At 38.6% G+C, this 71,221-nt stretch overlaps 6 protein-coding genes and 1 long non-coding RNA gene across 8 annotated transcripts in view; 4 read left to right on the plus strand and 3 right to left on the minus strand.

Annotated features, from left to right (window-relative positions):
- lrrc4bb (leucine rich repeat containing 4Bb) overlaps positions 1-1,773 on the plus strand; it is an 8,503-nt gene extending 6,730 nt beyond the window's left edge. Inside the window, exon 3 of the mRNA XM_079372035.1 lies at positions 1-1,773. This exon is cut by the window's left edge and continues 1,671 nt beyond it. Within this exon, the coding sequence (XP_079228161.1) occupies positions 1-321 (321 nt within the window). The 3' untranslated portion in view covers positions 322-1,773.
- Positions 1,774-13,707: 11,934 nt separating this feature from the next.
- On the plus strand, positions 13,708-22,659 carry LOC306842288 (testicular acid phosphatase homolog; the record flags this gene model as incomplete). Its single annotated transcript, XM_079372451.1, has 12 exons — positions 13,708-13,823; positions 15,676-15,807; positions 16,773-16,868; positions 17,322-17,408; positions 18,398-18,553; positions 18,815-18,913; positions 20,234-20,329; positions 20,738-20,870; positions 21,162-21,244; positions 21,343-21,449; positions 22,219-22,400; positions 22,550-22,659. The coding sequence occupies exons 2-12, from the start codon at positions 15,718-15,720 to the stop codon at positions 22,657-22,659; spliced, it is 1,239 nt and encodes a 412-aa protein (XP_079228577.1). The 5' UTR covers positions 13,708-13,823; positions 15,676-15,717.
- Positions 22,660-22,866: 207 nt separating this feature from the next.
- mybpc2b (myosin binding protein Cb) lies at positions 22,867-45,487 on the minus strand. Of its 2 annotated transcripts, XM_079334530.1 has the most exons (29): positions 45,346-45,463; positions 40,587-40,604; positions 39,112-39,132; positions 32,820-32,888; positions 32,585-32,733; positions 32,066-32,183; positions 31,940-31,988; positions 31,712-31,771; positions 31,419-31,585; positions 31,118-31,250; positions 30,438-30,562; positions 30,233-30,338; positions 28,993-29,159; positions 28,510-28,675; positions 28,253-28,359; positions 28,125-28,154; positions 27,858-28,000; positions 27,306-27,465; positions 27,115-27,219; positions 26,821-27,009; positions 26,580-26,714; positions 26,147-26,314; positions 25,921-26,009; positions 25,206-25,401; positions 24,866-25,005; positions 24,579-24,738; positions 24,317-24,453; positions 23,907-24,093; positions 22,867-22,999 (listed from the first exon to the last, which is right to left on the minus strand). In XM_079334530.1, exons 1-29 carry the CDS (start codon positions 45,365-45,367, stop codon positions 22,974-22,976), a joined length of 3,342 nt encoding a protein of 1,113 aa, XP_079190656.1. In that variant the 5' UTR covers positions 45,368-45,463; the 3' UTR covers positions 22,867-22,973. The 2 variants fall into 2 exon arrangements, with proteins under 2 accessions (XP_079190656.1, XP_079190657.1); XM_079334531.1 differs by lacking the exon at positions 39,112-39,132 and having other exon boundaries at positions 45,346-45,487.
- A 7,396-nt stretch (positions 45,488-52,883) lies between these two features.
- Positions 52,884-54,767, minus strand: LOC306842293 (tripartite motif-containing protein 16-like protein). The gene is made up of 4 exons (XM_079372456.1): positions 54,414-54,767; positions 53,922-53,984; positions 53,686-53,828; positions 52,884-53,614 (listed from the first exon to the last, which is right to left on the minus strand). Exons 1-4 carry the CDS (start codon positions 54,460-54,462, stop codon positions 53,186-53,188), a joined length of 684 nt encoding a protein of 227 aa, XP_079228582.1. The 5' UTR covers positions 54,463-54,767; the 3' UTR covers positions 52,884-53,185.
- A 4,176-nt stretch (positions 54,768-58,943) lies between these two features.
- Positions 58,944-62,818, plus strand: LOC306842291 (stonustoxin subunit beta-like). Its single transcript, XM_079372454.1, has 5 exons — positions 58,944-59,098; positions 61,187-61,219; positions 61,323-61,385; positions 61,482-61,624; positions 61,941-62,818. The coding sequence occupies exons 1-5, from the start codon at positions 59,050-59,052 to the stop codon at positions 62,367-62,369; spliced, it is 717 nt and encodes a 238-aa protein (XP_079228580.1). The 5' UTR covers positions 58,944-59,049; the 3' UTR covers positions 62,370-62,818.
- Positions 62,819-64,629: 1,811 nt separating this feature from the next.
- LOC306842236 (uncharacterized protein) overlaps positions 64,630-71,221 on the plus strand; it is a 14,340-nt gene continuing 7,748 nt past the window's right edge. Inside the window, exons 1-5 of the mRNA XM_079372362.1 lie at positions 64,630-64,768; positions 65,645-65,685; positions 65,766-65,828; positions 65,920-66,059; positions 66,157-66,564. Coding sequence (XP_079228488.1) covers positions 65,652-65,685; positions 65,766-65,828; positions 65,920-66,059; positions 66,157-66,564 — 645 coding nt within the window. The 5' untranslated portion in view covers positions 64,630-64,768; positions 65,645-65,651. The remainder of the gene's footprint in view (positions 64,769-65,644; positions 65,686-65,765; positions 65,829-65,919; positions 66,060-66,156; positions 66,565-71,221) is intronic.
- LOC306842295 overlaps positions 70,200-71,221 on the minus strand; it is a 1,462-nt gene continuing 440 nt past the window's right edge. Inside the window, exons 2-3 of the long non-coding RNA XR_013781683.1 lie at positions 70,957-71,221; positions 70,200-70,345 (exon numbers count right to left, since the gene is read on the minus strand). The exon at positions 70,957-71,221 is cut by the window's right edge and continues 330 nt beyond it. This is a non-coding gene — a long non-coding RNA (uncharacterized lncRNA). The remainder of the gene's footprint in view (positions 70,346-70,956) is intronic.

Consider the following 71,221-nt stretch of genomic DNA (forward strand, 5'->3'; position numbering starts at 1 on the left):
AACAACAACGTGATGGGTCTGAGCATTTGCCCTGAAGGGATGGGACCAGGAGGGATGCTTAGCAACAAGAGCATGCAAGGCCATGATATCCCCATCTCCTGTACATCTGTCCCAATTTCTACATCTAATTTGCTCAGCTCATCGGGCAATGGTACCAACACAAGTTCTATGTCCCCACCGCTGCCAATGTCTCTGCCAATGCCTACCATGGGTTTACATGGATCGATCAAGGGATTCATGGGTCAGAACCAGAATCCCCAAATGGAGCCTCTTCTCTTCAAGGGGAACTCAAAGGAAAATGTCCAAGAGACTCAGATTTAAAAAACAAAAGCGAGAGTAAAGTGAGAGAGGGAGCAAGAGTTGGAGACAGAGAGGGGATTGATGTTGGGATTTTGCGCTGAATGATTAAACACTGGAGTGCATTGACATTACACCAGGATAGGGGATAGACTGACACGGCCATACACAAACACATAGACTTATCCGTGACAGTGTACTGAGCCAAGGATTACCACAATTGGCCACTTGTGTTTGTACTAACGATCGTGGCCATCAAGATCAAGAATGGACATTGCTACAATGTAAATGTGTGCCAAAGCAAATGTTTTTTGCAGTTTCTAAAAGCTGTGTTCTCATAGGGAAAACTAGCCTTTCAGAGTAATCAGTCCCCAAATGGTTGTTGGCCAGCAGAGACAAAAGACATGCAAGGCACTCACCACATTGAAGATCGGAGATATTACAGAACAAAATCCAAGAGACATTTTTCTTCCACATAAAAGAAACAAGCCACACTCTCTATCAAGTGACTCAACAGACTCCCTCATGGTGACAATTATGTAGGCATAAATAGATGGACAAAAAGGTACAGTGCAGTACAAACTACTGTGAAAAACCCACAAATTATATAAATATATTTTCATTTAAATATGTATCATTGCAGACTCCGATGCAGAGATATTTTGGGGTGGATGTATAAGCTGGTAAAGTTTGTTTCTTTGTGAATAATCAGGGGCGATGTCAGTGGAAGTTGTTTCTGATACATGTTTTAAGTTTGGCTACTTCTCAGAAACATAAGGGCTCAATTGCAACACTCATTGTGAATCTTTGAATTGGCTTTGTGACATAAAGTCCATTTAGGTTTTAGAAAAGTAAATGCAGATCTCTGTTTGACAAACTTTTTTCTGTTGCTTCAGTAAAAATCATTACAGACTTTTGTGTTCTGAGAGTGTATTATGTATTTTGTAAAAGCCAGCTACTTGGTATTGAATCGACAATTCTGATACTTAAATGCCAGCATCAAATAATGGTAAAACAATGTTTCTCAAACACTGGAAGGGTAACCCAATGCAAAGACCTGTATGGGTAAAATAAAGTGTTGACAATGTGTTATTTGAATCAGATGAGTAGACAGATATTTGCTTTTTAGACTGATATTTGATATGACCTACTTGCTCATGGTTACCATAATCATGCCATAAAATGCTGTCATAAGGATGAATAGACATATATCTGCAGCAGCATTCAAGAAGGGATTAAACATCCGTCTTGGGATGATTGGAATGAATGGAAATGTACAGTATATTAATAATAATAATGTCTGGTTGTATGACAATTGTAAGATCCACATTTTTACAGTGTAACTTTCATATGTTAAATGCCATTTACGCTTCTTGCGTTTCAACTATGTATTTCTTTATTTTTGTTAGTTTGATATAATGTGTACAGTTGTCTAGCCATGTATCATTACGTGTGAAATAAATCAATCATATATTGGATTGTGGCTGGTCAATATGGCAACCACACAAGGAAAGAGTGAGACATTATGCAGGCCTCTTGGCTAAACCTGGATTGAATGTATGGTTTGTGGTTAAGCCGTTAGTCATCTCCCTAATTATAGGATCCATCTGCTCTATTAACATGTTCAGACAGGCTTTAGTCACTCTCCTATAGATGCTCTACAGAACCTCATAGACAAATCTATGTTTATTAAAACGACAAGATGATATTTTTTTCTGAAGGCACACTTTACTATGCTTTCCCAGTTTGCACTGTGGTTTTATCAGGTAGTAAACTTAAATGTTTGTTGCAATTGAGCACAAACTGGACATGCAACCAGTTATTCCAGATAAAAGTACCAGAGATAGCATTATCAACCACATCAGATTAGCAAGGTTTTTTCCGACCGTATGGTAGCGTTGCATGGGATTTTGGAATTGTTTTCCTTCTCTTGCATATATAGTATAGGAGCTATTTTATGTGAGTGATGGTGGCTTCTCTTATCCCCTTAGCCCCCTCTTGTTGGAAGAAAAGGAACACAGGGATAGAAATAATGGTGATGATAATATGAGTGATAATATCAGACAAACCCCCTCCAGATTGTACTGTCACAGAGGTTAATCCGTGAAAGGAACATTTTCTACATCAATGCATTCCACATTCAACCAAAATCAGAGCCACCTTTTAAAAAGCACCTAATTGTGCTTAAAATTCAGATTTTTATTTTTTATTGATCAAATAGTCCAAATTTTTTCATGTTAATCTTTTTTGGTCATGAAACTTAAACCACATAAATGTAAATGTAAATGTGCAGAAACCCCACAGAGAGATCCAGTGGGCAGGGTTCAACTGTAGACCCACAGAGACACAAATAGAATATAAATGAAGGATAAAGACACAACATATGGCTGCTCCCTTGATGTGTTACATTTGGTGGCTCTGCTGTCAGATTTCAAAGCGCATATGAGATACCTTCTTGTGTGCTGCATGTGGTGGGGAAATATTTTTGCATGTTCACTATGTAAAAAATCTCCTTACCTACTAAATACCTTATTGGCTCAGAAATGTTTATTTCATTTGTCTGAACATACATAGCTTAATAACTCAACATGCAAAGTCATCACCATTATTGTTAAGAATTGGAGATGACGCATCTTAAATGGTGTCTGTCAAATGTACTTATGAAGTTTGATGCATTTTAAAATGAGGCACATTATGCAGTGTATGGCTCATTTTTATGAAGTCCACAAGCTTCAGGATGGAGATCACTATGTGCGTATTGGGCGACTGTTACCTCAGTGTGTTAAATTGTGGTGAATGGATGCAACTTGGCCTAAGATGATGTACTGATATATTTGTTTGTCTACAAAAAAGTGTTACTAACAAATGGATTCTTCAGCCAAGATGACATTCTTTGTCTGTTGGAAGCAAAACTCCTAAATGAAATGGATTATCCTATCTGACAAGAGAAGGACTGACCTTTTAGTCATTTAAAGGTAAGCTCTTTTGTTTGATGTTATACTATGAATAACAGAATTTGGCTGTTTTCAAAGGTTTTTAAAAAAAAATTAAAAAAAAATTGAAGCTCCAGAAGATTTAGATCCATTTGAAAGAACAAAAAAAAAGATTAAAAAAAAAGTGTTTTCCCCCTTTTTTGTTCTCCTGTTGGTTGTATTTCAGTATGTGATATTATTAATGTGGGTCTTGTACCTTTATAAATGTACTTTTTTCAGCCAGGTACACAGTATGGCAGAGGTGTGTGTTTCTTCAGTTATTGCAGGATCAACATATGCTGTACTTGCACTTCAATGACTGTCATTCAATGACTGAGAGGGATATTATTATTTCACTGTTTGCTTCTTGTCTGACTTCGATTTTCAGCCCGCTGTATGAAATGATTCTGCTTTATAAACACAAACCACTCTCATTACCTGTTGTGGTTCTATCCTGCAGATCAAAGCGGCAAACTAAACAAGAAATGAGTGAACAAGTTTAACCTGATGATGTTTATTACATGAAATGTTAAAAAAGGAAATGAAAACATTCTGAAGACTGCTTGTTTACTCTGGATTTTGTTCCTTTTTCATTGCTGTTCGCACTTTAATAAGGGACCATTTTTAACACAAGGTTATGGCTTGGTACATTGTTTTGTTATGGTCTGCTATGTGGGTAAATATTATGTAATAGCTGCTAACTTTTTATATAAAGGTCCTTAAAAAACTGTAATGTATACTGAACAACAGAACGTTTTATACATAGAGTCAAATAGATAATTAATTGGAGTTAATTAAGTATAACATGAACTTCTAAAAGTGCATTGTAATTTGAGAGGTGGGCCCTGAGTTTCCTTGGAATAAATACATTTTACTCCTCTATTAGTCTTGCTGATTGAAACCATAATAACAAATTAGTTGAGTAATTGATTACGATTGGTGGCTTTAGAAGTAAAGACAAATTAATCTAACAAATTCAACACAGCACTATTTCATCCTGTAATCACAACAACATGGCAATTGCCTTAATAAATCAAATGGACCATCATGTTGCATTAGCATAATAGGACATTTATTGGCAGACCTTATTTTCAATCTTCACATATGAGGAGAATTTGCTAATCTGGTGAATAAAAAAATATGCATCAGTCACCATAGAGAGAATGGTTTGCATTTTTCAATGCAATGCTAAGTAAAAAAGGTATCTTTTCAATCTCACATGAAGCGTATTATCTAATTATCAGACTGGCTAAGAATGTTTAGCTGTTATTCAGTAGGCATGGACAGTATACACTTTATTCCTGATTCATTGTGTATGCATTATATTGTTTTTAAACTTATTATATCCCCTGAGGTGAGGCAGAAATGTATGGACTACATCAAAAATTCACTGCAAAGTAAAAGTCCAACCCAAATTACGCATCAACAACCTCGAGGGATTCATGTAATAACAAATGCATCAGCCACGAACCATGACAGCGAATTTGAATTATATGTTTAGATAAAATGTTTGTGGCCTTACAGCAGACAGATTGTATTTGAAATGTCTTGGGGGGCACTATGCAAAGTATTTTTCTTGAATATAATTGTGCTTGGCTTGTACTCTGGTCTCTGGAGATCTCTGTCCCCCCATGAGACTTTGTGCATATGATGTTAAAGAATGTGAATTGAAATGGAAATGACAGCTGCAGTCTTTTCCGGGTGCATCATACCATTTTTCCCTCCAAAAGAGTAGAAAAAAAAATCTTAAAGTTCTGTATAAGCTTTAGGTGACTCACTTTCATGGATATTATATACATATAATATATTATATATATATATATATATATATATACACACACACACACACACACACACACACACACACACACACGTATATGTATATATGTATGTGTGTGTGTGTGTGTGTGTGTGTGTGTGTGTGTGTATAAATGTGTGTGTATGTGTGTGCATGTGCAAACACATGAAAGACTTGAATTTGCCTTTTTTCTTGCTATGTTTGAGAAGTGTGTATGAAGTGGGGGAATGTTAAGCTGGCAGATTGTGTGTGCAGCAGAAAATAATGCATTAATATGCACAGAAGATGAAAGAAATGCTCCAATGCAAATACATTTTTGTGGTGTGAATATAATGTGATGGAGTAGGGTCATACTGAATTAGAGAAGGGGGATTTTTTTAAATGCCAGCCATATCCACAGGAGGTATTCTCATCAACACAAATTCCCCAAACAATGGCGTGTGTGGACATTTCTGTTTGTAAAATAGAGCACTCTCACTACACAGTGCATCATTTTCTCCCTGTGCTGCAGTCATTTTCTGGAAACCCACTACGTCTGCACCATCCTCTCCTCTTTTCCCTTCAAATTCAATAACCTCCCAGCTGTGTGTTTCTCCAGGGATTCCCCGACTCCCCTGGCCCAAAGACAGACTGACAGACAGACTGCAGAGTCTGTGGGGAACCTGACACAACATAAACTCCACTGTGAAGCAAAGGTGCCAGAGTCTGTGGGCCGCAAAGCTGCTGATCGAGGAGGAACCATAATAAAACCTTTTTATATCTATATATAAAAAGGTTTTTCACACTGACACAGATCAGATCAACAAAAAGTGCCAGGATTAAAAACATAGGATCCTTTGACCTATTTATTTTTTTTATTTGTAGACAAATGGATCACAGAGAACTGTTTGTAGGCTCAGCTCTTAGGGAGAATCCAAAGTATTGTGCCGAGAGAGAGGAAAAAGATGACCCAGTTGGATTTCATTTGTGTTTAAAGATAAAAGGCAAACAGAAGCCTTTTGTTTAAAGGTTCAGGTTTTGACTGTTATTACATGAAACTAATGTTGCTCAGTTATGAGCCACTGTTCTTAGAGGGCTTATTTCTCATACTGTACTGAGCACACTGTGCTTTGTTTCCGTCTCTATTTAGGTTCTCTTTGCCTCTTTTCTCCCAGTATCATTTAGCAGGGGAGCCTTTGACTCGGGAATATTATTTCCTTTCTCACCCAAAGATATCAATTAATAATCCAGAGAAAGAGAGAGAGAGAGAGAGAGAGAGAGAGAGAGAGAGAGTGTTTGTGTGTTTGTACACACAAACATGTTATCCATAGAGGTTTTATTTGCAGACATGTATCTCCTGAACTTTGTAAGCACTCAGCAGGAGCCCCAGACGGCTCTTCACCTCTTCTGGGGATAAAACACTCAACCTGAACAACACACAAAATGTCGCATGGAACAAAAACAGCAGTTTGTTTCTCTTTCCTCTAAAAGCTGCTAAAGCGTTTGTGGACTATTGTGTAGCCGCTAAGGTTTATGTGTGTATGGGCTTGAGTGAGTACTTTCAGGTTTTCACATGTTCACTTACTTTAACAGCTGATTGTTTGGCCCTTATAATATCTTATTTAAGTTTTACTTGTTTTAATCTCAGAAAACATGATGTTACTTCTTTAGAATGACATTAAAAATGTAAAAATGCAGCTCTTGTACCTGTTAAAATTACTTGACATTTTGAACTCAAAGTCAAGTCACATGCTGTGTATGCTTATATAGAGCTACACAATATATTCACTTATCATTGCATTAATGCAGTGGAAATGAAAGAGCCATATAGTTGCTATAACATATTGGTTGATTTCTTATACATGTGTCTGCAATAATGTTGTAAGTCAGAGCCCTTTGTAATGATCTCTTATCATATTACATGGAATCCAAGCTGGCATAAAAAAGGACTTTTATAACAAATATCTGCACTGAAGCACTACACTGATGGCCTTTGGTGGAAGACAATACTTGAAGTAATTACTTTCATATGAATATTTAGTTTCCAGCGTACATCATGAACAGACTCTTCCAGCGTAATTACCAGAGAAGGTATAGAGCAAATTGTTCCCCAGTGCCTTCACTCCCACACACAAACACACTTTGAGGCCCCGTGCTGATGTTGTTATTAGATTATTACACTTACTTGAGTATTGATTTACCATAACAGCAGATAGAGGTAATGTTTTACTCATCCTGGTTAATGTTGTGGTTATGGTTTGCTTTTACAGCACTCTGAATTATGTTGTTTATTTTACTTACATGTACCTCCATGGTGTGTGAGTGTAACCGCTTCTTCAGTTTTTGTTTGTTGAAGAACAGTAAAATATTTCCACATACTAAAGCAGAAGACTAAAGTATACAGAAAAATAGCCGATAGTTTAAATGAATTATGAATTATCCAATCTAGCATTTCATTTTCTGGCAGAGTGTTCGATTAGAAAATTGACCTAATCTCAGCCCAGCTAAAAACAAGCCAAAGCTAGAACCAGGTTTGCCTACCTAAGCACATGTTGACACAAGGAATCAAAGCTATTCTCACACACCAGTGGAGCAAATGCTGTATGAGGCTACAACCAGCTGTTGGCTAACTTAGCACAAGGACTTAAAACAGGAGGAAAGGTGCGGCTCATGCATCTCTAACTAAATGAAACAGTCAGCTTTAAAGTTCATTAGTAACGTGTTGTACCATTGTTGTATTATCTAAATAAATCCTACAAAAACAGATTTAACTTATCCCAAAACAAGCTAGAATAACTTGTGTTAATTTTAGACAGACACAAGTTAGTAGGAAAGGAAAGCACTTTAAAAATAGCGAGTGTAATGTTCAGTAAACTAAGATTAGCTTCTGCTGAACAAAGCTATTCTGTTGCTTGTGTTGAAGCTTCATAATCACACTAAAGACCATGGAGTTGTCATCCTTTTTTAATTTCCACCTCAAGTATTTGAAAACATTATTCATTTCGTGAAAATGTATTCACTTTAAAAAATCTTTTGTCTTGATGTAATGCAGTGGGTTAAAACTTTCTAATGCTCTGTTGACATGTTGTTTAATCAAGGATCAAATGAGTGCTAAGTGGGAGTAAATCCTTTCAGATAGAAATCCTTTTCTGTTGTACATACATTTATCATATGTAATAAAATGTATTCAAATGTAAAGCCTATAGCATTAACCTCAGCACATCATTCCCCATTCTTTCATCCCTGCATGTTTCTGCCTCCATTCACTTTCCTCTACATGCACAAGACACTCATATTTGTATTTATCAAATGCAGTACTCTTTAGTTCATTCTCCTTTTGTCCTAAAGAAGGGCATTTTGGTCCTGTGGGGATAACAATATTGACGTCAAGAGATGAGCTATTGATTGAGAGGAGAGACAGTGGACATGCAGCAGCAGATGACTTCACTTGAGAAGTCATACATGTATAAAGAACATTTATTTTCAGTCTTGGTGAATATGATTCGAGTGAGTTTTGCACAACATGTCAAACAGACGTGCCATGTATTGAAGAACAAGGAGGATTGTGGGTGCATGCAGGCCACATGAGCTTTAGCTGCTCCCTTCAAATCTTTACATGTTGGGAAATTGATGCAACGCCACTTTGTTCTTAGGCCTATAACGATACATATGGAGTGATAATGAGATTGCTTTCTGTGATGATTAAATGGGATGATGACATTGATATGAAAGAGCTTCGGCTTTAGTGTTTACTCCGCATCGTCTTATCTATGGCGGGTCATTTGACCTGCACAAGATTTCATTGATTCAATTATTAGGAAATAAGCACAAAACAGTTCAGCTTCAAACTGCCCCCTAAAGTGAGATAAATCAGGTAGGAGTATGGTGTTTGTGTCTAAAATTAGGCAAAAAAACACAGCTCAAATGCAATGCAATGCAAGCTCTGAAATGTTGGTAAAAAATAACAGTCTCCTGATTAACCATTAGCATGTATCATTTTGGTGAAGAAATCTGTGACCATGGCAACGTACAGCGCACATAGATCCCTGGCAATTATGCAAATATCCATGTGTCATGTGAGTCTGCACCCTGCGTGAAGCGACGAGAGGGGAATTTACCAACACTGTTCTGTCGCTTTCTGCAGCTAGCATTAGCATTGTTCACACATCCCCCTCCCTCTCTCTCTCTCTCTTTTTCTCTGCCCATCACCTCCCCTCCACCACCATGTCTCCATCCTCCTCCTCCTCCTCTTCTCTGCTTGCCTGCCTGCGTCCCCTCTTTCCTGTTCTTGCTGCGGTGTTGCTATAGCAACGGAGAAATGTGGGAATACCTCCGTCCTTCACAGCGCCGGCGAGATAGAGAGAGAGTGGAGGAGGAGGAGGAGGAGGATGAGGAAGAAGAGATAGAAGCAGAGGATGGGAGGCAGACAGAGAGTGAAGGGGTCGACAGTAGAAGAAACAAAAGGAGAGCTGGACGTTTTGCAAAGACTAATAATTAAAAGACGGAGCGCAAGTGGCTGCTATTCGCTGCTTGAATGGATACCTTTGGCTATCACTTAACCCCTGACTCCAAGCATTTGTCTCCCCTCTTTCTCCTCCTCCCCAAAATGTGCCCCTCTCCCAATTTAAATTTAGTGTCTATGATGAATTGAACAACGGGGGTGGGTGCTTGGTGACAGTGTGGGTGGGTCGACTGAGATGGTACCGTGTCGCACAGCCGTGGCGTACAGCTTCACGCTGGGGCCCTGCGCACGCCATTTGTTTGACGATCCATGTGTTCTGGATGTCTCCATTTGTAGTGAGGCTGCAGTTTCCATGACAACGCCCAGACTAAAATAGCACCCCACTCTCCTCCCTCTCTCTCCCTCCTCCTCTCTTTTTTTTTTCTCTCTCGTTCTCTCTCCTCTGCTTCACAATACACTCATAACTGTACACTCCTGATCCCAGGCTGTGTTCTATCAGCCTGAGATGTCCCACACTGCTCATCTCCATTCATCATATGGACTGAAGCACATCAAAGCAGCACCCCCCCCCCCCACACACACACACACACGCTGCCACCTTCATTTGCAACCCCATCACCCACCCCCAACCTCACCATCATCACTTATACCTTTTTCACAAGCACACGCACACACACACACACACACACACACACACACACACACACACACAGATAGACTCACAGTGTCCTGGTCACCCTGTGCAACAGATTCTGTCAACATGTATCAACCTCGGCGTTGCCATGACAATGATCTTGAAAATCACTGCAATTATTTCAACAAGACAAAAAAAAAAAGCTATAGCCACTTGAGGGAGAAGGAGGAAAGAGGACGGTGTGCGTGTGTGTTCATCTATGTTTGTCTGTGATTTTGCGTGTGTGCATACGCATATCAGTGTGAGTGTGTGTATTTTATGTTAGTGTGACTGACAAAGATGAAGAGAGACAGAGAGAGAGGGAAAGAGAGGAATGCAGAGAGTCCGTGCATGCAAGTTTAGCGACCTTTCAATGAACTGGTGTGTATAAACTGTTTTTTGGCAGAAAATGTTAAATTGTGTGCATGCTTTTGTCAGTGTGTGTGTGTGTGTGTGTGTGTGTGTGTGTGTGTGTGTGTGTGTACAGTATGTGTCTGTGTCCTGGTCTCATACGGAGAAACTCCTTTCTCCTCCTCTCAGACCCTTGAGGATGTGTGTGTTGTTGTGCAGATCAGTGCAGGTGGACTCACTGACCCATTTGCACAGGTGGTAAGCCAACCTGTACCAGCTACAGTACCACTTGTGTTAGCATATAGGGCAAGAGAGGATATCATACACTTTTTTTGTCCTCAAGGGAAGTTTCAAAATTAAAAAAATGCACCAAGAAAGGACTTAAAAAGAGCAAAGTACACTTAAAGGTGTTAAGAATGAGCAGGTTGTTTGTTGAGCAGTGCTATTTTTTGGGAGGAAGGAGCGCTTTTAGCGGTTACTTAGAGTATATGTTGGTTTATCAGTCTGTGTGTGTGTGTGTGTGTGTGTGTGTTGCATAAAGAGAGGGGACTGCTGTGCACTGTTGTGGGATAAAGAGAAATAGTAAAGATGGGCAGAGAGAGATCTCACAGTATGTGAAAGTGATAAATATAAATACTCAACCTCTGTATTTCCAGGCTTTTGAACTTTATTTCTCTAAATTCTTTAACCAGCACATGTTAAACAGAATGGGCCCAATAGCGCTACAGTGAAGGCTTCTGACTTCTGAATTCCTGTTTTAGCAAGTGAGGGAGCTTTCCATTAATGGTATTCATCACCCTCTCAAAAAATGTAAAACGCTTTCTTTATCTCCAAATCAATAGCCTGCCCAACAAAGATACATGATGGCTGCCTGTAGTGACTAGTCGTCATGATACCAGAGTTTTACTCTGGTATTTAATGCATTAATGCAATTTTTAAAAAATTTGCCGAAGATCTGTATTATTATTTTTTTTTTAAGTTAGCTTAGTTAGCACGGACAACTACAAATGTAAAGGCCAGTTTTGACCTACAGTCCCATCATTTACTGAAAATAAAGCTAAATGGCATCAATTACTGTGTTACAAATTTTTGAGTTTCCTTCTATTTTAGTGTTTATGTTTCATAAACAAAAATTTGTGAGAACTTAAGGATGATCTGTATTTGAATCGTTTCTCTCTCTCTAGAAAAATAAATTGTAAAGCAAACGCAAATTTAAAGTGTTTAAACTCTGGCAAGCAGTCACTCTGAAGACCGGTTCACCCATCCCGCACTGTCAGGAACAGTATATGGACAGTAACAACCATTATACTAGTTTTACTCTACTTTTAAACTTGAAGTCTTACTATTTATTGTTTATTGTCCCCCCTTAATATGCTCTCAACTGTTTATATGTTGTGAACAGTACAACTGTATTAGCATGCAAAAAGGTACCTACAGTACTGCGGTATATATTTTTCCATCTCAATCCCCTGGTGCAAGGTCCAGATACACTCTCTCTTCTTACTGGAAACCAGTTGAAGGTACTTTTACCTGGTACGCCATCCGCCTATAGCTCCAGTTTGGCCTATAGGTCAATCACAGCAGGTTTGTTTCCCAGGTTTCTTCAGTTAACCAGCCATCATCTGACAACAGAAATAATACAGTAGGGTTGGCATGATATTTAAATTTGATCTCCAGTATGTTATCATAAAATCAAGCTATATTGACACCTGTTTCAATAACGAGGGCAATAAAGGTAGAAGTCAATAAATTCTACAAACAGACTAAACACTCTTTCTTAGCACTTTGAATATTTGTGAACAAAGATGTTAAAGCTACAGTGGGGAACCTTCAGATTGTGTCCATTTTAGCGCACCATAGGCACAAAGCGGCTCCTCCTATACCATTTAAAATCTGTATGTGCATGCATAAGGATTTATTTTAAAAACAAAAGATCTAATGCAGATTTTTTTAAACAGCCAAACGTGTCAATCACTGTGAAGCTTTGCCAGGGAAAATGTAAACAAAGGCATCAAGTTTGACATCTACCATTCAGCAGCTGTTTCAAGCTTTAATGATAACAATAATCAGTCTGATTGCAGTGGAAAATCTTCACACAGGAGCTTTAATCCTAAAAAACTAGTCACAAATATTTACTTTTATTTACATGAAGGCTTAAAGATCCTTTAACAGCAGGGTTGGCAGTATTTTCCAAACATGACTCATAGATTTGGTTCACTATTTACATGTTTGCTGAATAGACAGTAATCAGGCTGATTATAACAAAACGACATGTCAGCTGGTCCAACTGACTCTTTTAATGACATGTTTTTAATAGTTGAAGGATGACGATGAATGTTTGTGATGCAGAAGAATAAAAAGGGATTTGATTTGTGATGCAGAATTTTACCAGACTCATCCTTCACGTAAAACTTGGATGTATGTTTGGATGGTATTGTCAGTTTTAATGTAGTAAAAGGGGATTGCTTCAGCTGCTTGTTCTGAATGTAATGATTAGGACATTACTGTGACAAGCCAGCTCTGTGAATACCTCCCTGTGTATTACATAGTACAACAGATCCTATCTCACACTTATCAAACATGATGTCAGCGTTGTATAGCTCTACATCTTCACACTCACTAATCCCATTGTATCCCATAAAGCTGCTTTGATACTAACAGATACTTACATGTGTGTCGAGTCAGGGAAAACACTGCAGGCCCTGTAATTTTGGGTCCAAACCCACGGCGGATGACATAGCAAGTTATAATGAGTGTTTGTGGCCCTGGGCCCAGTGTGTAAGTGCGTGTCTGTGTGTTTACACACGTAGGAGTACGATCTGTAAAGCCAGGTGGGTGCATCTTAACCCATTTCTTTTGTCGTACTGTTGCTGAAAAGCTGGAGTAGCCTTAAGATTGTAAAACCGTGGCTTTAAAGTGAAGCCATGTGAACTGAAGGGACAAATGTGTGTTTTAAAGTTCAGATTCTGACTCAAATATGTAGAAGGGAGGGGAGTGGGGATGCCATGTCAGTGCACAGCAGGGGGAACTGGCAGATACAGTGCAGTGATTTGGGTGTAGACAGACAAGTAGATGTGGACCAGACTCCCTGGGGAGGGAGAGAGAGAGAGAGAGAGAGAGAGAGAGAGAGAGAGAGAGACACGAGGTCAGGTAGGAGGGCTATAAAAGCCCTCCTTCCTTAACTGCAACAAGCACTTAATGTCAATCTGGACACAGCTGAAGGTTTGGGATGCACACAGGTCTTCTGTCTGCAACTGCGAGGGAAATGTATGTGTGAACAAGTGTGCTGAGGTAAGTGCATTTGTTTACATATTGCAGATCTTTTTCATTGCATCTTTAAAGTCTTTTTTTTTTCCAGAAAAATCCTTAATCCGTAGATTAAGAACACTCATTTTGAAACCTTTTAGCGAACAAAGTGCAAGTTTTCATTCTATTCTACTGCTACTGACCTTTTCACCTCGTGTATTTTGAAGTGTCCTCATGTATCAAGGAGAACTCATGCACAGCAGTCTGCTTCTTTTTTTTCAATTTGCATAACTGAGAGGAAAGACTGTGTGAACAGCTGCACTGTGTGCATGTGTTTTGTACATTATCTGCGATAAATACAGGACAAAGTTTGTAGGTACATAAGTATTTGAACACCCTGCGATTTTGCAAGTTCTCCCACTTAGACATTTTGGAAGGGTCTGAAATGATCATTGTAGAAGCAGTTCCACTGTCAGAATTTGTTTTTAAGAAAATCAGGAAATCACATTGCATGATTTGGAAATTATTTATTTGTATTTTACACCTTTGTTTACAATTACAGAAGTCAAATGTTTCCTGTAGTTCTTGACCAGGTTTGTGCACACTGCAACAGGGATTTTGGCCCACTCCTCCACACAGATCTTCTCTAGATCTGTCAGGTTTCGGGGCTGTCACTGTGCAACACAGAGTTTTGCCTCCTAATTTAGGTCTGGAGACTGGCTAGGCCACTCCAGAACCTTCATATGCTTCTTACGGAGCCACTCCTTGGTTATCCTGGCTGTGAGCTTCGGGTCATTGTCATGTTGGAAGAACCCAGCCACGACCCATCTTCAATGCTCTGACTGAGGGGAGGAGATTGTTGCTCAAAATCTCCTAATACATAGTCCCATTCATCCTCTCCTTAATACAGTGCAGTCGTCGTGTCCCCTTTACAGAAAATCACTCCCAAAGCATGATGTCTCCACCCCCATGCTTCACAGTAGGGATGGTGTTCTATGGATGGTACTCACCTTGTTTTTCCTCCAAACACGACCAGTGAAGTTTAGACCAAAAAGTTCTATTTTGGTCTCATCTGACCACATGACTTTCTCCCATGCCTCTTCTGGATCATCCAGATGATCACTGGCAAACTTCAGACGGGCGTGGACACGTGCAATGCATGATTTTATACCATGACAGCGTAGTGTTCTACCGACAGTAACTGTGGTCTCAGCTCTCTTCAGGTCATTGACCAGCTCCTCCTGTGAACTTCTGGGCTCATTCCTCACCTTTCTCATTATCAGTGACGCCCCCACAAGGTAAGATCTTGCATGGAGCCCCAGCCCGAGGGAGACTGACAGTCATCTTTAGCTTCCTCCATTTTCTAACAATTGCTCATATAGTTAATCTATTTTTGCTGCTTGCCAATTGCCCCCGTAGCCCTTTCCAGCCTTGTGGAGGTCTACAATTTTGTCTCTGGTGTCTTTTGACAGCTCTTTGGTCTTGCCCATGGTAGTAGGTGGAGTCTGGCTGACTGGGGGGTTGGACAGGTGTCTTTAATGAGCTCAAACAGGTGTTACTAATTTAGATTAATAAGTGGAGTAGAGGTGGACTTTTTTAAAGGCACAGTGACAGCCAGAATTCTTGCTAATTGGAAGGTGTTCAAATACTTATGTGCAGCAATAAAAATACATTATTTAAAAATCATACAATGTGATTCCCTGATTTAAAAAAAATACTGTTTCTCACAGTGAAAATGCATCGACGATGTAAATTTCAGACCCCTGATGCATTTTTTTGTTTTATGATAACATTTACCAACATCTAATAATAATAATAATAATAATCATTGATTATTTTCTTTACATAAAGGCCTTTTATTAACTAAATGTTTGTTATTTTGTTTCTCACACACAAGCAGGAGAAGTCTGGTAGGACATAGAGCTCGCCTAGCCAAAAGATGAGAAAGTTCCAGGAATGTTTGCTCTGTTTACTTCTCCTCTGTTGCGTCTGCTTGACTGAGTGTCGAGTGCTGAAGTTCGTTGTGGCTGTAAGTGCGTCATGTTTTTTTTTTTCTCCTTCCTGTGAACATACAGTATGAGTTTTTGACCATGGAGCTGTTTTTCATGAAAGCTGTCTTCCAGCTGTGTAATTGCATGCTAAGATGTTTGTACATTACTGACAGGGTTTATTTGTCAGACGCCGGAGTGTGAGCTTCATCCTGAAGCCACTTCAGATCTCTAAAGAATGACATTACTGTACATTGTTGCTGATTACACTGTATTTTTTCTGCTCACTGAGCATTACTATATTTACACATTTTATGTCACAAAGGATTACTCTGAGCCCAAACTCCAACAGTTTTGAGAATATCTCTCCCAGACACTGCAGCTTTGTTCATAAACCTCTTTGCATATCTGTCTTTTCACACCATAGTGTAGTGATGGAATGAGAAGGACAGTTTGAGTATTTTAGAGAAAAGCACACAGGTTTTTCTTATCATAAAAATGATTTGCATGAACTTTTTTTTAATCTATACAACAGTATAGTTAAGTTTACTTCTAGTCTACAATTAGACTATTTCAACTGTTTAAACAGTTTCTTTGTAATCTGTTATTGCAAGGTCATTTATTTGGTTTCAGTTCTAAGTAGATTTGTGCTTTTGAAGATGGTCAGTCTTGAAAAAACAAAGAAAAAATATTGAAAAGCAAACCACATCTATGTTGACTTGACTTTGTAGGTTCGTATGGTTTTACAGGAGTGACTCACATGTCCATAATCCTGTGAAGTTTGTTTGTGTGACATCACTCAGGTTAATAATACATCTGAATCAGATAATGTCATTGTCTAAATGACTCTTCTGTGCCTCAAATGATCAGTGCACTGTCCAAGATCACAAGTTTCTATTTCGAGCTCCTGTGTCACACTTTATTTCTCTCCTTAAAGTGCACAGTGTAATGGCTGTCACTCACAGCCAAATGAATCCATGTGATATGATGTGTTTTCACTTTTAAGGTGTTCCGTCACGGAGATCGATCACCAATTGAGTCATATCCCAAAGACCCTCATGGAGAGGAAGTGTGGGCTCAGGGTTTCGGACAGCTGACTGAGGTAAGGCACGTTTGTGTTTGTGGGTGACTTCACTATAACTTTGTTAAGCAGGATTTGGCTTACAAAACAAGCGAAAATTAAAGACTTTTATGGGATTTATGCATGCATAAATCCATCAATTATATTCCAATCTATATGAAGCCCACAGGAAGTTTACCAAGCTTCAAGGTGAATTCAACCATAAACTGTAAATATTAAGAATTCAACATATTTTCACACTGGACAATTTTGTACTGTAATAGTGTCCTAATGTTGTGTCCTACTGTGACATTGTTCTGCTCTGAGGCAGTTCAACCAATTTACAGTGAATACATGTATTATTCCTGGTTTTATGAGTCCTATTAGACGGGCTACTTTATGAAAAAAAATATTGATGCTGACCTTAAATCTAACAAATCTTTATCTAAAGGTCAGATTTGACAAAAATTAACGGTGCTGCAAATTTCCTTCCAGCTGGGCATGAAACAACAGTTTGAGCTGGGCAGCTTTCTAAGGAAACGATATGGAAACTTTCTTAGTGAAGACTACAACAACAAAGAGGTTGGTGTGTTTCTACATACACATGTCTGTTTGTTTCAGAGCTGCCAAATATTGTGAAGTGTGCAACATACAAAACTCATTTCATGTGTGGCAAAGCATCCTTCATAATAGCTGTAACGATACACAGTACATTAAGTTAATGAGCATGACTCCTATGGGTGATATCACTGTCATGGCCTATTTAAGACTGTTACATGTGGGCTAATGCTGCCCCTGGGCTTCGTGTACAGTGCAGTTGGCAGCATGCATGTTGGTTCAGTGTGCCCTGAGGCTGCATGCTCAGCACAGTCATATTGAAGATCTAGGCTTTTATTCCCTTCCTTTTTTTTTCTTTCCCTCCTTTTGGACATTCCTCTCCCTCCTCTCTTAAATAACACCATTACCCAAAAAGTAACAACTCTCTTCACTACTTGTCATCGCTGATTTGTCGCCCAACTCTCCATCAACTTGTCCCCTACCCTTCTCTGTGCTGCCATGTCTGTTTTAATTTGACAAAAGGGCTGCAAAAAAAGGGAGGGAAAGGGAGAAAAAAAAGCATTCTCGGCATCACAGGAACATCCAACCTTATCAGTGTGATTTACTGTGTGCAAAAACCTGACAACGGGTGACAGAGAGATATAGACGAGCGAAGGCTGATGTCAGAAGAGATCACAGTGAGAAGGGTCTTTTATTCCTCCCTCCCTCTCTCATCTATTTGGATCTTCTTCTGACTCCCCCTCCTCTTCACGCAAAGGGAATACCTCGGTTGACTTGAGAAAATACAGGCAGCTCATGATACACTGCAGTGTGCTGTCTGCATTTATTTTGCATCTTTATTACAATAAAAATAGAAACAAGAGAATGTACAAGGCTTCAAATGCAATCATTTTGAGTTTGAACGCATTTCAACCTTGCATTTAAAGCATAGAGGTACCATGTGCAATCACATCAGTCTCATGACTAATATTTGCAAACATTTTAAACCCATGTTGTGTTTATTCTTTCACCAGTTTTATGTCCGGAGCACCGACTACGACCGTACGCTAATGAGCGCCCAGGCCTGCCTCGCAGGGATGTTCCCGCCAACCAGACGCCCGCCTCCCATCATGCCCCAGTTACTGTGGCGGCCTATTCCAGTGCACACCATCCCCAGAGCCCAGGACAAGGTGTGCTGCAGAGCCACATAAATATTTTGTCTCCCACACACACATAGCACAGCAGAATAGAATTTCCTTCAAGTTTACTCGAGTTTCTCTCCGCAGCTTCATGTTTTTGTGTGTTCACCTTGTACCTTGCATGTTCGAATTCCCTCCTGTTTTAAAGTGTGAAATTAAATATAATTGTGCCCAGAAGACTTGCAGTAGCTCAAGTAAATTTGCGTTATTTCCACTCCTGTTCTGCTGTTGTTTTTTTTCCGATTTTTGAAGCTGCTGAGGTCTCCAGGCAAAGACTGTCCGAGGTTCAGAGCTCTGATGTCAGAGACATTTGAGAGTCAGCCCTACCAGAGGTTCCTCAGGGCTCACCAGGTGAGAAAACACAGAGGAAGTCCTCTGAATACTGCAACTCATCCAAAATGACCTAAAGGCTGTAATCACAGTTTAGCATCACTTTGTAATGATTCATGCACCTGTTAAAAAAAAAAAAAAAAAACGGCTTTTGTTACTATTGTTTTTTTCCCAGGACAGAATTATATAATCAGAATAGCGGTGATTAATACTCTTTTTGTAAGCCTCAGCTGTTTCTCTTTGCTTATCCATGCCCTAATTTGTAAATTAAAAACACTGTGAAAAGCACATATCTCAGCAGAGTGAAATATATACTTCACAGTTTCTGGTGCCAATGTGATCAGCACCTCCAGTGGACGTGTTAGTGATGCCGTAGACATCGTGTCCTCGCAGTGATTTTTTTTTCTCAGGCATGGTGACTCTCGTGCCTCGAAAAAGCTGCACAGTGCAAATTCTCTCACATTCTCAGAGATGCTAATTAACGCTTGGATTGAATTAGATTAAGAATTACAATGAAAACCTTTTAATTAAACTGAGTCCCATGTGTTATCTATTAAGGTGAAGTTTGAGATCTGCACAGGGCCTCCTGCATTGAATTTCAACTCCCTCTGCTGGAGGCACATCACCTGCAAGTCACACAGGAGAACTCAAATGAGGCCTTTTCACTGTGGGTTTCATCAAAGGATGCATTAACAACAGCAAACAACCATCCTTATCCATAAACATAACCAAGTACGTCTGTAGAGTCAACTAGTTATATTCTAACAGTAAAAAATGATACCTTCCATTAAAAGAAATATAATATCTAATAAAATCGAATACAGATATTCAAACAAACTAGAAGTTTCCATCTTTTGAATCTCTTAAGCCTGATACAAAATATCAGTGTTTGGTTTTGGCCACTTGCGACGAATCACATATTTAAGAATCTTAAGCAGTAAAATATTGATACAACTATTTTTTGCCCAATTTTCTTCTTCTGGACCTGTTAAATATCTTACAACCCTCTAGATTTAAACATTTATATTGTGATTCAGCTTGGGAACCCCTGGAGTACGGTGGAGAAGTTATTCCACACACACACAAAAAAAAGAGTAGAACAACTTTTTGCTCTTGATTTTAAACTATCTTTGTGTGTTTTGTGCCTTAACAATTGCATAGAAGGCAAGTCAAATTTCTGTTGCGTACATCAAGTGTAAAATGCTTCTAAAAGTTCTAAAAGTAGCAGCTTAGACAGAACTTTTCATGGGTTATTTTCAGGTGACTATATTTATACCTAAACACATTTCAGGAATGAGCTGTTCATGTAATTATCTTCTAAGATTTACCCTCTCTGTGTAGTACTTTGTGGAAGGACTCTCAAATCATACTGGCTACCCGGTCTCCAAAATGGTCGGCAAAAAAATATGGAGGGTCTTCGACACTCTCACCTGTCAGGTATTTCTGATATTTTACCCATTTTCTGTATTGTAATGCTTCAGTCACTGATACTAACAGGGGGAGCAGAGCAGTTTTGTTGGAGTCGAACAGAGAGAATCTGCAGAGAAATTAGGAGGGGTGTTGAAGCACAAAGAAATGTTTTTCATACACAGTAAGACATGGATAGGACAGCGTTGGAATAATAATTACAGCGTTATGATTTAGGTGGATTCTAGGCCAGGTTGAATGTGCTCATTCACACTTGCAAAATGAGCATCTGTTATCTTCAGACCGGCTCTAAAAATAGAACCAGGATAATAGAAACGATGAAATACAGTCATTTAAACCCCTATTGTTACCATTTATATGCTGTGTAATGTGATTATTAGCGTGTTGCAGTGTAATGGATGTTATTTCTTGCTGCAGAGGATCCATAACTTGACTCTCCCACGCTGGGCCACCCAAGATGTTCTGGACACCCTGAAGCGAGTGGCATCGTTTGAGGTCATGTTCAGCATCCTCAGTCACAAGCGCAAAGAGAAGGCCCGGCTTTCGGGAGGTGAGGACTCACATTAGAGAGGCAATTAATTTAAAAGCAGTGTTGTGAAAGGAATATTAGAGGGGGGGGGGGGGGGGGGGGGGGGGAAGAGCAGACTGTTTAATGTTGTGACTGCTGGCCGAGGCTTTGTTTATGCTGGGCCGGAGTTCCCAAAAACACATTTGCACATATGAGCTAATGGGACTAAGATGATTACAGTGCTAAGATGAGACACTCAATAAGGTCAAAGGGATTGTGTTAGTGTGGGGAAATTTCATTTGCACTGTTGACACTTAAGTGTTAATTAACCAGGGGTGCTGCTGAATGCCATCCTGAGGAATTTCTCCAGAGCTATGGAAGAAGGGAGCCCTCTCAAATTCATTATGTACTCCGCTGTAAGTTCAAAACGTTTTAAATCTATCTTACAAACGGCTGGTCAACATCCGCTCGCCTCCCTGTTTGTTAGCGCTGTGATGTTTGTTTCTCATTCCAGCATGACTCTACACTCATCACCCTCCAGGCGGCTCTGGACGTCTACAACGGCCTCCTTCCTCCGTACGCCGCCTGTCAACTCTTTGAGTTCTACCAGGAGAATGATGGGTAATGACGTCCTGCCATCTTCACATCGTGTGCATCCTTATCTTTTCATATTTAATGACACGATCTAGGTCAGAGGGCCGAATCACAACACACTTTGAATATTGCAGTTCCCTTTTAAGCAAAACCATTTTTTTGGGGGGAGGAGCACATTTCTTGTTCTTTTCAATTCTTTAAAAAAATATTACCAGGACAGCAGTGGCCAATTAGCCTGTAATGAATAACAGGACAGAGTGCTGTTGTAATAATCCCAGCCATGCTGGTAATCAGCGGGATATTGTTTTTAGACATCAGTAAACGATTCTAGTAAAATAGTTTTTGTTAATATTTCATGATTTACTGTATTTAGCTCCACCTACACAACTAGTTACACTACATGACTGAAAATGGACTGTTGTCTGACAACGCACAGTGTCTTGTATTGTTACTACCGGTACTTTTGGGTGTCTACACTTTTACCACAGGTCAGCTAATTTGATCCCTTTTCTGTATGTTTGTGTTTACTGTATGAGTAGTGAAAGAAGAAACTATAGATGGTAATCTGGGAAAGACTATTCACTGTAATGGAAACAGTATTCAGAGCATGTGAGTCTGAGTGATAGGCTTACATGTAGTTAAAAGTCCCTGTGCTGTTATACTCCTTGTTGAATGGCTCTCGTCTAATCAAATGACTCTGTCACATTTAAAACATAACTTGTATATTTTAAACCGTTTACATATCATTTACACCAACTTTGGATCGTCTCATGTGTTAATCCCAATGTATACACAGCTCCTATTCACTGGAGCTGCATTACCGTAATGACTCCTGGCGCGACCCCCACCCAAACCCGATCCCTGGATGCAACGGCTTGAACTCTTGTCCTCTGTCCCTGTTCAATGAGCTTGTGCGGGATGTGTTTGCAGACGACTGGGAGGCTGAGTGCGGGTTTAGGACAAGGTGGTCTGGTGCAGGTGAAGAAGCAGTTTTTCTTTAGAGTCTATACTGATATACACATATGTGCATCATATGTGTCGTGGATCATGTGCACTGTGCTTTTGGAAATCTACCAAATGTTTCACATTCTCATGTACCTGACAACATGTTTGTTGTCCCCCTGCAGGTGTTGTGCCAGCTCTGGCAGTGGCTGTGGGTCTCCTGACAGTGGCGCTGTTGTTCAGCATAGGAGTGCTTATCCGCAGGAGGAGAGCACATTACTCCAGGGAGGTGTAGTGCTGACCATGTAGCACCGGGGGGGGGGGGGGGCTTCTCGCTGTAAAAATGTCTAATTATTAAAATGTGCCTTGAATTTTTCATATTTTTGGGTCTGATTTAGTGTTTGAGATGGTGTTTTTTGTGCTCTTGTTTTGAAAAAAATTAAGAATGTACGGTACATGAAAACATGAATATTTTAGCAGAAAAAGAAAACGTGACCAAAAGTTTCTTTAGCAGACAAAACTACATTTTATTGGATTAACTCTTGGCAGAGCATGTTTCACATTCAGTGTTCGGTTCATATCATTTCACATTCTTTGCTGTTCAGTTTCTTACTTCTTTTCAGGATCTGAAGCAACTGTGGGAGAACAGAACAGATGATGATTTGGCCAAAAAGTAAAGACAGCTTTTATGTTACGGCAGCTTGTGATAATAATCAATGCATCCTTTTTTTATATTCACAAAGGAACAATTGAGTTTTGAGGATCAAGAAGAGATTCTGAGCTATTGTCTTTATTTAACTCGCTGATTGTATATAATGATGGATGACGCGGCTCTACCTCTTCCTTCTGAACAAAAGTGAAGCTAAAATACCCAGTATAACTGTCCCTTACGTATTGCATCTATCTACCGTATCTATGTATCTATAGTATGCATGTATGCATGTATGCATGTATGCATGTATGTATGTATGTATGTATGTATGTATGTATGTATGTATGTATGTATGTATGTATGTATCTATCTATCTATCTATCTATCTATCTATCTATCTATCTATCTATCTATCTATCTATCTATCTATCTATCTATCTATCTATCTATCTATCTATCTATCTATCTATCTATCTATCTATCTATCTATCTATCTATCTATCACAGGGTTGCAGGAGTCCCATTAGTCAACAGAGCTGTCAATCATTGCATTACACTCCTGCATATGGCATCAAATAACTAATTTTGCATACCAAGAACTGGCGAGAATCACAGAAACCGTTTGACAAAATCATTTTGACGTGTATTTTGTTTTATATCATGTCCCATCTGTTTACATGGAGGAGGGGTTTATGACCTTTCCTGCAGCCATTCAATAGGGGGAGCAACACATGTTTTGGTATAATGTTCGGGGAGCGACCATGTTGTCCATCTTTTCATGCAGTCTTTGATTCCACGAAAGAAATCACAGAGGCTCCTCCTTTGACCCTTTTCCCTCCCCTTACACCTGCCTCCCAGCTTATAAACCCTTCCCCTCCCTCTCTCCTTACCTCGAACATCCAGCTTGCACTCCACCTCGTCCGTGCCCAGTTCGTTGACAGCCATGCAACTGTAATTGCCTCCATCAAAGGTGCTCGGCTTACGAATATTAAGGGTGAGCACTCCCTGATTGTTTTGCATCAAGTATTTAGGATCTTCACCGAGGATCCTCCTGTTCTTCATCCAGACAATCTTTGGCTATAAAAAGTCATTAAAAAAGTACAATGATTCGATTTATTACATTAGATCAAAAAAATATTTTTTTTAAGTCGCAGTCTGTTTGACCTTTCACTACTTTGCTGTACTGATCTGTATTCATAGATGAAGGAAATTTATGAATCAGATTTCCTCATAACCAGCGGCACTATCAGCATCCTCCAATGAATCACGCTCCACAGTCTGTTTTTACATGCATGTTTACCCTGGGGTAGCCCTTGACGGCGCAGCTGATGGCGGTGCTGTAACCAGCCACTACGGATCTGTCAACCAGGGGCTGAGTAAACTTGGGCACACAGGACACGTCCTTCTCTTTGTATGGGATCCTTTTGAGGTCAAGGCCTAAGGAAGCAGGAAAAAGTCAGTCTACATCCCTGTAAATCATCGCAGAACTTTTGGAACAACTACAACACTGGTATAAAAGGCAGACACAAACACGTGCACTGCACTGTAACACCCTGTCATACCTGCTTTGCCGATGACGGCTGTGTTCTTGCTCATGCGCGCCTCCTCGCTCAGGCCGCAGAGATTCTCGCTGAAAACGCGGAACATGTACTCGTTGCCCATGATCAGATCTGAGGCTGTGCAGTTTGTCCGTCTGTTGTGTTCATAAACAGTGAACCATTCCTGGAGAAAGGGTCAAACAGGTGTCGGGATTAAAGTCAAAAAACACTGAGGTCGCAAACCTAGCATACGGAATGAACCAAGTACTGTTGTTGAGCTGCAAGTTATAGCAAGGGAAAGATTGTCTCACCTTGGTCTTCATGTCTGCCTTCTGGATTGTGTATCCAGTAATCTCACAGTTTCCATTATCTTTGGGGGGATCCCACTCAAGAGCAGCGTTGAAGCCCCACACTTCTGTCACCTTCACGTTCAAAGGAGGTCCAGGCAAGTCTTAACGGATTAATATTATCGTCAGTATCAAGTGTGGTCCTATAGTTAAGATTTCAGGTCTCTCTACGCGGCTTGAAACCCTCCTCGACAAGTATCTGTTCTTCCACTTGAGTAAAGATTGTGTGTATTCTGACAGACTGAGCATGTCAATTTTTTTAGTTGAACGCTTAAAGTAGCTGCATGGATCCTAAAAAGCTCACCGATAATCCTGATCTCAAGAGAGGCTCTGTCTTCCATGTTCTCGATCTTCAGCACTAACTCATATGTTCCAGAGTGATCCCTCTCTGCCGAGCGGATGAAGAGGATGCTGTCAACATTTGAGTTACGGACGTTGACCATCTTCTCGTCGAGGGGTTTGCCGTCCTTGAACCAGGTCGCGATAGGGCGAGGCTTACCCTGTGAGACACAAAAAACAAGCATTCATCAAGAGCAAAAAAAGCTATTTGAAAGCAATAACCGTTGGTGAAGCTTGAACCACATGGTTGATGATTTCTTTCTTGGCTTTGAAAATACAGTAATTAAAAGCCAGTGTGTATGTTAAACACCTCTGATTATAGAGTGGTTGTCACAGACTTAAGTCAGGTCATATGAAGACCACTCGCACAAAAAATAATAAAACAAGAAGAAATACAACTTAGATTTTCTCTTTTACAAAATGCTCAACCGATGAAACACTCCCATGTCCCTTTCAAACTAAAGCTGGGCAGTAAAAAGACATTTCAAAATCAGATTTCCTCACCACAACACTTACAAATACTGCAATGTTACATTTTGGTTATGTAGCACGTGATGAAAAGGTTGCTGCCGGTGGACCCCACCCGACAGTTTTCATACTGGTAGTTCATACTAACATATATATTTCAGTAACATTGAACACAGCAGTTCATAGAGAATACAGGAGAGATTGTTTCTAACCTGGAAGGGGATGACCAGGTTGATCTTTTCTCCTACTTTCCTGATGTACTTAGTTCTCAGATCACGTGGTAGGCGGATCTTTGGATGTTCTGAAACAGGAACATTTAAATATATTGTGTTCACAAGTATAAGGCATATACAGTCAAACAAACATAGCCAAGGCAGAGTGTAATAAATACTGTATGTTATATAATCCCTAATGTGGTGTTGTGGGGGGGAGACTCACCTGTGATCTCACGGATGGTGACGGGCTGACCGAGCAACGCAGGAGGACTGCGTCCGGCCAGGTTTACTGCCACCACCCTAAAGTCAATCTTCTCTCCAACAGGGAGGCCACGCACCACAAATCCCTGCCTCTCACACAGTTCCTGGTTTGCCACCACCCACTCAGTGCCTGCGATAAAAGAGAATTACATGCTGTAAATCACAGCCAGTTTCAATGGCTTATGATGTTTCTTAACTTTCATTATACATATTCATTGTGGTTGTAAATTATCTGTTTAATACATTTATTCTCTTATTAAATTTATGAGTGAAGCAGACTTTTTTTATTTTTAAAGCTATTAACTGCAGCAGTTAAATAAATGTCCTTTTATAATTAGAATTGAAACTGTTGTTAAATCGTCCATGAATGTTGGAATTATTATTTTTCTTATCACCTCCTTCCTTGCAGTATTCAATGACGTAGCCGTCCAGGCCAGCGGCTCCGATTTTCTCTGGAGCGAGCCACTTCAGAGTGCATGTGCTGTCTGTCACATCATGCACCGACAAACGTGTTGGCTCGCTTGTTGGGGCTAAGGGTGACAGAGAGGGAGAATTACTGGTTGACTCGAGATGGGTTATGCCCAAGGGGAGGAGAAGCAAGGAAAAGGAAGGAATAAAGATGGATGTTTTACATACCAAGAGGCATAAAGGGCTTGGAGCTGAGGCTCGGCTGAGACATGCCGATGCTGTTGATTGCGAACACCCTCATCTCGTACATGATGCCTTCAATCATCCTCTTAGCCTCATATGTGGTCGAATCGTACACATCAAAGTTGAGCTTAGTCCACCTGGAGGAGCCTTTCTTCTTCCTCTCCATGAGGTAACCTGAAGAAAAAAAAGAGGTGACAGCGTTTCAATTGAAGTCACATCCCACATACTGTAGAACTGACATTACATATAAAAAAGAGTCAGACCAAATCAATTCATTACCTTTAAGAGGAGCGCCACCATCAAACTTGGGAGCCTCCCAGACAATAGTGGCACAGTCCTCTCCCACTGATGTGCAATTTATATTCTCAGGGGGGTCGGGCACGTCTGCAAACGATAACAACACACAATAGAGAATTCTAAAGAACAGTCAAACAAAGATACCTGCTGACTTTATATTGATCCTTACTCACCCACGATCTTCACAAACAGCATAGCCTTGTCTTCTCCTGCAGGGTTGGTGACACAGATGGTGTAGTTGCTCTCATCATCCCTCTCGGCCCCCTCGATGACTAAGCTGGTCAGGTCTTTCCTGGACTCTACCCTTACACGCCCCTCAGTTTCTGTGATTGGCTAAGGGACAAGACATGACAACAATAAGCACCACGAGGGGTTACTATGCATTAGTCATTAAAATGACCTCAACAGTCCATATTCACACAGCTGCCATTTTTTTTGCTGACCTCTGGCTCAGCGGTTGAGAGGTGTCTGGTGAAGTCTGGGTAAAAAAGACTAAATTGGTGAGAAACCTGACTTTGGCACCAGTACTGTTGTTTGAACACTGACAAATAGACTCATCATTTTTGTACCATCCCAAAAAAAGGATGAAAAAAAAAAAAAAAGGTATGAAGGTAAGACTACCAGTGTCGGCCTGTACTGTACAATAAACATATTTCAAATCAAGCAGAAGGCCTACCATACATATTGATTGAGCATCATGTGACTTACTATGTAGTGACCCTTACTTTATCTCCTTTTGACCAGACCACGGTGGGTGGTGGATCTCCTGAGATCTCCACGTCCAGACGCAGCTTGTTGCCAGCCACCACAATGACGGTGTTCTGGGACACCATGTTTCCAGTTGTGTCCAGGTGGATCTTGGGAGGATCTGGTTCATTTGAAACCATACAAAGAGAAAGAAAGGAAGACAGTTTCTAAGTGAGTCTGACATGTAAAGTATGCACAAGACTGATTTATTATCTGTAAAGTGAGGCATTTTGAGGCCAACCTACCTTGTCTCGGCACGTAGTCGATCTTAATTTCTGTATAAGGAGAGAAGAACGTTTTGAGAATATTACAAAGGCTGCTCATGATTAATGTATGAATGATGCCACCCTTGTAATCATTCTGTCTTTCTCACCCAAGAAGTTGAGTTTGGCAGAAAGTGACAGAGCGTATCCATCAGGAACAAACGTGTAGTCTCCAGCATCCTCTGGCTTCACATTATCGATAGTCAGCTTGTGAAACCTGTAACAAGCAGCGGAGGAGAGACAATGCAGAGGAAACATCTGCCTCATGAATTAAAAAAGGAATGATTTACATAATATGTGTGTTTGATCCTTTGTAATGACAAATATCCTACAAATGGTTTTTACATCCATTCATTTATCAGTGTACCTGCCGATGTGAGTCATTTTGATGCGCTCGCTTGCCTGAACCTCCACTCCATCTTTGAACCACTTTCCTGTGACCTTGTCATCAGACACCTCACACTTGAATATGGCCTGATCAGTAGCCCTGACTGTCAGATCAGCAATGTCCTGCAGAACCTCCAGTTCTTTTTCTGAGGGAGACATTAGACACCACAGAAGAAAGGTTTGTGGAGGCGAAGGGTTCACAATGTCAACATGTCAACATTCATTACCAGGAGCTGTTAGTCTGTAAAGAGAGGTGTTAAGCTGCTGGGCCAGCAGTTAAGTTCTATTAGCATGGACGTCATACGTTTAAATAAGAGAAAAACATGAATTTAATGCAAATACACTAAAACTGAAAATTTAACTGTTCTGTTTATATTTTTGATAAAGCAACAATAATATCAATAAAAAAGTGTATTCATTATTTATATGTGTAATTAATTTAATAGTGATGACACTTTAGTACCTTCCACTTCCAGCTCTCCTTTAGTGTGCCCCCCATTTGTCCAAGCATGGTACATTCCAATGTCATCCAGCGTGGCCTCCTGGATGATCAGTGTGTGCTTCTTTCCGTCTTTCTTGAATCGATATTTGGAGTCTTTGTCTTTGTGAAGCTCTGTTTCCTCAAAATACCTTGTTAAAACAAAAGGAGAGAAAAAAAACGCTCAACAGTGAGTGTGTTGTCATAACTGTAGAAACTCCAACATGGAAAAAAAACAAACATCTGAAACTACCTCATATTTATTGATATGAAAATATACAAATGATGTCACTACTTCGTTCAACAGAAGAAATTAATAATTCATGATTACACGTGACATGCTGCATAATCTCTCGTGGGTCTTCATTTCTCATTTTGCAAAGCATTCATCACTTTTTAATACGTGGGCCCTGACAGCTTAAAGGAATGCAACCAAGAATATAGACATTAATTGGCAATCACAATTACGAAAACATGGTCAATAACATGACAAACATTATTGTATTTGAAGAAGGTGTAACATTGTTGGAATGGTGCCATAAATGAAGCTCTCGTCAACATTAGATCTGATTTTATTGCTCGAAAGAAAGATCTTTTTCATACAGCTGGGAACAAGCACGCTAGCATGCTAATACTTGTTTTATTTTTCATCTAATGGATATTTTATGAATCTTATTCAGGGGCATGGGGTGGACACAGCAGCAGGATGTGCCAGAATATGTGCCAACTGGAGGTCTGTGAGCTAACAGGTGAGGCAGACAGACGACATAGCATACAGTAACAAGATGTTTTTCCTTATCGGGTAAGGCCTTTTATTAACTCAGAACACACAGATTATAAGAGTTGAGATCTGACTGAGGCCCTACTGTACCTCCCTCTCATGTTTCACTTCTCTCCTTACCTCTTACAAACCTGGGTCCCGGTGGGAGTTGCTATAAATAAGTTCTGTGACATGCAAGGCTGCTGAGTTCGGATCCAGCTTTTGCAGCTGTAACTTATTTAATTACATCACTGTTTATCTTGCAAGAAACAGAACATTGAGCTTGCTCACTGTTATATATTGTCCAACATCTCTCTTTGCCCAATCCACAAATAATTAAACAAATTAAAGAACTGATTAATAACTAGAGGCCTGTGTTTGTTTATTTACTTAAGTCAGACTATGCTTTTGGCCCTCAGAGCAACACATTTTTTTCCTGTGTTGACAAACTGCTCATATACTGACCACATGACATGGGCGCCCTCCTCTGACACCTCAATCTCAAACTCCACTCTCTCTCCAACGACCACGTGATAGTCATCCATCAGCTTGGTGATGGTCACCGGGGGTTCTGGACAGGGCAGAATCCAGCAGTGTAAACGCCACGAGGTTTTCAGAGTCCATATCAATCACATTACATAATGGGCACAAAAAGCGAAAGATGATGCACCTTTGACAAACACCTCTGTGAAACACTTGTCCTCCCCGACCACACACTCGTATGCAGCATCGTCAGCCAGGGACGTCTTATTAATGGTGAGTGTTCTGACATTCCCGCTTGACTCCATGACATACCTTGAAAAGTGACAGATAAACCAAACATATTAGGGGTCAATCAGAGTGCAGAAATATTCTTATTATGAAGCTTTTGACAGTGTTTGTATTAAAAAAGATCATGACAAAAACAAAACTGGTTTCATTTAATAGTCAATTAAAAGGTGCTTTTTTTTTTAGATTGCTCTGAAATTTTATTACATCGACCAAATTTAAACATTTTCACCTGAGCCTGAGATTGTTCTCACATTCAAACTTAGAAATATTCTTTTCTGTCCTGTAGAGGGATCTGCATTTGTTAACATGAGGCCTAAAATGTCCTGGCATGCTGAGTTGCATGGCCCTCTGGGAGGCTCCATGGCTGGCTTAAAATAAAATATGTTGATGACAGCAAGTATGACTTTGTGGCTCAGACAAATTTAGAAGGGTATTTTAAATCACTCCCCATTAAGTCCATCGACTAATTAAGCTAATGTCCTAAATAAAGCTTATGGTCAACATTTTAAACTAAAAGCTGACAACAAGTGGATAATATTTGATGATTGTGTGCATGTGCTTAAGCTTTAAGGTGAGTACTTGGCTGAGGGTTTGATCTCCTGGCCATTCTTCAACCATTTGACCTGGACATCGGGATCGAACACCTCACACCTCAGGACAATCTTCTTCCCTTTTTCCACTGAGTAGCAAGATTCAAGTTTCTTTAGGAAAGCTGCAGAGAGGGAAGAATCAAAAATGACCCCATCAACTCATCAGCTGTTTTCTGTGTCTGGTGTCATGGTGAACATCTTGGTTACTCCCCTCTCTCCTATGGCAGGATCTCACCTTCTAATACCTTTCCTACAAACCTCACACGCACGTCTTGTTTGACCCAACTTACCCTCGCTGTGCTTTGGCTCTACAACCTTCATTTTCTTCAGACGTTTCAGCATGCCCCTCAGGTCGGTGATGCCATACTCAAAAGCGATTTTCTCGTACTCGCTGGGATGTGCACTCTTAAGCAATTCCCACACGTCAATTTCCGGTTCCTGTTTTACTGCTTTTTTTCTACAGCCGGCCAAGGAAAAAAGATTTGCATTTAAAAGGAACAAGAGAAACAAAAAAAAGGAAATAAATCCATCAACTGACTGTTTAACTGGGTCATTGCCAAATCAAACACAACCAGCTTCTTACTTCTTGGTTGCTTTAAGCAGAGCGCTGAAATCCAGACTTCCATCGTCCTCTCCTGCATCCCTGTGTGGACGGAAACAGAGATATACACCAGTGAAATCAAGAGCAGGCATAGCTTCATTGAATTTACTATACTGTCATATGCCACCTGTGCTGATTATAAATAGACTATGTGCATTTTCCCTCTATTGTATAAAGAAGAAGGCTCCAGAGAGACTAGCAGACACTTACGCTCTCTTGAAGGCAGATAAAATATCTGCATCTTGTTCCTGCTGCGCAGCTGTAATGGGAGAAGTATATCAGGGCATATCTAGAATCTGTGGAAGTCTAAGCAGGCCAGAATATGTTTCCACTCACCCTCAACTGTAATCTCAAAGGTACAACTGTCACACTTGTCTTTAGCCGTCACCTCACACCTGAAGCCTCCAGCATCTCCAGGAACCACCTTGATGATCTTCATTTCATAAGTATAGATCTAGAGCAAGAAATTGTGATTCATTAACTTTGTATATTTTCTCCAATTTAGACTAAAGATGAAAAAAACCCAACAAAAAATGTGTTTTCATATTGAAACTAAAGAGGGAGTGCCTCCAACCTACATTCTGTTTTACACTTTCAATTCTTCTTTAACACAGGTTGATGTTTATTTTGTACATTTGGATGCTATTTTGAGGGAAAATTACACTTAAGCAATTGAAATAAATAAAGAGAGACAAATTTTTGTCTAGAGTCCCTGTTTTTAGAATTTGATCACTTCTAGCTTCAAAATCAATGAATAAAAGAATTAAACATGATGGCAGCATGTGAAAATCAAAACTCTTGGACTTGAAAATGAAATAATGGAATCACTTCACTTATAGCCAATGTGTTGCACACCTTAGTATTTCTGTCATAAGTTTCTTTAAACTGCATGTGTTTTCCAGCTTTGCTGCCAAGGTCCATCCACTTGCCCTTCAGCCATTTCATGGTGGGTTTTCTTGTCAGGGTGGTTGAGTCAACTCTGGCAGTGAACGTGATATCGGATCCTTCCAATAACAGACAACAATTAAATCCTGATATATCATGTAATCAAGTTATATATATTTGGATCGCTCCATCCATTAATTCTGACCTGCAATAGCAACCACATTTTCTGGGGGCTTCTCAACGAACAGCCCAGAGAGCTCTGTCGAACCAGCCTCTGAAAAGGAAAAAAAGATTTATGCTTCTAATAGAGATGATTTTAGTAAAACAAAATCACACAAGGCTGTCATGCCACTGGAAACATCCACAGGGAGCCAGATAGAAAAACAAAAGTGCATATGACACAAAGAAATACCAAGACATTTTTTTGACAACCGGGGAAATTTAAAATACATTTGCATTCACCGTCTGATATACTACAAACAGTGTATTCTGTTACTGTAGAATCACTTAATGATTAAGCAGCAGCACATGAAAAATGACTAAAAGACAGAAATGGAAAAACTTAAAAAAAAAAAAAAAACCTTTCGGAAAAATTAAAAGGATATTAAAAAAATGTAAATTAGCCTTTGATTTTAAGTACATACAAACAGATGTGGGATTGTCTTGCTTGTTATCATCAGAATCAAACAGAGTCTAAAGTCCTACATAAATAAAAAAAAACTAAAGTTATTTATTATACTGTCATTACCGAAAAGCAATAGTTCTGTGTTTTTGTTTTGAAGTGTGTCAAGCTGAAAATGCATTGACATAAAGGTCAAATTTAATATCAGTCTCTGTGCTGTACATTTTGGATACTGACTGTCAGAAATGAGGACACAAATATAATCTTCTCATATTCATGGTCATTATAATAATTTTACACACATGAACCTTCTTTTTCTCTTCTTTTATCTAAATTCTGAATGCCTCTTCAATAACAGAGGACAAAGTCATCTGACTGGTAAAAACACTTCATATTCTCAGCTCAAAACACATTCAAGGACAAAAGAGCAATGTGGATGCTTCATGTATCCAAAAACAACAAGCAAGAGCTCCAGGGATACATAATCGCTCAAAACGCATCATTAACAATCAGAAGGTCTGGAATGTGGTAATGAGCTCTGACAAAGCTAAATATAAACCTTCTTGCAAGTGCACCTGTCGGCCTTCAGACATTAAAAATGTCTTCAAGTATCAAAGACTTAAAATTCAAGGAATAAGGCATATTCATGGTAAATAAGAAATCAATGCATACTTAACATTAGCTTTTAAATACTTTATGATGCTAGTTCTTCTTTTAATACATACATCATCGAATCATGTGATGAATACATCTTCATTTCCTAAAGTCACATTAACATGCTGTAAATTGACACAGGCCCACACTGTGCCTTCAGTCTCCCTTTACCCCCCCAAATACAAATGTCTGGTTTAACATATGGAAGTATAACTATTCACTGTTATACTGTGCCATAAGTCAGAGTGAACTCATGAGGTAAAACAAGGCAGAATGAATTACAGAATGATTATTCTGTTGTATTATTATTACATTAATATGCCACACCATGTAAAAAAGCAATCAAACAGGGTTTATGTGGAAGTAAGATCATAACTGTTATCAATCAAAACAGAAAGTAATCAAATATGTTGATTACTGGACTTTTAATCACCAAACCTGGAAGAAATTGAAATCATCTTGATTACTTCCTTTGGACTGATCTGCTGTTTGTCAAAAAAGACTCATTACTTTACCCCATACTGAGCCTGTAAAGGTTGGGGGGCCTGAATAATCAATTACAATGTGATATTAAAATGTGTACTATTATTTCTTTTTCTTTTTTTTTTTTTTTTGCAGCTACTTCTTCGAAATATTCATCAGCAACACTGGTGCAAGTTCCCCAATACAGAGTGCAGTTAGCCAACAGATTATAATTCCCCTTAATACACTGCACATCTCCAAGGGTATGGATTTAAAAAGCCATGGTATGATAAGCTCTTCCCACACAGATATTCCACTAATAGAAACACCGTTGGCAAAATCATTGGGGTTTCATTCCCACTCTAGAGTGGAAGACTGGGAATCAAATAAAGACAAACATAAAATTAAGACTAAAATCTATTGTTTCTTTAAAAAGTAAAATTGTAACCTTAAACAGTGTGTTTATGATTCTGCACAGCAATTTTTCAATTTACAAACTCTGCATAGCAAGCAGGATACAACGTTTGGATCTTTTAACATTTTTTTCAGTTGAAAACTTTACATGTCCATGACATTACATTTTTATTGTTGTTTTTTTAACCCTATTTTTAACGAATTTCACATTATCATTAAAGGTTTGAAAACTATGGCAAATTTCTTTCTTATTTAAATTATCCTCTCAAATAATGGCCAGTAATAAATGCAAGGCCGTTCTATAAACCAGTTTCCATGGCTAAAGTTGAATAAGTATTACATCATATGAACTTCTCCCCCTGAACTTCACTCAGCTGTTGCCATTGGATAAGCATTACTTGCTATAGCGCTTGAATCAATTCAAGGCGTAAAAAAAGGCATTTCGCTTGGAGATAAAACGTGCTCCTACTGCACTGGACACATACAGTAGATGACAGTGTTCCTATTGACCATATTCAAGACTTTTTCCTCTGACATAAAGCTAAATAGATACTCAAATCCTGTTGTGTTGCACTGCTGTCTTACTGCTTTGCAAATATTATACACTTAGGAATTTGACAATACATGACTTATAATGTCCATATCCTATAATTAATAAACAACCCAATATAATAAAAAGAGCACAATATGGCAGGATAATGGGTCATTTTTCAATATTGAACAGCACATTTAATTACTCAATTGCTACCATCAGACAACAGCTAATGGTAGCATTCAATAACTACTTAGCTAACAAGACTGATTGATAGTGTTACAAGATACCACAGAAAAGGGCTTTATCTATGTGAAAATTACTATTAAGTTTTTTAATGATCTAACTTAGTTGTAAACAAAGTCTAATTTATTCGTAAGCTAATTTCCCAACAGTACAGTAGCTGAGACTAGCGTTAACTTGTCATTTACGCAATTTAAAATCTGATTTCTAACTATATTTTCACAACTTATCTTGTAAGATAAGCTGTCTTTAATGAGTAAGTAGTCTACATTTATTTAGTTGACTTAGTACCTCCCCCCTACAACAAAACAACATGATCACTTAGGGTTGCGCGTAATTATTATGCTTGGTCACATGGCTGGTATTGCCTTCTTACAGAATGGAAAAGACATCAGGCTGTCCTATGACTTGGACATCTACACATAAACTGGGACATTCTTGAGAAGCAACAAAGAGGTTTCAATCTGCTCAGAAATTGTAAAAACAGATGAATGGATAGGAAGAAGCATTGATATTGGACTAGCATTACAGGACTTAATCCCATAAGGAATTTATGGAGATGACATGTTACTAAACTTAACATTTAACAAGCTCACCCTACATGCTTTATAAATGTCACTGTGAGCAGGCCAAAGTTTCCGTTCAGCAGTTAGCCTACCCAAGATGGCAACCATATTGTTGAGAAGAAATAGTAGCAATGTCAACTTTACAGGGGTCATAGGCTGAACACTTTTCTGCAACCCCCTGGCCTAGTGCCTGGAAAAGAAGCAGTCATAATGGATAATTTGGCCATTTGACTAGAATCCTGGTGAAGATCTCCTCCACAAGAGAAGACTAAGGCCTTATCACTTTCCACTATACTTAAACTTCAACCAGGTGTAAAAGTGGTGAAAAAGATGGACTCCATCCTTAAGCATAGTAGGTTCAGGAACATATACATATAGTAGATCTCAAGGGCTCCCCAGGCATTATCTGCCTTTCAATCCCGGAAGTCTTGGCACTTCCACAACCCTTCTTCATCCAATCTACTCCTAATCAGTCCAGACAGGGTGGGTGTCCAATGTGTAGCTGTGGGAGATGTGCCCTTGAAAGAGAGACAGTGACTGGATAGCAACACGAGTCACAGCTCTTGAAATCCACTTGTTAAACTTGACTTGTGGCGCTATCATAACATTTTCAGACAAAGTATTTATGAATCACACTGTTTTTGTGGGAATTATAACCATGGTTATGTTTGTAAACCTTCAACAGGACTTTCTATTTGATTGTTTTTAACCTTTATCTAACCAAGAGAGAAACTTGAGGAAAAAAAAATCTCTTTTTTCAAAAGTTAACCTTTGATAACGAATAAGGAATAGAAGTTGTTCCGTTTGGAGTCATTGACTTGTTAGCTATAATATCTTGGATGACTTCACTGCAGCTCTAGCATTATGTGAAGTAAAGGAAAAACAATAAATGTGTCATCGCATCAGATGACACTTGGCATGTTAGCAGCAACAGCTACCATTTTTACAACGACTGTTTTACATGAACCACAGCTGTGTTTCCATGCTCATTGTTCAAATTGCCAAAGGCACAGAGGCAAAAGGGAGTTGGTATCATAAGTAACAGATGGGATGGGAAGTACTCCTCATGTAGGGAAACAAATTCTGAATTGCTGGTATTCTGAATTGCATTTGTCTTAACAGATACCAGCAGTTAACTATAATTGAGACCCCTTTGGTCAGGTCTTTGTTTTCTCTCTTATGCAGCAACAATCTTTTGTGTTATAGTTATATAGTCGTGAGATGCTGCATATGGCAAGAGAAGCTGCTTTAAAGCTATAATTAGTGTCAAGCTCCTTTGAGCAGCAATCTTCATTGGATCTTACAGATAAAATTACTGAAGCAAGCAGAGACAACGTTCATACTTACTGGTATGGGTATCAGCCTCTGACACAACTTAACATACATCATTAGGCAACACTAGTGTAGTGTTCACACAGAGTGTAACATAGGTCAATGCTGAAAAATATCAACTATCACTGTTATTTCCCATCCATTATATCATGTACATTTTTCAAGTGTTTTTTGGGGGAACTTGGTATCGGGGGTGACTCATGTCTACATGTTTTAGTGGGTATCAGCAAATACAATGGTATTAGAACATCTGTAATTGAATAGTAAAGACTCATATAATGCAGTTTCAGTCCAAACTGAAGTATTCAGAAAATGTTCAAATATGGACCAAGGTCCACTAAACACGATGTATATTATGTGACATCTGGTCTACATAATACCTACACTCAAATTATACTTTTGAACGAACAAAAGTAAATAATAGTCAGACACATCAATATACTGTAAATCTTGTTCTTTTTCTTACCATCCCCATCAACATCTGAATCTGTTGCAGACAAGGAAGCAAACTTAACTAAAAAAGCAGCTTGGATGCAATACTTGGTTTTTGCACAAGAGATGACATGAAGTTGCCACAAAGACCAATAAACAAACGTAAATCCGAGACATGATGGAACATCCAATTTGCTATGGAGTTAATTCATTTGGCATAACGCAGAGGAAGTGTTCTATGTCACTGCATGCAAAAAATAAGGAACTATGAGGATAAATTAAACTTGTAAAAATACACACAACAAATCCAGGAGAACACTCAAAAACAGAACTTGAATTAGAGTTTATGCTAAACCGATTAGACAAGACAACAGTAATCTCAAAAAGTGACCATTGTGAACATACCATTGAACCCTAACCAAATTTATATTTATTTGGGAACTTTTGTGACATCATGATGCAGTCAAAGAATGAGAGCAACTTCACACAGTGGAATCAAAACACATATTTCTTAGTAAAACTATTGACACTGGGATCCCAGAATGCTTTATTTAAAGTTAAAAATGGACACTTACAAAACAATTCAAAATCAAGAAATCGTTTTTAAATTAATACTCTTCTAAATAAAAGCGAAGCTTTACAAGAGGCGATCCTTTTGTTCTGGAAAGCACACTTGACAAAGGTCCAGAGGGACCGAAGTGTTTGTGTTATTTTACAATTATTTAAGGAATTTCTAAAGTAAGTTCTAAGCACTGGGAAGAATCAAATCACACACCTATATCATCACACAGTAATGTGCAAACAGCTTTAAAACAAATAAACATATAAGTAATTTATTACATTTTTGGGATTTCAGTATTTAGCTTTTAATTGATATTATTGCACTGTGTATAGTTTTGCTTTTAAAAGTATTTTTTATATTGCATAATGAAGTCCCAATAGTATCACAGTGAGTTCATGCATTATACATACTTAATATGTTCAGGGCTGAAACAACAACATATCATGACATAATAATCTTTACAATATTTGAATTTGGTGAAACATTCCTTAAAATATAAATTAATGTATGTTTGGGTCATACAGTTCCCCTGACAACAACCTGTGAGAGCTTACAAATGCAATGAGAGTCATGCGTAATTTTCACACAGTGTTGCTCATGTATGCACATATATGTGAATACATAGGTTGGATTACATTTACTATTGCACCCACTTCAATGTAAAGAATTTTGTCTTACCTCCGTCGGCTGGGGATAATTCTATGGGAAATGAATGAAAATGAGCTCTGGTTCCTATATTAATTGTAATAGTCACTATATTCAGTGTAATGAGTCAGAAAGATGAGGATAAAGTCAAATGAAAAGCGTGTATTAATTGTCTGACACTAAGAGGGGACTACCATCTTGCACTGGCTGGGGTTTAGCTGTGCGAATAAAAATAATGGTTAAATGATTGAAATAAGTAAGATAATGAGACCTGGACAACGTTCAATATGGGAACGATGCATAGACCAAACAACTTCAGAAAATCCCAACCAGAACCACACAGACAGAGCCCATTTGACACTTCATTATTCTCACTTTTCACATGCCTGCAGTAAAATGTGACCCAACGGTCACCAAGGGTTAACAGGTGTATGAAATACATCCAGCTGCAGTCACTTGGAGTACAATAAAATTCACACAGATGGCTTTTCCTGCCTGCATCAAACACTTGGATTCATTCTCTACAATCCAAAGGTCCAACATGCTAAAAGAACACCTCAAAGAATACATGAATTCATTTTATTCTGGTAATCAAACACAAGAAAACACAGAGAAAAGAGTTCAGTGATCCACGGTTAATGCATGCATTCATAACATAGCTTCATCTTCTTTTAACACTTGATTGGAAATTAAATCTGTTACTACACACTGGAGAAATTGTTTCAGCTAACACATGTGACTCATGTTGCTGGCTAACTAAGAAATGCTCCATCATACTAATTTTATTAACCCCCTTCAGCAGCTTTATGTTGTCGCATATAATGTGAATCACTTATAGGCCCATCTTCTTGACTCAATAATTGCTTTACTTAATATCCTTGGCAATACCACTTGTTATGTATTATTCAGATAATTACCCTGACTGATTAGTTCAAATGCATTTCTCCAACACTCAAGTCCAGTTCAGACCCATTCCACGTCACATATTATCAGTGTGAATGCAATTGGTCATGCAAAGTCACATAATAAGATAGTGTGCCTCACCCTGCTCTGCTGACTCTTCAGGGGCTAAAATTAGTGGACTTTAGTTAGAGATACCGAGTAGCTTCATAGGAATATATATGGCAACAGCTGAGCTAATATCCGTGTGTAAAAAATACAATTCAGACTAGTATAACATGATCATGCGCTTGTAAAAAACCCAAAGCATGTTTCTCATTCTGAGTTTTTTTGTTGAACCTTTCTGGACAGTTGAGTAAACAGCTTTGGTCATCTGATATGCAGTTAAAATATTTTCAGCCTTGAAGGCTACATGTATAGCAAGTGAAAAAAAAATGGGTGCATGTAGTTTAACAGACCCATTAGTCAGAGCCAGTATTTTCTTGACACAAGCACCTTATAGATATGTTGGCAAAAGTGAAAATGTGAGAGCTGTAATCATGACACTGTGTGACAATGTAAGGCACACAAAAGGTCAATAGGCAAATGCTGTAGAGCAGCTGACTTACCCCCTCCCTCCGGTTTTTCTGAGAAATAAACACAGAACAAGGAGAAAATTATAGACATTGATCACGACTTTGACTCTTCATTAAAAGATATATCAACAACATATTGTTTGTATAATACACATAACATATTAAACTGTTATTGGTTTCAACATCAAGTCAACAACCTCTGAGGTGGAAAATGAAGCCAACAAGAAAATGCCCAAAAAAAAATGCAGTTTTTGGAACGGCGACATGAAGTTTTATTTGTATTTTTATCAGGATATTTGTTTGATGGATTTACCTAAAATGATCGCTTAAAGCGTTTTAAGATTTGGACTTCATATATGACTATCTGAAACTCTATGAAGTAAACAAATTTATAGTCTATGAAATGTCAACCTTAGAAGTTTCTAAGCTGTGCAACACCTGGCTCTAATATGTGAAACTGATACTAGTGAAACTTAACGCATCATATTTTACATATTGGCAAGATGTTTCCTTTGGCCAAATGAATGCTTTGGACGATGACAGACAGTCAATTTGTGGTGTGTAAATAGCTGGGGGTGTTATTGTTGAGGCCTAAATATGGTAAAAGGAAAATTCCCTTTAGAAATAGAGGCAGATAATATACTCAGCTACTTGAGAGACCGTCTCATGGGGGTCGCTGCCTTTGCTGGTAAAGGCCAGGGCCGGTGTCTTGTGACCTTCCTGAAGTCGAGCCACATTCTTTATAGATGAATAAAGTCTCTTTGAATAGTCAGTCTGACTTGACCTCAGTTGCTTTACATGTGAGTTAAGGCTTGTCAGACTTTGAGCTAAAAGTGGTGTAATAAGGCTGGTCAGTCAATAATGTCATGATAAATATTTAGACGTTTTTCTCTGTAAATCAGATCATTATTCATATAATGTCTTCATGCTCTCACATTCTGTATATGAAGCTGACTCAAATACAAATAGCTGCCTTAAATGCTACATGTACATTTTGTTTACCCATTAAGGCTTTTTAAACAACGGCTACACATGTATCGGATCTCTACAAACAGGAGGAGCACAGCTTGTTTCTCAGTCAGTCTGAAAAAAAACATTTCTAAACAGGACTCAATACATCCTCTTACACTGTTGTAAGTGCTGTCTGCGCCCAGCGAGAGGGTTTAACACCTACATTGGGAGTAAATCTGCATCAGCATCTGCTAAGTCAACCCCCTCAGGGTGAGAATCTTGATCATTTTCAACAAGTTTGTGATGAAGCTTGGTAATAAACTCCTTAACAGCTGCTCCTCTCAGTTTAAATGTCCTCCACAGACACTTTCTGTCGCTTTGGAGATTTGCAAACTTGTCAGAATTGTTGTCAATAAATAATTAATAGCGACACTTTTTGAAGGTTTTTTTGTTGTTAAATTTATTTAATGTTCCTTCTTATTTAAGACTATTGTACGTATTTGCCCTCTGTTACCTTCAGTTTATCCCAACACTTGGAAACACATCATGACTTATGTTCACAGTGTTTTGGTGGTCAGTGAAGGTATTTCAGGTTTTCATCTCAGTGTATGTGTTTATCTCAATGTTTCAAAGTGACAACTAGATTAATGATCGTCTGGAATTACTTAAACGTAAATAAAGATATTGGATCGCCTGGCCTTATCAACACTGCTTGGGACTGCTGGGTGTCCCTTCATGGCATGCAACCAAATGTATAACGATATCACAGCCATATTATTTCATACCTTTTGGATCGGTTTTAAGCAAACACAGGTATAAATGTCAATCCTATCACCTTACAGTAATTGGAATTGAGTTCATCCAAAGAAGGTGTAATTTGAGCCACACGGGACATCGTGCGCCAGATACGTGAAGCAATAAAACAATGTTGAAAAGCAATTAAATACTATGATTTATTAGTTTAAAACTCCTTATATCTACCCCTTATGCCCCCAATGCTACAAAAACTATGTCAAAAAAGTTTTCTCCAAGAGCTATTGACATAAACTATTTGTTTTTACATATTTGGCTGGAAAAGATTCAAACATGTCTTAGGGTTTAAAGTTTAAGTTTCTTACCCAGCTGCTGATATAAAATGAAGATATTACCATAACATAATTCCTTCAGTCTTACAGTATATGTTCATGCACTGTCTTGTTATGGGATAAAGAAGCTGTAGGCTAAATTTAATGAACAGAAACTAATAAGGCACCAATGTAATGTGGTTATATAAGGCCTGATGCTAATTAGAATTTATATCTCCCTTTTTTATTATTTTTATTATCTGTTTGTTTCTTTGTTTGGTTTTTAGTGCTATTTTTACATTTTGCTCTTCTTGCCTATTATGTCCAAAAAGGGATTCATCATTGTATCATTTAAATCTACATATTTTCTACTTGTCAGTAGATGACCCGCATGGTTTGCCATGCTAGTATTTCATCTGGTCACAATGATAGAAGTTAAATCAACTCTATATTAAAGCATCACTTCCAACCACTGAGTTGGAATCTGTGATGGACATGCTTGATTGACTACTTTGGATCGTTGGGTCTTCTGCGGCATTAGGGGAACGTTCTGGATAAAAGTGACAGATTACGTAATGATTTATCTCAACAGACTACAGAGAGAGGTTGCAGCAGAACCTGATATGCTCGCCTGTGTGAAACCTCATGATCTTATAAAGGAAAAAGAGGAAAGAGGAAAAGGTCAGGGGTTATTGCAGAGTATTTTTAGCTGCTAGCTGTGGGCAGGATCTGGCTGCTCGGTAAGGCAGCACAGAGACCGTTTTAACTCATGTCAGGTATAAATACAAGAAACATTAAGGAAGTGGGAAAATGAGGGTGCTTTATTGTGAATATAGGCTTTTGTTTCATATTAATGTAGGAAGACACTGATCAGATCAACTTTTTTTAAATCAAATACTTAAATCAATACACTGGGTATTGCATCAAGTAGTGTTTAAATTTAAACACTGGCTGGTTATCTGACCTTCATACTCAAAGCTTTGCAGCTTGTAGCTGCGAGTAAAAAGAGCAGTGGGTGGTGCAGACACGTATCAAGGAAGGAAGATTTGTCTCCATATAAGATTAAATCAGTAGCTGTGATTAAAAGTAGAGCCTGCTTAGGTTTCTTGTATCATAAATAAACAGGGCCTTGCTTAGATTTGTATAAAAGATTAACACAGGAACAGGTGCTGAGAGAAATGATCAAATAGTGTAACAGAGAATTAGGAGTTATGTGCTAACAAGTCCAGCAAAGCTGATAAGGTTTTGTATCACCACATGAGGGCTGCATAGAGTTTAACAGATTGGTTTGAAAGGCTCAACACTTTTCCTGCAGTTTGGCATGCAAACTCAATTTGCCTAGCTGCTAAGACACCCTGATATCTAAGGTTTCAGAACCATCATTGATTTACAGCCACTCAGGGTTAAACGAGGAGACGGGTTGGCTCCTGGAATTTAAAGGACAGCAGAAAACAGTTTATGATAAAGTAGCTAAAGGAAGTACCATTTAGTTTTATGGACAAAAACAGTGCTCACATACTACCACAGCATGATCTCTATTTCATCATCTACCAAAAAACAAAGAACTACTGATGATATCAGAGACCCTCTTCAGCAGTTTGTATTCAAACGTAATGTATGAAGGACTACAAACATCTCTCAAAAATAAAACATTATTTTGAAAGTTTTAGACATTACACTAATGGGGATAAGAGCATTATCGTATAGTTACAGTCGCTATGAAACTTAAGCCAGCCTCCCAATATGCCAGCAGCGACAACACAGTTAGCTGCAGCAGTATTTACCGCTGAACCTGTTGCAGTTACTGTCTGGCTCATTGCCAGCGAAGTCAACAATATTTGTCTTCTCTGAGATGTATGTCACTAACATACTGACCCCGGTGATGTCACTGCAGCGCTCGCTGTTGGATTATTTATGACCTACAGTGCGAAATATTTTGTGTAGACAGGTGACAACAAGGAGGCAAAGAGGCAGAATGTTTGTCTTTATAAGACATTTAGTCGCTGTAATTCAAAAGGTAATAAGGGAACTCTTCTGGATAGGTAAATTGCTTCAGCTGAATAAATCACAACAAGATTCTGGTTCTTATAAGAACATCCTGCAAAATATTTGATCTCTTATGTCTTATTGTTTTATTTAACAAATTACCTTATGCTTTGTCGAGCAACAAAATGCTATAATTACATTTTATATTATTACATTTCTCTTGTCTATGGTAGCCTTGCCATACTGTATTCCAGACAGTTCAGAGTGTGCTCGCTTGCACGTTAAAGGTATAGTGTGAGATGAGGTCGTCTGATATTTATGCTTTCCTCATTTGCAGTAAACAACTATTTTGGGTCATATGGGATTAACCCCTAACCCCCACCACAACACAACCCCAACCCACCCTAGCCACCTGAACTTTTATCAAAAAGACTTTAATCTCAAATCAGAGTTTGACATTCATTAATCTAATCCTAAAACAGCAGCCACATGCACATAAAAACAAGAATTGTTCCTTTCTTCAAATGATGCCCCTTATTTATTTTATTTTTAATACTAATATAATTATATTATATCTAAAATCTTAACTTGAGTACAGACAGAAACACAATCATGCTTTAAAAATCGGAAAATTACCTTTAACATCCTCAGATACGAAGTAAATCTTTAAAGTTTACACACATCAGTTAAAATTTCCACCAAGCCAGGAAACAAAAACTTCAGCATCAGCATTACTCCTGTCTCCAGTCTAATTACAATGAATTATACTTGCGAATAAAAAATGTGCATACCTGCAGGGACCGGCTCAGGCATTGTTATTCCTGTGTCTTCTCTCTACTGCTGTCGGACTAAGGGGCTTGTGGTGCTTATTCCTTTTATTTCTCCCCTCTCTGATATTCAAAGCTCTCCTGGAACTCAAGTCACCCAACCCCTCCAGTGAGCAAGGAGAGCAAGAGACACTGACGACACCCTTAAGGAGTTTGAGGGGAGAGGCATTAAGAGCAGGAGCGTGATAAGGTGAAGAGACAAGAGGGTGAAGTGGTGGTGAAATAGGTCTTACACATTCATGATAAGATTAATAGACTGCCTGAACCCTTTGAGCTGAAATAAAAATATATACAGAGATGAAGACCAACTGACCCATTTTTTGACACTTTATCTGATGTCAAACTAATCTTACACTCCTCACCTCTAATGCATTAAGAGCAGGATCAACAAGTATTTGCAAATAGATTTAGTGGTTTTTGACCTCACCTGATACTTGTAGCTGGCTGCAGTAACTGTAGTGAATCCCAAAACATGTAGACACAGACAAGTACACCAACAAAGAATATTATTTACACAATTTTTCTTTTCTTTTTAAAATGATCCTCCATGTTTCATTACGTTATGTGTTTTCTTAAATCAGACTCCGAATACAGTAATTTCCACTATTAAATGTGCAGCCATCTTGTAAAAAGTATGTATGGCTCTACAACGCTATTTCACACACACTGGCCTTCAGTTTAAAAAAAAAAAGAAAAGAAAAGAAAAAAAAAGCCAGTTAGCTCGTCTTTGCTAGTTTTATTTAATGCCTACAGCTAAGAGAAAGTGGACAGTGATGGTGATGAAGCTGAAGAAGAAAAAAAAAACATAGTAACCAAACAAGAAGCAGTGTATCACCCCTACAGATATTATTCATAACAAATTGTGATGTAACTTCAAGATGTATCCTCATCAGTGTTACCGTGGTCTCATGTTTTATAAGCTTTACCGGGTGCAGAAAGTCATTGAACCCAATTTATGTCTCAGGTTTGCATACAAATGAATAATTATATCCCTCCTTTGTCAATGTGCGCTTAGTACTTTTTGAACCTTACAAACCTACTTCAACTAGCTTTTAAAAAAACCCTCTCCAATGTATCTGTTTAGTCACAGCCCATTCTTTGTCCTGTCACCCAAAGTGTGCCTATTTTCATTATCTTCCATAAAAAGTCCTAGCTTTTTCAAACTGAACTTGAAGGCAACCACCACAAATAGTCTTCTCATGTGGAAAACACTGTTGTTAACCATCTTATTAGGCAGCAAACGAATTTGCCAAAGGAACACACTGGATAGCTTTGATAACTTGGCCTTTACCAACCCCTCTCTCATCTCCAGCTCCATCATCTCATCTCAGTATGTTCACTTGTGGCTCCCAAAAGACAGCATGGTCACAGCTGAGATGCTGCCCTAATGCTTCTGAGAGTCTATTTGTAGCACAACGGCAGGGGAAAGACAGAATTACTGCTCAGCTGACCACAGTCAGTCATATTGTACTTTTATGATGTTCCCCCTTGCAGCACAGGCGTCCTCCTGTTTACAGCAATCTTGCAGTGAAGATTCAAATATTGGGCATGTCTTCATTACCTGTCATCATCTCTTGCAGCATGTTTCAGAAATGCATACGTGCATACGTCAACTGCAGGAGCCACTGTGGAAATTGGTCCCCTACTGCTGGGGTCAAAGTGTGAACGAGTTAAGAAATGTCAGTCTACAGGGCACACCAGACGGATGTAACCATAGCTGAGGAGGTTGAAATGTCTCCAGGAAAAAAGATTAATGCCGAAGGAGAGGGTGGTTGAGTAGGGCTCTAGGGCCAATGCTGGTGGCAAACAGGCTGTTAGCTTAATCATGTGGAAGAATCATCACAAGTCACTTCAAAACCTCAGGCTAAAAAATCCTGTAAAATATGCTAAGCTAAGCTAATTGCCCTTTGGCTCACATTTCACACTTGGTGTAGACAACTGAGAATGGTAAAACTCTTTTAGTCTGAAACAGTGAATCAGTGATTTATCCCAAAGTTTGAAAGCATATCATTTTAAACACCTACTGTCCATGATGGATTTCAGGTTAAAATCTTTTGGACCCCTTTGACCTTTTCAAACAGATGCTTAAGAGCTTGTGAGGTGCATTTATTTGCACAGTGATGGTGGAAGAAGCAATGAAGTGGTGAACAGTAAACCACATAAATACTAAATATGGAGAGTGATATAAAATAGCTCTGATGCAGAAAATGCAATCACAAAGAAAGTTTAGTGCATAAAAATGGCTCTGTGTGTGTGTGTGTGTGTGTGTGTGTGTGTGTGTGTGTGTGTGTGTGTGTGTGTGTGTGTGTGTGTGTGTGTGTGTGTGTGTGTGTGTGTGTCTGGCAAAGCAATAGAAGCAGATGGAGAAGGGCAGTGTATATATATAACATTTCTCAGAGAATCTTTCAGCAGTTTGGCTTCTCATAATAATATTTTAAATGGTGATGATATGAAAAGTCATTGGCAACATTAGAAGAACTCTTCCTCTGTCAGCATCCTGTGTTTGTGGTGTGATTAGTCAGTGATTAGTCCCGATCCTGTGAAGTAACAGTTCAATGGTGTTTGTGTGTGCAAGTACAAATTGAAACTGAATGTTGGCTTTGTGTTGAAAGGATTTTAGCTGACGTTGTTGTCCCCCCCTCCCACAAAGAAATGCTGAGACGTTCATTTCAGGCGTGTAGAGTTAAAACAGCTGAAAACCTGACAAAACTGAAACTCTGGCAGGAGTCCAGGATAAAAACTGCATTAAGAGCCCGGGGATGCTCACTTACATTACTTCTAATTAGTCCTCTTAAGTTTTCTTCACTTTGTTTTCATTAATTTTTCTCTTTGACTTGAGGATTTACCAGACTCTCAGCTTCCTTGGTGATAATATAAGTGAAAAGTTTTGGTGCTGAGTTTCTTTTAAATCGGCACTCTGTCTCTCTTGGGCTGTTCACAATCTTTACCTAAAGTAACCTAACCAATTGTTTAAATGTCTGCCGCAACAAAAGATTAGATCATATTTCATTAGAAGGAGATTTGTGCATTGTAAGTATCTTCAGGGAGGAAAGGTAATAATGCTGTTTGTAAAATTTAAAACGAAGTTCCAAAAGTTTAAAGTCTGACGCTGCAAACTAAAAGAGGAATTGCATTCAGATTGAATAATTGTTTTCAAGGGCAACTCAATTTAACAGCACTTGTTCTGAGAGCAGAATTAATGGACACTCACAGGTATCATTTTCATGCAGGCATAGTAGTTTTGGATGGAGAAAATATCTTTTTTAGAACGTGTTAAAAAGATGACCTTGTTTTTCCACATTGCATTGCCTAAGCTCTGCATACTGTGGTTGTTGACGAGGGGCTTTGTGAGCAGCCTCAGTATGGTTACTGCTCTGAGCTACACACAAATAACCCAAATCTGTGAGAGTCATGTGCTGCAAGACGAACATCATTTTTGACTTACGGAGGAGCTGATACTTCCTGGCTGCTCCTTCGCATAAACTTCAGAGCACTGGGAGCAAAGGGTCTTTTTTTAATTCCAAGCAAGTACATGGCTTCATTTGAACATGAAATTCCGCATTAGCATTAGCCTGAATACCACAACAGCTTGGATATTTATACTAAAGACTGACCCATTAATGCACTGGTGGGCAGTGCATGTAAATGCAGATTATTTGTGTAGGACAGTGATATCATGTAAACGTATACTTGACTTGATTTGATTAAACATTTATCCCATTATTTATTATTTTATGCACAGCCTATTACAAATGTTTCCTGACATCCATATGTCCCTTAAGGGAAGAATACATACATATTTTAACTAAAACACAATTTAATTCCCCCACCATTCAGGAAGTTACTCTACAATGGACTAGTCAGTCATACAGAGTTTAAGTTTTAGAGTATTCTGGAAAAATAAAGGACTCCAACTGCATTTACCATCCGTTCTGTTATTTTGAACAAGAAAATATATTTACATGATATAAAACAAATAAATGCTGATTTTTTTCCACAACAAACAGCTTTAGTACTAGCTGTAGTCCTCAGCACATTTTTATATAATTTGATGCCTTGCATCATGGCTCCATCTTGTGGCCATAAGAAGAAGTTCTACTCACTTTATACAGTTGAGAAAACATCATGATGTTGATGAATTATTGGCTGTAAATTAAAAGAAAAATAACATCCACAATACTTAACATCATAGAGCTTGTTTTAAGCTTGGCATAGGTAAAGTTACCTTTCTTTCAGTGCACAGACAAAAAGTACACACTCAAAGAAACTAAATAAGGGCTAAGGGAATACTTAAGACTTCGAAATTATCCTTATTTGGACATTAAAAAGTGTTGGGGGTAAAGCAGTAAAATTCACTGATGTTGTCTGAAATAAAGGGAAGGTAACAGGCTCAATTACCTTGTGACCTTTTGAAATGTATTGAGAAGTCATTTTCATTTGATGAATTCTGCCTGACACAATCCTATCCATCATCTGTCATTTGGTCAAGGTAAAACCTTACATAGTCCGAACCTGTATAGTGATACACTGACAACATTAAGAGGAAAATTACACACAGTGAGCTAGGTGTTCCGCACACACTCAGGGTCTTCTCACCAGTATAAAAGACATTAAGCTGAGCACAAGATATTGACGTGGGAAAGTAAGAATTGTTGGTCTATATTAAGTGTCTGGCTTTGAGGCAAGAAAAACAGAGGATATAATTCATCTTTATGAGTCCAAGAGAAGAATTTGTATGTGGACATACACGGTTAATGACGTCACGCCTATCTATCAAAGCAATCTTAAACTTAGGCAGGATTATTCAAAGATAATTCAAAGATACACCACTGATGATGTGTCCCAAGATTTACATCTTTCCCACATCCCACAGATACAGCTCTCAAGCCACTCTCAACATCACAACAATCCTCATGTGTATACCACCCATTGGCACAATAGACAGTTGTCCATCACGTCCTGTGTTTCATAATTCATAATGATATATTTCATCTAGACACAGCCTGTACTGTTAGAACATAAAACGTATTAATCATCGTACATTTCACTATTAACCTACAGAAAATGCCCAACATTGATTTATAGTTCCTTTTCTTAATTATATTAATTCACTTACCTGTACATGATGGGATGCTGATTTTGTTATGCCCCATCTCAACACAGTTGGCATGACATGCCACTGCTTTAAGTTCAAGATGAAATGCTCTTTTAAATGTGCCTCGGACTCAAGTCAAGTTTGGTGGAGAGAATTGATTCAATGCTTAATTGAGAGAAAAATTAAGGGAAAAGCAGTCAGTCAGGTGCCATAAATTCCTCTAAGCAGTCCACTAACTGCTCATATTACTTAAAAAATATTTTAGGCTTTTTAAGCCTTTATTGGAGAGATCGGAAAGTGGAGTGAGTCAGAAATAGAGGTTGAGTCAGAGTGAGAAAGTTGGGGATGCCATGCAGAAAAGAAGCCAAAGCCTTATATGATTTTTTTAAATTAACGTTTTATGAGCTATTAATAATGGAAACTAATTAGGATAGTGGTAAAAAAACAAAACAAAAAAACTCACAACTTAAATTAAAGTTTTCTTAAAGCACAGAAATCAACCTTTTAAATCAAACAGCAGTAAATGGATTCCATCAATCACATCAGCATTTTATTGTGGTTCTTCAGGAAGACATTTCTTTTACAACATTTGTTTACTTTCATATGTTAATTAGGATCTAATGCCATTCTTAACCACACAAACGGAATGATATTTAAAGGGCTATACAGTTTTTTGTGTTGATGAGCCTGAATAAATCGTGGGAAAGACACAGCTGAAATACAAAACTATATATGTTATATGTGAAACAGAAAATAGCTGGACAGTGGCTGGTCTGATAAGTGAGGAAGTCCTCAGAATATTTCTGGCGAGATACATGTTGGCCCAACTTGTTATTATACTGGTACGAGCCAGTGGGGGGAGCCACAGACAACGGTTTCCTTGCAGAGAGGACGAGGGAGCGGTATCTCAACAGAAAATAAAAAAAAGCCTTCACAGAAATGTCTCTTGACATGAAAATGCAGCGTTGTCATAAGAGAATAATGTTTCTACCCATGGACTTATGAAAGGAATGATGGGATTGAGGTATTTATTTAACATTACAAACTGTATTGAAATGTCAAACTTTTTTAACTGTTTTGTTCTCAAACTTGAAATGTACTGTCTTGTGATAAAATGATTGCAAGTGATGTCTATTTATTTAAGTCATCTGAGAAGTGTATCACAAATTCTGTTGCAAAAATCAATAGTGTATATGATGTCAAAAGGGCTTTCTGCAATATTGTCTTGGTTATGTTTATAGTTTATGTTTATATTTTTTTGTATCTGTCATTGATATTATAGCATTGATGTCAACATGGTCCACCTTGGCTAACATGACTTCTTTAAGAGAGTTTTAGGCTACAATATGATTGTGTGTAGTGGCTGATCCGCTCCCTCAATTATACTCACAATATTTTATATGTATGTAGAATTATTCACTGCTATTTTCTTTGCCTGCTGTATGTTCAGCTGTGGCTGCAGGCTGTGGAAACTGTCATTTTGGATTTTGTTACTACAATATTGTTTAAAAAAAACAACTCCAATTGACCTTTTGTTTTGTTGTACATAATCTGTGTGGCATGTCATCAGCTCTGCTCCACTGATACACCCTTATTTCATTTGCACTGTATATGAGCTTACATGGGATCCTGCTTATTGCTTATTGCCTTTGCTTTGATGCCTCCACAGTAATCCTGCGGCTCACCGGCGCTGTGTTAACAGGGGAAGGTGAAGAATGAAAGTTCCAGAGCAGCTGAAGGAATAGCGCATTTTGAATGCTTCACATGACATTGATGGATAAACGTTGCTATACTGTCAGCTTGTATTTATAAATCAGGACTTATCACCCAAGCATAATGCACAGCGACACAGGAATCCAAAACCCAAGTCTTGTTTGTCCTCTCTTTAAAATATTTTCCAGAGCTATTTGGAAAGTGTGAAATTCAATCAATGTCACAGTATGGTTGGTTCAGAAAACATTTGGATGTTGAATCACCTCTAGCACTGCTACAATCCTGAAAAATCTGCAGAATGTTGTGGCTGACCTTTTAGGTGCTTTAGCTGACTTGTCTGCATGTTTGTGTAGAAGATTTCAAAATGACATATTATTGTGATTACATAAAGAAGGTACCAATATCTCTTTTTCTTGAATTTTTAAAGACAATTCACACTTTTACACTCACATTGTCGGTGTTCACCACTGCACTATTATCTTATTTAGTCTTGTACATGTTAGTCTTTAATTACTTGTTTATATTTTTAGTTAATTGTTAATGTTTAATGTTTACATTGTACAAAGAGAGCACTTCTACCGAAGTTAAATTCCTTGTGTGTTAAACATACCAGGCCAATAAAACAGATTCTGATGAACACTTTATTTCATTTAAATGAAGAAAAACTAAATACTGATTTAAAAATGACAATATAACTTTTCTTACAGAAAATACAACACACTATGTTACAACCAATGACACCAATAAACGTGATTTTACTGTACATTGAGTTTTGGCAAAATAACATGTTAACGACACGCAAATGTTTCAACAAATAGCAGCATCTTCATTTTTTTTTATTTACAAAGATTTTTATCCATGCATTTTTTTTCTAAAATATGATAATCTGAAGATCAAATAATTTTGCAGATTTAACATGTTTCAGTTTTGTTTTGTAAACGAGATTTAAATGGAAATGTAATATAATGGTTAAATGAAATCTGACACATTTTAATATTACTCCTCATGCTTGACTAAGACACATGATGACTTTTGTCCGACCCAGAAACCCGCCATCATCCTGCCCTTAAAGGAGCTTTTTATCTGCTGTAGCAGCCTGATCTCCTGTGTGCCTCCACTCTCTTCTCCCTCCATCACATCACTGACTGCGTAAAACTTGATAACACCAGCTGGATGGTCGAGGTACACTCCGATGGTGAAGCACTGGGGGATATCCCAGATTTCTGTGTTGATGCTGTTAGACCAAACCTGGTAGTGGGATCCACCCCAGCCGAGGCCCCAGGACTTTTCATTCTCTCCCAGCCCACAGGGTCCGTCGCTCCCCCTCCTTCCTGCATCCTCGGACGCGACGCCGACCACCACCCATCCTGAATATTTTACCTCCCAGTAAGCTCGGAAGCCTTGGATACCTTCCTTGCAGAGAACCTGAAAGGAAACAAAGAATAATTAAGTAACTCAAGGATGGAAAAAAGGCAATGTCTGGATCTAAGACCAACCTGGGGGGCATGTTCATATCTCTCAGGTCTATCTAGGACGGGACAAGTGACATCATCAGTCATTCGTGACACCTTGGTTCCACCCTCTGTGATCCACAACATCTTGTTCGCTGTCTTATCGTCAAAGGACAGATTGATCCAATCTGATAGATGTGGAAGATTTGACAGAAAAGCTTGTTCACACTACACGAGTGAGTAAATTAAAATGTGGAGGTTAAAGTGTTTTTTTTCCTCACATTTAAGAAGATCGTCTCTGCATGTGGGCTCAGGGATGTTTGGCTCATACTCTGGGATATTTTCTGCGCGAAGACAAAAGTCAGGTTGCGTTTGGCTGAGTTTAAAGTGATAATACAACGATAAGGAGAAGCCACATCTTTCGAAATGTGTCCCTGTATATATAATATAAAACAAATAATCTTAAACAATTATTCTGTGCTCATTTGATGCTTTGGTTTTGATTTAAATATATTTTATAATTTCAGTAATGAAAGCTGCTTTAAAAAAAAGAGTCAGTTTCTTTGATCAAAAACTGCTTAAGCTTTCAAAGTTAACCTCACTGATTTTATTCATAACTATATAAAACCTTCTAATAGTATGCATTGTGGCTCAAGAAAACTCCTTGAAAAACATTCTGTCAAATGTAACCGTGCAGTTAAAATATTATAAAATAGCATGCAGACATGTACTGTATGATCTACTGATAGTTACAAACATAATTGGTCACTCACCAGGTCTGCCAGAACCAGACAGGATTCTATCAGGAGCACTGGTTGGCATCTTTATCGCTCAGTGTCGTGTCCGGGTTCCCTAAATGTTAGCGTCGATCAGCAGCATTCTGCCGCAGTGATGATAATGCCTCCATTATATACCCTCGGGAAAAAGGGTATTAAAGGTTTTGGAGGCCCTCTTGGGATCTCTGAAAGAACTTATGGTAAGGTATGTAGAGATAATGGGCTCAGTAATGGGCGTGCCACGGAGCTTGCCAGGCCAGGATGTGCTCGGCAGTATCACCCCTGAGCCACTGACCCATGTGTCTCTTTGGATTCAAACACTCATTATTGGAAACTCATCCATTAAAAAAATAAAGTTATGTTAGACGTAAAGACAAAGCCTTTTAGGGATGGGATGGAGATAAATAAAGATACTTGATTAGGCGATAGAAGTTCATCTCTTGTTATACTCTGCACATAATTGTCTCTAAGAGTGATTTGATTTGACCTCTCGACTAGAATTTTATATGCATTGTTTTTTTACTCTTTAAAGCTTGAAGTGGTTTGGAAACAAACTTTTACCTACAAATATTTTACCGACAAATGCAATTCACATCCTCAACTAGGGATGGCAAAAATTACCCCAAAACAACATCACGATATTTCCAGCTATTTTTGTGATAATGACATTATTCACAATATGAGAAATTTTCATACATAAATCTCAACAGCAAGTCTTTAAGCAGTGTTATTGTGCTCCTTTAAGTGCTTAGGTTGGAGGTGGTAAAGAAAGTTTGATGTTTTACACACCTTTGTTGTTTTAGTCTTTTTGCACTTGCTACATGTTACCGTGGTTTGTTGTGTCTGAACCATCCACTGCCATGTTTGTTGTTGCCGTGCGCTGTGTGCGTAACAGTTTTAAGTCACAACGATATTATCACGATATTTTTTTTCATAAGCAGAAAGACTGTTAGAACCACCCACTGCCACAGGGTAGGTGTCAGACAAAGTGGTTCCATGCTGTTTTTTATTTTATGTTTTCACAGCAGAGGTTCTCAATGAATCACACATTAACACAATAAATGTGACCTGACGTCCAGCCACCACCATGGGACTGTGTCGCCCTCACACACTCATTCATGCACGGCCTGCTCCTACCTCAACCTCAGCGGCAAAGAAGTGTAGATGATAGGAAAGTGAGGAACACAAAGGAGAAATCCTTCCAGCATCTTATACCATCTCCCCCATCACAATTTTCTTATTGAGTAATGTTGTTAACCTGCTCTACTGTAAAAAGTGTTATAAATTGCAATATACAAATAATGATTGACTGATTGATGAAAAAGCACTACTTAGAAAAAGTAAAGACACAAAAGGTTAACTTGCCCACAAGTAACAATGTCAATATTGTTTTTGCAAAAGTAAAGTAGGATTTGTTTTTCTTTTCTCATTAAGTTAAAAGAAAGACATTCTTCAACATTTTCAAATGTATAAACTTTTTTATATTACATATCATACCCCTTTTCCACCTCTTAAAACAGTCCCCTGCAGTCTAAGTGAAACATCTGTGCTGTGGTCCAAATATAACATGAATCAAGCACTGGAGGAGGTTTGTGACTCTGTATAAACCAGCTCTCTCAGAACACTCCGTTGTGGTGTGTATGTCTCTTTAAATATGAGACCCCCCCCCCCCCCCCCTGAGTTTTCCCAGGAGACATCATTCCTCTGTAGCGAGAATAAAAATGGATGACCTACTCAAACGTTTTGCACTCTGCTGGGGTTGGAATCCATGGGTGGAACTACCAGGGGAGGGGATTTATTCATTTATTTATTACCAGAATCCAGCTCATGATGTGATCTTTGATCTGTGTTGTAAGCAGACCATAAACAAAGGACTAGATGGGTTTATTTCACATTTTGTGGGTTGGTAGACATTCAGGTTACCCAAATAAATAAAAACACAAGTGGATTTTTCACAATATGTCCCCTTTTAAATGTATGTCATGACCTTGACCATCCAGATCAACAAGCCAAAAGTGTCACAGCTCTGCCTTTTTGCAGGGATTACTCCACTGTCAGCATTGTCTTAAAGCTGCTGACAGGAGGATAACAAAAATCCAAATGCAAACTGTCTCTCACTATATTCTTGCTTAATCCCTGTGGTCAGTCTAGGACAGTTCTACCATGAAAGTTCTATGGTATGTTTAGTAGGCATTTCCCTGTAATCAGCGCTGCAGTCATCTGCTTGTGCAGGCAGGAACCTGAGGAGGCAGTCTCAGCAAGAGGTTTTGGCACGGGCCCAGTGCAGTAAACACCTTCGTGAGAGATGAGCGTATCACAAAAAAAGGTTTACGACCAGTGATATACTCTTTCTTTTAACTTGTGCCATATTCATTCAAGTGTCTGTGATTGTAAATAAATGATTGATGGGACAAGAGTGGTCAAGAGCGAAGCTAAGCCTCTCATGATGAACCGAGGAACCCTCTTTCAAGTGACAAAAAGTTGTTACAATATTTAGGTTACTGGGCTGCAGGGGCGGACTGGGAGAATAATTCAGGCCGGGGGTTTGACTCCGTCCCAGGCCACCTAATCCGCATGAGCCAATGATTGTGTAGGCTAACTGTGTCCTCAGTTTAAGTATAACACTAATGTTTATTCACCTGTCTCCATATACTAATCCGTATTATACCAGCTGTTGACGTTGGGGAAAAAAGGTTTTAACTGAAAAGCAAATGGCCTTTTACTTCAGCTACTTTCAATTAACTCCAAAGCTGTTTCAAAGTCACCAGCAAGAAATGACCAGTACCACTAATAAAGTTTTGGATAGCAACTGCCCGGGCACTTATATTAACTTGTGAAATTTTAGACTGGTTTAAGCACACTGCCTTTAATGTGATATGATTGCTATGATTTAAGTCCTCCGCAGAGAGATGTATTCACTGGAACCTTTTTATCATGGATAGGAACAGGAAGCATGTGTTAAGGCAATTAACATTTCTCTGGTTCTAAGTCTAGTACAATAAAGTATTTCTTTTGGAGTTGATTGATTACAGAAGGTTGCCCCACGGGATACTGTGAAAGGTAAGTTAATATCTTTTAGTTAAAGGGGGGGGTTAAAGGAGAGCAGGCAGAGTCTGGGAACTACCAATTGAAAAAATTAAAGCCAGCAAATACACGATTGAAATTTCCTGATCTGATAAAATGATTGAATCTGTGACTTGTGATAGATTTAACAGAACATAAAGCTCTGTCAATTAAATCCTTCAACAGAATGTTTATGTGACATAAAAACACAAGCCCCACTCGCCCAAACGAGTCTAAGAGCCAAAGAGATTAAGAGGTGCATAATTATTTTCATGAACAAATTATTGTTCAGTTATCTTTTTTTTAAGTCATAATTTGTCTTCAGTCTTATTTTGTAAAATAAATAGTGAAAGAATCGCATCGTGAACCCAGTATCGTGAATCAATCGGGAGTTGATTGAATGGTTACATAATAAAATATATCATTCTTAGAAATGTTCTATAAAATTAAAGGGATACTTCACCCATTTGCATGAAGCTTTGTATCATTAGAAACATGGTAGTAGTGTTGAATGGTCGTGAATTCAACCCTCATTTTGCCCTGAGACGAGCAAAAAATGTGTATTTCTTTGCCTGGAAATTTTCTTCATGTGATGCAATATGACGCTTTTTGCATCACATGAAGAAAACTTTCATGCAAAGAAAAACACATTTTTCTCGTCTCAGAGCAAAATGAGGGTTGGACTCACGACCATTCAACACTACTACCATGTTTCTAATGATACACAGCTTCATGTAAATGGGTGAAGTATCCCTTTAAGTTGGACAGACAGATTTGATTACACATAATAATAATCTTAATATATAATTATCTTAAGATATGCATATTGCTTTTAAGGCTTGAATAAAACTGATGAAAGATTACCTTTTTTGTGGCTTTTTTCAGCTTTGCTGAAATGTAAGAAATAATATGTATGAAATAAGTCGGTATAATTAACTACACTGTAGGAGATTCTTAAATAGTTTCTGTCATAATATGGATAATTTCTCTAAAACAAAGAAAGTAAACACATTTTTGTTATAAAATGTAAAAAAAAAAAGTTACATAATCATACTTTAACACAATGGCATGTCTTTGTACATGTTATACAACATACTGCTTAACGTCTGACAGCAGGAACTCTCCAATGAAGAGTGAAATCTTTGCAGCTGCATTCTCAGTGCATGTGTGTGTGTTTGTTTGCATGTGTGTGTTTGCATCCATCGACTATATCCGACATCAATGCATCAGTGCTGTCACTGTGCAATGTGGGTAGATCAGTGGTACTGATGTATGGCGCGAGTGGGTGGGGTTTTCCTGGTAACAGGGGGTCGCCCACAGACATTGAAGCATCCATCCAACCTTTTTAAGGAAAATTGTATACACACAGTTCCGGTTACAAGCCCCTCACCTTAACCCCCCCTTACGTTAATGTCACGTTCGCTTCCACGCCACCGGCCCTGCATCCTTCCCCTATGTCCTAAATCAAAGATATATAAGAGTGCCATCAAGGGATCTCCCAGTGGAGCCTCCAGAGACGACTCATTCATCAGACAGCCTAACTGGAAAAGCTTAAAAAGACATCATCAACATGCCATCCACCACCACGATCATGTCTGACACTCGGATGTCAGAAAAAGGTGAAATTTATTTACTGGATTTTTTCACAATTTACTTTCATCCATGTTGGAATTTTTTGTTTGTGTTTTTCTATTAAGATTTTGCTAAAGGCTATCCATTCTGAATCTTTTGAGAATAATCAAATCTAAATCCTTTTTCTCTCAAATGTGAACTTTAACTATTGCAGCAGGGATGTAATTTGGTGGTTGTAATGCAGATATGATTTCAACAGTAATGCTTTAAATGTATTGATTTATTAACCTCAGTCTGTGTAAGTTTCCATAGAGGAGTTTGTGTTCAAAGCGCAATATTTCATTGGCTGATTTCACGCTTGTTGTAATGAAGGGCATGTAATGATTTTACTGCATGGAAGAGCGGGTCTCACAGCTCCAGCACTGTCTGCGTTTTAAAAGATTTCACATTGTCGATGCAGTGAACAGGCTGCATGTATAGTAATATTCTAAATGATTATCATAAAAGTTGCATCAATAATACATGAATCAAGTTTTAAATCAAGGATTTAACACCGTTACAACAAAACAGAGTGCAGATGTCTCCATTTATGTGTATATACATAAATATATAATGAAACTAAATTGAAAGCTTTTTTTGATGTGTGTGTTTGTTATCAGCTTTAAATGATAGGAATCAAGTTTAAAAATAACTTGCAATTCCTAGCTTTATTATTATGCAATTATTGTCACTCACTTTAATCTGAAAATACAATGAGTGAATGTAATAACTTATTATCATATACATATTTATTCAAATCCCTTCTTAACTTGACTAAGAGGCCCTGTGCAGGTCGGCACCGTTGGGGTTTGTGGCAGCTTTAAAGCTTTAATGTTTTGTATTGTATCAAGCTGTAATGAAGCTGAACAAGGCAGTTTGTTTTTATCACCTCGCGCTTAAATCCAGACAGGTGGTTTAACATTCCTACAGGCCGTCTGTTAGCCTCCAGTCAACATAGAGATAAACATTAGCTCATTGGGATTTGACATGCATACTGAGTGGTGCAAAAATAGCTGGTTTGAAAAAAAGGGTGAAATTGTGACATTAAGATTTACTTGTTTGTGACGAATGCAACCTCACCTTGAACTCTTACATCTACAGAAGCTACAAAACATTCCTACGGTTAATTTCCCTCAAAGTCAGAAACTTTGTTGCTTTCCCCTGCTTGCCAAGGCTAACACATTCGGAGATGATGTTGATGTGCGAACAAAACAGGTCATTTATTTTGGATGTGATGTTGCCTTGTTGATATAAATAAAACGCACACACACACACGTTAAGTTAGTCGATGTTGACATCTTAATGCCGACAGGATTAACTGTCTCCTCTTTTTGATCTTCATCCGGAGACTGCAGACTTAAACGTGATACCAAAGGCTCAGTTACTGAATTGGCACAAGGGCTTAAGATTGTTATGCAACGGTAATAAATCAATTATTTTATAGAAAAGTCAGTCAGTCATTTCTAGGAATGCACAAGGTAGCCACCATTAGCCAAGCTTTATTTGAAAAGGGAATGCTAATAGACCAAATATTAACCGCTCCTTTAGTTAAACAGAGTCCTCTATGTTTTTTTCCATTCACGGATGAAAAGTTGCCTTAGTTCAAGACGCTTTAAAGCAACTGTTATTTTAGCCTTTTCAAGCAAGTTATTTGTTATCTTTTCGGACTATGTTCCCTTGTTGTTTTAAACTGCCATAAAAAACCTGTTGGATATATCTGTACTTACCTGACCTTATCATGACCCTGCTCTTCTTACCTGATTAACTACCTCTGGGCTTCACACTCTGTACTCCGGGGTGACCGCACTCGACCCCTGCAGCATGAGGGCTGTCCAGATCTTCCTCACCGCCTGGCATGAATCAACCGATGGCTCCACAAAAGCATGAACTTGCTGATGTGATGATGTGACAGAGGCAGATGGTTTTCTAAATATACCAACACGTTTTCTAAGTGTCTCACTTTATCAGCAGTGGAGACACACCTGACACATACCGCTGTCTATACTGTCAGGATTTATCGCAGTCAAGTATGTTGTCCTGAATATAGGTTACTGTTGCAAAAACACATCTCTTCATTTTTTTACCCCTTTATGTAGGAAAAAAGTCCAAAGCTGGAAACAAAACCACAGGTAAAACAGTAACCTTTCTACATGTTTTAAGTTAAAAGGTTAGACACAATTCTCTGTTTTCCCGACCTTGTCTGACATTTGTTATTCTGTCACATTCTTTCAGAGAAGATACCAGTGTATGAGCCAAATATTCCTGAACCGACATGCAGAGCTGATCTCATCAAACGTAACATTTTTAAAGTTTTACCCATTTTTAACACTTGTTCTTTGGTCTAAACACATTATTTTCTCTAAATTACTGTTTCCTTTTTAATGTTTTCAGACTGGTTCAAAATTACCCTCGATGACAAAACAGCAAATAAGATGCTTTGGATCACAGAGGGCGGGACAAAGGTGGCACGAATGACCGATGAGGTCACTTGTCCTGTCTTGGATAGACCAGAGCGATACGAGTCCGCACCACAGGTAAGATATAAGGATGTGAATAAAGAAGGTTTTTCATGTGCCAAGAACTTGCCATTACCATTCCAAAGCTGGAGTAGTGTTACATACATACGATACCCAGGCCAGTGCTGGTGGAGTTTTGCAAGATTGTGAAACAGTTTTATGGACTCCCCCCACCCTCCAAGTGTTTATTTAAATCCGGGGGCAACTGGTTTGGCATTGCAAAGCAGAGAAAGCTCCTTTAAATTCTCTGCAGTGGCAGCTACAATAAATCACATGTTATGTTAGATTACCTCACCTCTGATTCTTGTGGTCTTTCTCATCCCTTTTCCAAAAGGTTCTCTCCACCGAGGGTATCCTGGGCTTCAGAGGCTACTGGGAGGTGGAGTACTCAGGATGGGTGGTGCTTGGGGTGGCATACGAGCGAGCAGCTAGGAGGAACAGCCAAGGAGCCTGCGGCCTGGGTGAAAATGAAGAGTCCTGGGGTCTTGGCTGGAGCGGTTCAAGCTATAATGCCTGGCATAACAGCCAGAGTGTCGAGATCACAGATGTTTCAAAGTCCTCCACAATTGGCGTTTACCTTGACCAGCCTGCTGGTGTCCTAAATTTCTACGCTGTGGAGGAAGTGAAGGAGGGAGAGGAGGGCACAGGGGGGAAGGAGGTGAAACTTCTGCAGCAGAATAAGAGCACCTTTAAGGAGAAGATGATACCAGGTTTCTGGGTGGGGACACAGTCCCACTGTTTGATTTTAAAGCAGGAGGAATAAAATCTAACTACACTTACAGTATATTTTCATATTATAAGGTGATACTATCTGTTTCTGTGTTATTAAAGCTATCATTGAGGCAGCTTTAAACATAGGATGACTGGACAACAGCAACATGGTAAGGTTAACTTTGTCTTCCATGCTATTAAAACACAAACCAGCATGATTTTAAGCTGCATAAATCCTTTGTATGCAGCATTATCTTTAACATATCTAGGTGTGTTTTGATTAAAGACACAAAGTACACTCAAGTATGAAACAAGTTGGGATTCAGCCGTCTACTGTTTTTAGACTTTCCTTAACCCACTGGACCACTCATAGCTATATTTATGTATTTGTATTCCTCCATTGTTGTTGTTTGAGAACTCTTATATAGTTTGGTATAGATGTATAAAGACTGTTAATTTGCAAAAGTGTGAATAACAAATAAAACAAAGACTTAAGAGTAAGACACATTTTGTCTTGGTTTGGTATTTGTAGATTACTTTGAGACATTTTATCATGCAAACAAAGTGGATTTGTTATTTATATTTTGTCCCAACCCTAAAATTAAGCAAATAAACATACTTAAAGGACTAATAAGTAAGATACCTACTGAATGAAATCATAAAATGACCTTATGTCAGACATTAAGGGAACATGCTATGTTGAAGTGCTGGCTTCTCTACGAACAAGGCAGCAGCCAGTATATCTTTCTTCTAAGTTTAGATTCCGGTCCGAAATTGTCTTTTTTTTGTTTGGACCGTTTTAAGGCTTCCACACGGTCGTTTTTGACGCCCCTTAGTATTTCAGCTATAAGACCAGTTATCACGGCCAACCAGCAGGTGTTGCAGCAATGGAAAAGGTCAAGTAAACTGGTTTAGATATAACTGAAGCTACCTTACCTTCAAAGCCGTTGCATTGTCTAAAAAGCTCCATGATCAGAGTTTGTGGAAAAACTATAAACATGGAAACATATATTTGAACAAAAAGAGGTAAGAACGCGAAAAGGTTTCAAGACCAATGTAGAGCTAGCTAAACTGAGATTCAGTGTTGGCAACATGGCAAGGGAGCAGGAACAGCCGAGGAGCCTAAGGCCTGGGTGGAAATGAAGATTCCTGGGGTCTTGGCAGTACGAATTTAAACTGTATAGGTATAGTTTGGTATTCTCTAGTTTGATATGGACGTATAAAAAAGGAAACACTACTTGTCAGAGTTGCATTTGACTCCTTTAAGCGCCGTTTTGCGCATACATAAAGTGTAAATGGACATGAACTTATATTGGGCTAATTTTCGCTGAATTTCTGACTACTCAAAGTGCTTCTACACTGCAGGTCAAACCTACCTATTCACAGACTCTGTTGGCAGTGGTTGCCATAAGTAAATAATCCCACTCATGTACAAGGAATTAAGAGTCTTGAACAAGGACACATCAGATGTGTTACTACAACAGCTGGGGATCGAACCCCAGGCTGACACCAAGCTCTCCCTCTGGCCAACAGTCTCTCACACATTCAAGCAGCTATTAATAAAACTGAAATCAAAATATCTTGTTCTTATTCTGGTGGGATCACAGAAGCAAATGTAACTACAATTCACACATTACCATATTTCATAGAGGGACATGTGCGTGTTATTAGGTTCAAGAGAAGAGGAGTTATTGGAGTCCTAACCCATCCATCTAAATTACCCATTAAATCTGCTTGGATTGGTTTATTTTTAAACCTAAAACAGTCCTGGGACTTAACAAAGCACTTAACAAAACCTCTAACCAAGTGTTCATAACTCTGTGATGAAACGGTGCACAGTTGAAGTACCAAATGTGGATGCTGCTGCACCATGCAGTTTTGACCATGCACCACAGATTGTTTTACCAGAGTCCAAAGACTGAAACACAAAAGGGTCATCTATCGTCACTTGTCCCACAGGTCGACAAAGTTTTACCAGTCTGACTGAGGTGTCTTTTTAAAAAAAAAAAAAAAAAAAAAAAAAAAAAAAAGAGGTGGGGCTGTTTTTTTGTCTGTACTGCTCGTGTTGACAACACTGGCAAGTGAATCGTACATCCAGTCATGTGTGCAATCTTCTTCTTGTTTTTTCTGACCACACTCCTAAAGTTTCAGGGGTGTCAGTTTCCTGCTCTAGCCTCATTTCATGCGAGTCATCAAAGTCAAGTGCATTTAGCCCTTGGACCCCATGATGGGAATTTGCTCCACTGACCTCTAACACCTCCCCTAGACACTCCTTAAGCCCCCCTGACTTTTCCCTGTGGAGGCTATAAAAGTCAAGTGGAAGACTTTGCACCTTAGCAGAGGAAGAATCAAAGAAATCAGAAGCATGTGGATTTCGATTATAGGCCCACATCTTTGAGATGCCAGCTAGACCCAATTTTTAAGTAACCTTCACAGAGACCAACAAACCAGGTACAACAACCTTTACACAATGTAAAACTCTTCTTTAAGGATTTACATTTCGAAGAAATATTTCATACAACGGCCCTTTTCAAATGAATAGATAGTTTCATTTCTTGTTTTGCTTTGATTATAACTTAGAGTGTGTCTCAACAGGAAAGGATAATCTTACAAGGGAATAACCAAAATATGTACTGTATGAAACCGAAGGGAGACAAAAGCAAAACAAGGAAGGACATGGTGTGTCTTTTTTAAAACTGAATTGTTTTCTAGACTTGAAATCATATTTTGCCAAGACAACCAGCTTTATAACGTTTGAAAATCTCAAAGATTATGAAGGGGAATGCTTTTTTAATAGGGCTGAAAATCGTGTCTCACGATTCGACTGATTCTTGGGGTCATGCTTTGATTCAGAATCTATTTTCAATTCAAAACGATTCTGGATCCATGATTCAAAGTCTATTTTTGAATTAGTACATACTTCAGGATATACTCCAGTCATCTGTGAGACTCGCTGAACTTCTTGTTACTCTAATTGGCATTGTACCGAAATAAAGAGCTAGCTTTAGCACATAACAGGGAGTTAATCATTCAACAGAAATAATAATTGATTTTTGGAAGGTATTTAAAGTATTTTTTCCCACTTCTGATTTTTGATGAGTTTTTTTAGAATATGACACTGATAGTTTTGAAAAGGCATTTTGCAGTTTGTGGTTCCATTCTAGACATTAATAGAATCACCAATTTTGTAAATGTCTCCGTTTGCGAGATGAATAAAGGATTATCTTATTAATTAGGCAATTTCCACTGTATAGTGTGATGTGTTTGTGTCAAAAGGAAACAACTCTCAACATTTTGCTGTAAAATGTTTGACCTTTCCTTTTTTAGGGAAAAGATGAGTTCCAACAAGAATAAAAAAACTGATCAAGGTATTGGACTTGCATTAGCATCTTTCTCCCTCTTGCTATAACTAGTGAAGGTGTTTTAAAGCTAATTTCTTCTGTTACAGAAAAGATTCCTGATTATGTGCCAGACATCCCAGAGCCAACAAGCAGGGCTGAGCTTGTCAAGTGTATGAGCAGAATTGTTTCCATCTTAATTATTTAATCTTCTGCTGAACTATCTTAGGTTAATAAAACATAATGTCTTGACTTTTCCCATAGATTGGATGAATTTGTCATTGGATGACAAGACTGCAAACAAAATGCTGTGGATTTCTGACAGTGGGTCTAAGGTGTGTCGTAGGACTGAGGAGGTTTGTCCCGTCCTGGATAGACCGGAGAGATATGAGTACTCTCCACAGGTAAGCATGAAAATAACTCAATTGTAGTCAACTGCTTAAAAAAAATTAAAACAAATGTTGTAATTATTTTTATTTTGTATTCCTTTTGTCCTCAAAGGTGGTGTGCAAAGACTTTATCTGGAAAACTAGGGCTTACTGGGAGGTGGAGTACTCGGGCTGGGTGGCAATCGGAGCCACCTATGAAAGAGCAGGGCGGAGGGCAAACGCTGGGCCGAGTGGCCTCGGAGAAAATGAGGAGTCCTGGGGTCTGTGTTGGTCAGGAACTCGTTACCAAATCTGGTTCAACGGCATATACAAAGACATAACCAATGTCCCATATTGCTCCACTATTGGAGTTTATGTTGATCAGCCTGCAGGGATTATCAACTTTTATACTGTAACAGGGGAGGAGGGCGAGAGGGAGGTCAAGCTGTTGCACAGAGCAAACACCACTAGTGATGAAAAGATTCTCCCGGGTTTCTGGATGGGAATTCAATCTTCATGCACGATACTTAAAAAACCTGAATGATTGCTTCCGCAAAATCTGATCAAATATTTGTTGTTACATTGAGTAAATGTAGGCATAACTTCTTTTTACTGCTGTATTTTTTATACCTAGAGTTATTACTTGATTCCTTGATTACTTAAAGATAGAGTCAGTAGCTTTTTATTATATCGTCACATGGACGGCAAGTATCCATATTTTTATTATATTAATAAAATATATGCTTTTTATATTTTATTTGCATAAAGGGTTGCACAATCCATTTTGAAAAATTGTTAAAAACGACTGCAACTGTTAAGCCGTCCATATGCTTTTGGGTCCAGTTAGGTTTGATTAGACTGAAATACCAACAGTTCAGACTTAGAGGTACACACACTTCTTACAGGGTTTTAATTTAATCAGTGTTTGTCAGTCTGGGGCTTGACTCTAATTGTGTAGAAATAACATTTAAGTAATATTAATAGACTAAGAGTGTTTCTTTATTTGACCAAACAGTTCTTGATTAAGTTACATTTTGTGGACATAATATGCAGTTAAAATAATTTATCGCAATATGTGGTATCGCATTCTCAGCATATCGCAAAATAAAAATCGCATTGAGGGAATTTTGTTCCAAAAAGGGGGTTTGACAATGGGATGGCTCTAAGCCGGGGAGCTGGCCTGCTTTCTGTTGGACAGGCAGATGCCAAGAACCAGTGGCTAGCTTGTACTGGATTGCGTTAACTTGCAGTGGGGTACAAGCAGTAAACGTACACACTGCAGTGAGTGTGTGCTTCAAGGGGATGAGCCCAAGGCCCAGTTTTACATCTGTATTTACAAGCTGCAATGAAAATGCTACTGACTCCATCTTTAATTAAACATGCAGTTGTAATGTTCTGTTTAAGGGATTTGCTAAAGTGTAAATTTGTTTAAAAATATATTTCCATTTAGTAATTTCATGGTGATTTTTTGTCCGATTGTATTCCTTTATGTAGATTGTAGTGTCTTGTGACTTGCAAAAGCTAAAATAAAGAATGTATTGTAAGCATTGATGGTATAATAACCATCCTCAATAAATTCAGTTAATTAAATTTAGTTAGTTATTTTACTCTTAAAAAATGAAATGATAGTTAAACATGTTTGCTAATTATTTGAAATGCAATAATTTATGTTGTGTTAACGGTTTATTGTTGTACACATTATAACATCTGATATGCTATATGAAGTGTTTGTTAATTACAACCTAATGATTTGTTAACCTTTGACAGATCGTTTATAAAACATCTATAAACACGACGTAGATACATGGGCCATTTGGAACATTTTGTGTATGGTTGATAAATATTTTGTATTTTGTAAAGCATCCACAAAAACGAAAGAATCTTGTTTATTTTGGCAAGACAGTCATAATAAATATATGGAGACCTTACGTTATGCTTGAGCTGCCTACTTCTTCTCTCTAATGAAAAAAATAAAAACAATCCAAGATAGCTATAAGCACTGTTGACAGGAGAAATTGAGACATATTTGTTTATCATGTTAATGGTAAGTGCTCTATGCACAACCAGTCCAACTATCCATCCATCCAATTGACATGTTGCACAATGAAACCAGTAAGGGTATTATGGACAAGTGGTAATGAACGAAGCCAATGTGGAAGTGCACAATCCAGCGTTTTGTTGAGTGTCTGCCTGAGGCTGTCTCCAGAAACACAGGAAATCAAATACACACCACGTTCAAAATAGGCTCGTTTTTGCAGAGGTCATGGTCCTCAGGGCAGGTGGCCTGGGTTGTATTATGATTTGAGAATATGGGATTTACCCTGCGTTTTACACCAAAAGTCCTCAAATGATGACTATGGAAACAAAGCAGGGACAGCTGTGGTCTTTAGATAACGATTTCCCTGCAGACAGTAATAAATATATCTCCCAAAACAACAACAAGTTACTTGTTTATGTAATTAAAGAGCATATTGCAGGTTAAAGACAAAACTTAACTAATCATAGGAAAATACGTTAACAATACTGTTTTTAAAGAAATTCTGAAATTAATAACCCACAGGGTCTCCTGGAGACGTTTTAGTACGTTTTCGCACGTCTTTGCTCTTTACTTCCGCATTCGGCTGTGACGTAACATAAGGGAGTCCCGCTGAATCCCCGTCTGTTTAACATAGAAAAGCATTGATCCGAGTGTCACTCCCGTCAATAAAGAGGAAGAAAATATGTATTCCTTTACATATAATGGTCCACTGGTTTATTATTCTGAACCTATTAGATGTGATAGAGAGCAGAAACAGGCAGGATTAGAGGAATAACGGCCTCAGGAGAGAAGTGAAGTTGTGGTGTGAGTAGAGACCCTGAGCAGGCGTCCTGCTGAGTGACAGGTGTCAGCTCGCTATATATGGGCTCGTGCTGTGTTCACATCAGCATATGTAAAGTTTGTAATCACATTCAATCCATTAAAAAACAATTTGTAGAAGGTGCAAGTGCCGATCATTCCCCTTTACATTGTATGGGAGTTGCTCGTAAAAACGGCAAATCTGTACAACGTATTACGGTGCCGCGCTGTGCGCGAGAGAGGGAGAGACAGACAGACATAGAACCCGATTTCACGGCCTGTGCTAATGCAGCACTTTGTCTTTATTGTTTATTCCTCATGCAGCCCAGTGCTCACGTTGTTATAGAATATACAGTGTATGGTGTATGACGTGAGTTCACAGCGCACGTAATCCACACAAACATGCACAACAGCGCACACACTCCACAGTTTAATGCGTGCACATATATTAGGCTACTACAAAAAGTTTAAAGTTTTAATGGGATAGAGGACCGACAGAGCTTGTGTTTCTGTTTGTTTCCAAACCGCGCGTTCCGTCTTTCCCCACTGCGCGCACACACGCTCTGTTGCAACAGAGTTGGATTTATAATAAATCGTATGACTACATATATTAATACAGACTGTCCGGTGTCTATTACGCGCAAACTAGAGAATATAACAGAGGATTCCAGCAGATCAAATCATTAAACGCTTGTCTGCGTATATAATATTTTATGTTAAACAGCCAGAGATTTAAATCATTAATAAGGAAACGCTTTTGTGTCTGATGCTGAAATATTCAACGTGTCTGTTCGATCGTTTTCTGAGGTTGTGGGAATAATTCACCAAAACACACTATGAATAATCAAGCCACTTACACTATGCACCCGAATGTGCGCCGCGCAAATTACAAACTATTGCAGGGAGGCATCCTGTCTATTCTCACTCACTACCACGTATCATTACACCTCTTTAATCATGTTTTAGCCTGTTTTTTGTGCTTTAATTCTTTTGTGCTGCCTTCTAAATGTTTGTTTGTAAAGTGTTTCATGCTCTCAGTATAAGACAAGTTCCCCCAGGGGCAATAAAGGCTTCATTCATTCATTCATACACGCATGAATAAAGCCGATCAAAGCAGAGTGACAGAACGCGACTCCCTTACGTTACGTCATATGACACGTTGTTGAAAAAAAAGCGAGTTCTAAACAGCTACACTAAAAACAGCCACTTTCTCCTTTAAATTAGAGCACTTATGTTTTGAAGAGCATACAGAAAATTGATGTACTTATTCTCCAGCCCTTATCTGACAACATGAAGTGTTAATCTCAACTTTTTTTTAACCTGCAATATGCTCTTTAATGATCTAACCTATGAGTTCATGGTAAAGGCATGCTCTTCAAAATGAACAATGCAAAGACGAGATGATGGTGTAGGTCTCCAGTCCTTCCTTCTCATGTTCACCCCCTAGTGCTCCAGTCTGCCTGTGTCACCACCACCTAAAGGAAAACTGGGTCAAAATAAAATAAATCTCCAATGATGTACTGTGTGCAATGCAACGTATGAATCATTTTGTCAGCCATAATTCCTTGACAGTAATTTAGAAAGCGTGGTTACATGAGGGGTTTAAATTTCAACTACTGTGTTACTGTACAACTCTTTGTTACACTGTATAATGTATGTTTATTGGTGGAAATTGTCTGTCTTGACCATAACAGTGCTGTGGAAAAAGAATTTCCCCATGACAATTAAGTCTAAAAAGTGTAAGTCTGTTGCAAAATAATAATTCAATATTTCATCACCATGCATTATCTAAATATTATTTTATTGGCTTTCAATATTAAAGGGAAATAAATGAAATAGAGGAGCAATAGTACAAATATAGATAACAGCTAAGTTAAACCCTGCAAACTTAATAGAGGAGGTAATATTTAAGTAAGAGTTTTGCGGGTTATGCAGGTTTATGTCATGGAGAGTTTGTACAGCGGGCAGGCGGACTGCAAGATATATATTGAAAGGTGCAAATGAATGTAGGGTATTTTTCGGGTTGTAGCAGATAAATCAGAATATAACAAAAAGAAAATGTGTCCAGGTGCTGGATGTGATGTTCCCCAGCCTCACCTGCTGCCTCCTGTTAGTCAGGAAGTTGGGGATCCACTGACAGGTGGAGGCCGGCGCTGTGAGCTGGGTGACTTTTCTAGAGAAGAATATCGGGGATGATGGGGTTAAACGCAGAGCTGAAGTCCACAAACAGGATCCTAGCGTAGATCCCTGGGGAGTCAAGGTGGTGCAGGATGTAGTTCAGTCCCATGTTGACTGCATCCTTCACTGACTTGTTTAACTGATATGCAAACTACAGGGGGTCCAGCAGGGGGCCTGTGATGTC

This window comes from Symphodus melops (genome assembly GCF_947650265.1).
Source record: "Symphodus melops genome assembly, chromosome: 21".
NCBI lineage: Eukaryota > Metazoa > Chordata > Actinopteri > Labriformes > Labridae > Symphodus > Symphodus melops.

Coding starts and splice junctions, on each gene's coding strand:
- LOC306842293 (XM_079372456.1), bottom strand. CDS start 54,462: ATGCCAACCAGTGCTCCTGATAGAATCCTGTCTGGTTCTGGCAGACCT. Junction 53,829..53,921: donor CAGAGACGATCTTCTTAAAT/GTGAGGAAAAAA, acceptor CACATCTATCAG/ATTGGATCAATCTGTCCTTT. Junction 53,615..53,685: donor GATATGAACATGCCCCCCAG/GTTGGTCTTAGA, acceptor GTTTCCTTTCAG/GTTCTCTGCAAGGAAGGTAT.
- LOC306842291 (XM_079372454.1), top strand. CDS start 59,050: ATGCCATCCACCACCACGATCATGTCTGACACTCGGATGTCAGAAAAA. Junction 59,099..61,186: donor CACTCGGATGTCAGAAAAAG/GTGAAATTTATT, acceptor CCCTTTATGTAG/GAAAAAAGTCCAAAGCTGGA. Junction 61,386..61,481: donor CAGAGCTGATCTCATCAAAC/GTAACATTTTTA, acceptor TAATGTTTTCAG/ACTGGTTCAAAATTACCCTC.
- mybpc2b (XM_079334530.1), bottom strand. CDS start 45,367: ATGCCTGAGCCGGTCCCTGCAG. Junction 27,466..27,857: donor TCTGGTCAAAAGGAGATAAA/GTAAGGGTCACT, acceptor CTTGTCCCTTAG/CCAATCACAGAAACTGAGGG. Junction 26,715..26,820: donor CAAGCCCTTTATGCCTCTTG/GTATGTAAAACA, acceptor TGTCACCCTTAG/CCCCAACAAGCGAGCCAACA.